General features: G+C 44.1%; 2 protein-coding genes across 3 annotated transcripts in view; both read left to right on the top strand.

The window, feature by feature from the left end:
- The first annotated feature begins 11,338 nt into the window (after nucleotides 1-11,338).
- Nucleotides 11,339-43,242, top strand: ppp5c (protein phosphatase 5, catalytic subunit). The gene is made up of 13 exons (XM_041877903.2): nucleotides 11,339-11,482; nucleotides 23,307-23,548; nucleotides 26,678-26,825; nucleotides 27,085-27,206; nucleotides 28,952-29,017; nucleotides 30,970-31,068; nucleotides 31,162-31,267; nucleotides 34,534-34,676; nucleotides 38,087-38,174; nucleotides 38,262-38,302; nucleotides 38,447-38,625; nucleotides 39,182-39,263; nucleotides 41,859-43,242. Exons 1-13 carry the CDS (start codon nucleotides 11,377-11,379, stop codon nucleotides 41,919-41,921), a joined length of 1,485 nt encoding a protein of 494 aa, XP_041733837.1. The 5' UTR covers nucleotides 11,339-11,376; the 3' UTR covers nucleotides 41,922-43,242.
- A 7,870-nt stretch (nucleotides 43,243-51,112) lies between these two features.
- Nucleotides 51,113-63,520, top strand: part of LOC121567688 (THAP domain-containing protein 5) — a 24,824-nt gene continuing 12,416 nt past the window's right edge. The window contains exons 1-3 of one of the 2 annotated variants that reach the window (XM_041877901.2): nucleotides 51,113-51,306; nucleotides 51,926-52,127; nucleotides 53,695-54,521. In XM_041877901.2, the coding sequence (XP_041733835.2) occupies nucleotides 51,230-51,306; nucleotides 51,926-52,127; nucleotides 53,695-54,521 (1,106 nt within the window). In that variant the 5' untranslated portion in view covers nucleotides 51,113-51,229. The remainder of the gene's footprint in view (nucleotides 51,307-51,925; nucleotides 52,128-53,694; nucleotides 54,522-63,520) is intronic. The other variant, XM_041877902.2, reaches the window with a different exon arrangement.

The following is a 63,520-nucleotide window of genomic DNA, read 5'->3' as shown; positions in this document are numbered from 1 at the left end:
CTCAAGCCATTAGAATGAGATCAATCCCACAGATTACTCAAGCCATTAGAATGAGATCAATCCCACAGAACACTCAAGCCATTAGAATGAGATCAATCCCACAGAATACTCAAGCCATTAGAATGAGATCAATCCCACAGATTACTCAAGCCATTAGAATGAGATCAATCCCACAGAATAGTCAAGCCATTAGAATGAGATCAATCCTACATATTACTCAAGCCATTAGAATGAGATCAATCCCACATATTACTCAAGCCATTAGAATGAGATCAATCCCACATATTACTCAAGCCATTAGAATGAGATCAATCCCACAGAATACTCAAGATTAGAATGAGATCAATCCCACAGATTACTCAAGCCATTAGAATGAGATCAATCCCACAGAATACTCAAGCCATTAGAATGAGATCAATCCCACAGATTACTTTTGATATACTGTACATGCTGTAAAACAGTCACTGTTGGGCCAGTTAGTTAGGCCCTACTCTGATATAACTATCTTTCAGTTGAATCATATCGGTTACTATGTGTCCTCTTTAGGACAACATATTCTCTGTTCACAGGACATTATTCTGTGTTGTTCACATGGACAGACAATACTGTGGGGATTCCCGTGCAGTCAGAGAGGGTAAATACCTTGTTCTATATTTCAAACAACGCCACAAGAAATGTAAACAGACGCTCAACAAAATATAAACACATCTCTCTTTCTACACACTTAGAATAAAAGGTGCTGTCTAGAACCTACAACGGTTCTTCGGCTGTCCCCAAAGAAGAACCCTTTAAAGAACCATTTTTGGTTCCAGGTGGAACCCTTTTGTACAGAGGGTTCTACATTGACCCCAAATAGTTATACCTGGAACCATAAAGGGTTTTCCTATGGGGATAGCCGAAGAACCCTTTTGGAACCTTTTTTTCAAAGAGTATCCTTCTTCTACCCACACTTTCTTTCTTTCTTTCTTTCTTTCTTTCTTTCTTTCTTTCTTTCTTTCTTTCTTTCTTTCTTTCTTTCTTTCTTTCTTTCTTTCTTTCTTTCTTTCTTTCTTTCTTTCTCTCTCTCTCTCTCTGTCTGTCTGTCTGTCTGTCTGTCTGTCTGTCTGTCTGTCTGTCTGTCTGTCTGTCTGTCTGTCTGTCTGTCTGTCTGTCTGTCTGTCTGTCTGTCTGTCTGTCTGTCTCTCTCCTTCTCGCTCTCTCTTAACCATAGTGTGTGTGTGTCCATGTGTGATTAGTACTTAATATGGGAAGGTAAAGGCAGCAGCAGTGTTTTTAGTCAGGTATTTTCCACTACATCACATTTCCTACTCCTCATTCCCACAACATGCTAAACAACCCCAGTGAACTTGTAATGTGTCATTTCACAATGTTGATTTACACACTCAGGCTGCCGATTCATAGGAGATTCCACTGGGAACATTGTATAGGATTGTTGGCCCGCTGCCCTGGCTGGATAAACCACACGCACAAACACAGCCTTTCTCCGTTGAGTCACTGTGACTCCATTAGAAACAACACCAACTGCAGAGTGACTGAGTGTACTGTAATACTACTGTAGTAATACTACTGTAGTACACTGACTGAACTGTAATACTACTGTAGTAATACTACTGTAGTACACTAACTGGACTGTAATACTACTGTAGTAATACTACTGTAGTACACTGACTGAACTGTAATACTACTGTAGTAATACTACTGTAGTACACTAACTGGACTGTAATACTACTGTAGTAATACTACTGTAGTACACTAACTGGACTGTAATACTACTGTGGTAATACATAGTACACTAACGGGACTGAAATACTACTGTAGTAATACTACTGTACTACACTAACTGAACTGTAATACTACTGTGGTAATACATAGTACACTAACTGGACTGTAATACTACTGTAGTAATTCATAGTAAACTAACTGGACTGTAATACTACTGTAGTAATACTACTGTAGTACACTAACTGAACTGTAATACTACTGTAGTAATACATAGTACACTAACTGGGCTGTAATACTACTGTAGTAATACTACTGTACTACACTAACTGAACTGTAATACTACTGTAGTAATTCATAGTAAACTAACTGGACTGTAATACTACTGTAGTAATACTACTGTAGTACACTAACTGAACTGTAATACTACTGTAGTAATACATAGTACACTAACTGGGCTGTAATACTACTGTAGTAATACTACTGTAGTACACTAACTGGACTGTAATACTACTGTGGTAATACATAGTACACTAACGGGACTGTAATACTACTGTAGTAATACTACTGTACTACACTAACTGAACTGTAATACTACTGTGGTAATACATAGTACACTAACTGGACTATAATACTACTGTATTAATACTACTGTACGACACTAACTGAACTGTAATACTACTGTGGTAATACATAGTACACTAACTGGACTGTAATACTACTGTAGTAATACTACTGTACTAAACTAACTAATACTACTGTAGTAATCCATAGTACACTACACTAACACTACTGCAGTTCACTGACTGGACTCCCTCTGGCCCTGACCGGAGCACCAGGGAGAAGAGGGGTTAAAAGAAACGGACGGAAGGGTGGAGGTGGGTGAGAATAAAACCCATTTGCATTCTTGGCGATTTATCTGTAATGTTGTTTGAATTCTTCTCTGCCCTGCCCACTAGAACAACATGTGGTTCAAATAACTGGCCCTGTTAGGCCCCCTGTAGACCCCTCAGGTCTACCACTCATTAGAGAGAGAGAGAGAGAGAGAGAGAGAGAGAGAGAGAGAGAGAGAGAGAGAGAGAGAGAGAGAGAGAGAGAGAGAGAGAGAGAGAGAGAGAGAGAGAGAGAGAGAGAGAGAGAGAGAGAGAGAGAGAGAGCAACAGAGAGGCCCTAAACAGAGAGTACACAGTGGTAGAATACCTGACCACTGTGACTGATCCAAAATTAAGGAAAGCTTTGACTATGTACAGACTCAGTGAGCATAGCCTTGCTATTGAGAAAGGTCACCGTAGGCAGACCTGGCTCTCAAGAGAAGACAGGCTATATGCACACTGCCCACAAAATGAGGTGGAAACTGAACTTCCTAACCTCCTGCCAAATGTATGACCATATTAGGAACACATGTTTCCCTCAGATTACGCAGACCCACAAAGAATTCGAAAACAAATCCGATTTTGATAAACTCCCATATCTATTGGGTGAAATACAACAGTGTGCAATCACAGCAGCAAGATTTGTGATCACTGTTTCATCAGCCCAGCCAGGCAATTTATAAACTTGATCTCACATTTCTTTTAGACTAACATTTAGTTTTCAACAGCGGAGATTTGTATAAACCTTGCTGTCTGTCTCTCTGACATTTGCAACATTGTTTCAAAATTCAAATTCGATCTCCAGCTGTCCCATAGTAATGAATGTGTCGGGAGTCGGGACGAGACAGACAGGCAGCGTTTCTCCTCCAGTCGAAATCATGAATCAGCTGGCATCATTTTTATGGATATTACAAAGAAATGTCAATTGAAAAAAGGTCAAACGAAACAAAGTGCAGCTAGTTTGCAGTCTTTCCAGCTTCAGTTTGAAATGATTGTGTTGGCTGTGTTGTTGGCTAGCTCCTCTGAACAACAGCGTCCTGACGAGAGAGCACATTTCCTATGCCAGGCGAAATCGCCTGGCATAGGAAGATACACTAACTAACACACACTGTGTAACATACACTAACTAACATACACTAACTAACATACACTAACTAACATACACTAACTAACATACACTAATTAACATACACTAACTAACATACACTAACTAACATACACTAATTAACATACACTAACTAACATACACTAATTAACATACACTAACTAACATACACTTGTCACGCCCTGGCTCTGGGGACACTGTTATGTTGAGCCAGGGTGTGTAATTCTATGTTTGTATTTCTATGTTGGCCTGAGTGACTCCCAATCAGAGGCAACGAGTGTCAGCTGGTTGTCTCTGATTGGGAGCCATATTTAACTGTCTGTCTTTCACTTTGTGTTTGTGGTTTCTTGTTCCGTGTTGGTTGGTGTATGTAACCAGGGACGTCACGGTTTCGTTTTGTTGTTTTGATCGTGTGATCATTTATTAAATAAAGAAGATGTTTGCCTTCAACGCTGCGCCTTGGTCCTCCTCCTTAGACGAGCGTGACAACACTAACTAACATACACTGACTAACATACACTAACTAACATACACTAACTAAAATACATTAACTAACATACACTAACTAACATACACTAACTAATATACACTAACTAATATACACTAACTAACATACACTAACTAATATACATTAACTAACATACACTAACTAACATACACCGACTAACATACACTAACTAATATACATTAACTAACATACACTAACTAACATACACTAACTAATATACATTAACTAACATACACTAACTAATATACACTAACTAACATACACTAACTAATATACACTAACTAACATACACTGACTAACATACACTAACTAATATACATTAACTAACACACACTAACTAACATACACTAACTAATATACATTAACTAACATACACTAACTAACATACACTGACTAACATACACTAACTAATATACATTAACTAACACACACTAACTAACATACACTAACTAATATACATTAACTAACATACACTAACTAACATACACTAACTAACATACACTAACTAATATACATTAACTAACATACACTAACTAATATACACTAACTAACATACACTAACTAATATACACTAACTAACATACACTGACTAACATACACTAACTAACATACACTAACTAATATACATTAACTAACACACACTAACTAACATACACTAACTAATATACATTAACTAACATACACTAACTAACATACACTAACTAACATACACTGACTAACATACACTAACTAACATATACTAACTAACATACACTAACTAACATACACTAACTAATATACACTAACTAACATACACTGACTAACATACACTGACTAACATACACTAACTAACATACACTAACTAACATACACTGACTAATATACACTAACTAACATACACTAACTAACATACACTAACTAACGAACCATCAAACAGGCAAAGAGTCAATACAGGGCTAAGATTGAATCGTACTACACTGGCTCTGACGCTCGTCGGATGTGGCAGGGCTTGAAAACTATTACAGACTACAAAGGGAAGCACAGCCGCGAGCTGCCCAGTGACACAAGCCTACCAGACGAAGCTAAACACTTCTATGCTCGCTTCGAGGCAAGCAACACTGAAGCATGCATGAGAGCACCAGCTGTTCCGGATGACTATGTGATCACGCTCTCCGTAGCCGATGTGAGTAAGACTTTTAAGCAGGTCAACATTCACAAGGCCGCAGGGCCAGACGGATTACCAGGACGTGTACTCCGAGCATGTGCTGACCAACTGGCAAGTGTCTTCACTGACATTTTCAACATGTCCCTGACTGAGTCTGTAATACCAACATGTTTCAAGCAGACCACCATAGTCCCCGTGCCCAAGGACTCTAAGATAACCTGCCTAAATGACTACCGACCCGTAGCACTGACGTCTGTAGCCATGAAGTGCTTTGAAAGGCTGGTCATGGCTCACATCAACAGCATTATCCCAGAAACCCTAGACCCACTCCAATTTGCATACCGCCCCAACAGATCCACAGATGATGCAATCTCTATTGCACTCCACACTGCCCTTTCCCACCAGGACAAGAGGAACACCTACGTGAGAATGCTATTCATTGACTACAGCTCAGCATTCAACACCATAGTGCCCTCTAAGCTCATCACTAAGCTAAGGATCCTGGGACTAAACACCTCCCTCTGCAACTGGATCCTGGACTTCCTGACGGGCCGCCCCCAGGTGGTAAGGGTAGGTAACAACACATCTGCCACACTGATCCTCAACACGGGGGCCTCTCAGGGGTGCGTGCTCAGTCCCCTCCTGTACTCTCTGTTCACCCATGACTGCATGGCCAGGCACTCCAACACCATCATTAAGTTTGCCGACGACACAACAGTGGTAGGCCTGATCACCGACAACGATGAGACAGCCTATAGGGAGGAGGTCAGAGACCTGGCCGTGTGGTGCCAGGACAACAACCTCTCCCTCAACGTGATCAAGACAAAGGAGATGATTGTGGACTACAGGAAAAAAAAGAGGACTGAGCACGCCCCCATTCTCATCGACGGGGCTGTAGTGGAACAGGTTGAGAGCTTCAAGTTCCTTGGTGTCCACATCACCAACGAACTATCATGGTCCAAACACACCAAGACAGTCGTGAAGAGGGCACGACAAAGCCTATTCCCCCTCAGGAGACTGGAAAAGATTTGGCATGGGTCCTCAGATCCTCAAAAAATTCTACAGCTGCACCATCGAGAGCATCCTGACTGGTTGCATCACCGCCTGGTATGGCAACTGCTTGGCCTCCGACCGCAAGGCACTACAGAGGGTAGTGCGTACGGCCCAGTACATCACTGGGGCCAAGCTTCCTGCCATCCAGGACCTCTATACTCAGGCGGTGTCAGAGGAAGGCCCTCAAAATTGTCAAAGACTCCAGCCACCCTAGTCATAGACTGTTCTCCCTGCTACCGCACGGCAAGCGGTACCGGAGTGCCAAGTCTAGGTCCAAAAGACTTCTCAACAGCTTCTACCCCCAAGTCATAAGACTCCTGAACAGCTAATCATGGCTACCCGGACTATTTGCACTGCCCCCCCACCCCATCCTTTTTTACGCTGCTGCTACTCTGTTAATTATTTATGCATAGTCACTTTAACTCTACCCACATGTACATATTACTTCAACTATCTCAACTAGCCGGTGCCCCCCACATTGACTCTGCACCGGTACCCCCTGTATATATAGCCTCCCTACTGTTATTTTATTTTACTTCTGCTCTTTTTTCTCAACACTTTTTTGTTGTTGTTTTATTTTACTTTTTTTGTTAAAAATAAATGCACTGTTGGTTAAGGGCTGTAAGTAAGCATTTCACTGTAATGTCTGCACCTGTTGTATTCGGCGCATGTGACCAATAAAATTTGATTTGATTTGATTTGATTTGATGCTCCAGATACTCAACTAGTCTCAAGAAGGCCAGTTTTATTGCTTCTTTAATCAGCACAACAGTTTTCAGCTGTGCTAACATAATTGCAAAAGGGTTTTCTAATGATCAATTAGCCTTTTAAAATAATAAACTTGGATTAGCAAACACAGCGTGCCATTGGAACACAGGACTGATGGTTGCTGATAATGGGCCTCTGTACGCCTATGTAGATATTCCATTAAAAATCAGCAGTTTCCAGCTACAATAGCCATTTACAACATTAACAATGTCTACACTGTATTTCTGATCAATGTGATGTTCTTTTAATTGACAAGAAAATTGCTTTTCTTTCGAAAACAAGGACATTTCTAAGTGACCCCAAACTTTTGAACAGTAGTGTAGGTTGCATCATTAACAGCCTGAGGTGAACAACAGCCTGAGGTGAATAACAGCCTGAGGTGAATAACAGCCTGAGGTGAATAACAGCCTGAGGTGAATAACAGCCTGAGGTGAATAACAGCCTGTGAGGTGAATAACAGCCTGAGGTGAATAACAGCCTGAGGTGAACAACAGCCTGAGGTGAATAACAGCCTGAGGTGAATAACAGCCTGAGGTGAATAACAGCCTGAGGTGAATAACAGCCTGAGGTGAATAACAGCCTGAGGTGAATAACAGCCTGAGGTGAATAACAGCCTGTGAGGTGAATAACAGCCTGAGGTGAATAACAGCCTGAGGTGAATAACAGCCTGTGAGGTGAATAACAGCCTGAGGTGAATAACAGCCTGAGGTGAATAACAGCCTGTGAGGTGAATAACAGCCTGTGAGGTGAATAACAGCCTGAGGTGAATAACAGCCTGAGGTGAACAACAGCCTGAGGTGAATAACAGCCTGAGGTGAATAACAGCCTGAGGTGAATAACAGCCTGAGGTGAACAACAGCCTGAGGTGAATAACAGCCTGAGGTGAATAACAGCCTGAGGTGAATAACAGCCTGAGGTGAATAACAGCCTGAGGTGAATAACAGCCTGAGGTGAATAACAGCCTGAGGTGAATAACAGCCTGTGAGGTGAATAACAGCCTGAGGTGAATAACAGCCTGAGGTGAATAACAGCCTGAGGTGAATAACAGCCTGAGGTGAATAACAGCCTGAGGTGAATAACAGCCTGAGGTGAATAACAGCCTGAGGTGAATAACAGCCTGAGGTGAATAACAGCCTGTGAGGTGAATAACAGCCTGAGGTGAATAACAGCCTGAGGTGAATAACAGCCTGTGAGGGTGAATAACAGCCTGAGGTGAATAACAGCCTGAGGGTGAATAACAGCCTGAGGTGAACAACAGCCTGAGGTGAATAACAGCCTGAGGTGAACAACAGCCTGAGGTGAATAACAGCCTGAGGTGAACAACAGCCTGAGGTGAATAACAGCCTGAGGTGAATAACAGCCTGAGGTGAATAACAGCCTGAGGTGAACAACAGCCTGAGGTGAATAACAGCCTGAGGTGAATAAAATGACTAATGTATATGTTGTTAAATAGACAGTACTAGAATTCAATGTCAGTCAGTCCCCCCCTCTCCTCCAGTCCCTCGTATATATCTACTATCCTCTCTCTGTGTTTGTTTAAACTTTCTCAGGACCCCACAAAACGAAGACTCATTAATCTTACACCCAGGAGGACAGAAATCTCCCTCCTTCCACTCTCCCCCTCACCACATTGCTACCTCTGCCACCCACACTGTCTGTCTCTCGCTCTCTCCCACCCACTGTCTCTCGCTCTCTCCCACCCACTGTCTCGCTCTCTCCCACCCACTGTCTGCACTTTCTCTCTCTCTCTCTCTCTCTCTCTCTCTCTGGGTTCTAACTTTAAGCTCTTCTCTCCTCGTTTACCTCAAACACTCCTCCATTTCCTTCCATCCAGGTAAACAGGCCTCTGATGTCATCAAAAGAAAGAGGAGTCTTAGATGAAGTCACTGAGAGAAAGTGAACTCACAGTACTGCTGTGCTGCTCAGTCCTGTGGTGTTAAAAGACAACTGTGAATCACCACAGTGCTTGGCCTTTCGCTCCCTGTGGCGGGATGTCCCTGGTCTGGCCCAGTGAGTCAGGGGGAGCAGACTGGACTGGGACATATCCTCTGTGTCAGACACAACACATCACACACAACCTCAACCCCTAATATCTGACTGTCTGTCTGTGAGACTGGCTCACTTTTTCTATGACACTCTATGGATTTCTGTTATTTGTACTGAGTGAGCACTGCCCCACATTGGGACAGGGATGAATGGGTTATATGATGAGTATGGACTTTAGTATCTGGTCAAATTATCAGGAAAAAAAAAACTATTGAGTTACAAGATAGACTGTGTGTTTGTTACCTGTGAGCTCACAGCTTAAAGGACAAGTAAAACATTTATTTTGGGACAAATTTGTATTTTGGATCTTATCTTTATTCACAGCGTTATATTACATTTTGGGGGGGATTTTAGCAATACTTTTGTGTGTTGCCCCCCGCGCATGCGCACACGGAAAAGTATCGCTCGAGTCCAACAAATTGGAATATAATGTTACGGATGAATTCGGAATAACACAATTTAATATGTACAACATCTAAACACCTGCATCACTATACTGAGTGTCAGGCCTTTGTTTATGGGAAATAATTATGATAATACTATTTTGCCTGTTGTTGCAAATTGCACTTTTGTGAATATATATATATATATATATTTTTTTTTAAGGTCCTTGACCGTTGGAGCTTTGAACCAGCACAGATGTTAGTAATTTGCTAGTTAGCGATGTTAGCGATTTAGCTAAATTGGGCTAACTGTAGAATTTCGTGACATTTGTAGGGTGTGGATAACAAAAACATCATGCACTTCCTGTACCGTTTAGTTCAGGCATGACGTGCTTCCTGTGTGCCAATCATAAATTCAAACTTTCCTCACATACAATGTTATTTCATTCAAATCTGTTTTCACACATGCATATAAAACATTTATTTAAACTTTTTATTAATACACACTTGTACATATACAAATATAAGCACCCACCAAATTATTATTATTATTATTTTTAAATGACAATCTATGTAATTTGACTGTTTTTGGCAAAAAGCAAGTAAATATTATGTAGAATTTTCTGTAAAAATAAGTAATTCTTACATTTACAGTGCAGAGAGAGAGCTGATTAGCCATTCAACAATACTTTTGTTAACAGGGGTCGTGGCTTTGGCCATGAAAGGTGTTTCTAGTGTGTTTCTGTTTAAGGATGCGTGTTGTTTTTGCCAGCCAGTCGTTTGAGGCGAGGGTGCGTCAGATGTCAGGCTAAGTGACTCAGGTTGTGTAGAGAGACACCTGTGTTGTTCTGTTCCCTTCCTCACACAGCATCATGGTATACCAGGATCCACATGCTGAGTCCAGCTGGCAGGAAACACACCATATCCTCATTCCTCAGCACAGATGGATGGTCACGAAGAGCAGAGGCAGGGGGCAGGGGGTAGAAGGGGGTAAGGGACAGGGGGAAGGGGGTAGAAGGGGGTAAGGGACAGGACAGGGGGCAGGGGGGTAGTAGAGGGGTAAGGGACAGGGGGAAGGGGGTAGAAGGGGGGTAAGGGACAGGACAGGGGGCAGGGGGAAGGGGGGTAAGGGACAGGGGGAAGGGGGTAGAGGGGGTAGAGGGGGTAAGGACCAGGACAGGGGGAAGGGGGTAGTAGAGGGTAAGGACCAGGAAAGGGGGGTAGAGGGTGTGGTTGCGGGTCCATTTCAGAGAGGCCTCTTCTATCACATGCAGATCTCTCTCTAAACCTCCCCCCCGCCTCAATCTGGTAAGGCTTCTCTTCTGCATAGCTCTGCTGCCACCTGGAGGTTGATTCACACTATTGCCCCCTGTTACTTAAAGCTTCTGTGATTCTGTATGGCCTAATAATGAACCAGCATAGGTTCTCTATACAGAACAGTAAAGGTTGTTGTTTTATTCTGAATTATCATGAAATGACAGACGGCTACAGTGGATGTGAAATTTGGCCAAGAAATTCCAATATATTCCTTCATTGTAGACTAATAACTTATTCTTTCAGTTTCACTTATTTATAAAAAAAAAAAAATTCTGCTTATTTCTGTTAAAACCTAGTGTCAATGGTTATTTATTTATTTTCAAATTAGGACAACTCTGCTACCCCAGACAGTTCACGCTTCAGTGAAGCGATTGAAAACTGACTCCAGATCTGGGCTCAGTCGAAAAGTATAGTTTGCGACCTTAGGACTGCAACGTGCGCACTTTGCGACTGTACTGTCAATGGCGAACGATACGGCAACTTCCGCTAGCGGCAGCAGAGAGAAGATGGCGGAGGGAGATAAAAATGCAGAGAAACTCAAGGAGATGGCGAATAATTGTTTTAAAGGTAATATGACAACCCTGTAAAGTTGTTCTAGATCAACGTTATCTTTCAATCTATCTGGATAAAAGTCTGCAATGATCCAAATTCAGTGCCCTTCATATGGGCAACAACGGTGGATTTGTCTAGCACACATGAGCCGGTTGCTATGCTATCAGCTAGCTAGCAAACCGCTAACACACTCCGTGAAAACGTGCCTCACAGTCGTGTGGTTGTGTTGTCGTCGCAACTCGGGTCTTCTTAAAAAAAAACAGAAACCGATCCATTTATATTCCGTGTAATATTGATAATTGTGATTATCCAGTATGTCGTAAGTAATCTTGATGACACCAACCACGATTCTTCTAGATGGCTTTTTACGCTGAACAAGTCGGTGTTGTCAGTATCACACTGGCGCGTTGCAGACAGGCCATGTCAAGTCATTCATTCGTTAGCTAGTTTACTGGTCGTTAGCAAATATGATTTCACTGTTTTGGTTTGATTTAGGCAATTTCACACCCGTCATCATATATTTTCCGTTTGAAAAGAGAAACCTGTCTCACACGATAAATCATAGTTTGCACACAATACCCTAAATGTCGTCGCTACTATAGTTAGCTTATTGGCTAACGTTAGTGACAAGGCCCCCAAATTGAGATATCCCTACCCGAGGTAGAACAAAACACAATCATGCTTTTTCACATCCCTAATGTCTCCCATTTATGAAACGGATGGTTGTGTAAAAATATTTTCCATCAAAAGTGGTTAAATTGATAGACATTGTGACACACCCCCAGGTCACTCTACAGTGCGACCATTTTACTCGCATATGCGCCTAAATATCTTTATTTACGAGCGCCAGTGGTTTCTAACTTTAATATCTCAAATATTTTTCGTTGTGCTCCTAAATGACTCTGCGTGTGGACTTTTTTCCCAACTTAGGTGCACACATGCTCCTTGAGGAAAAAAAGGTCAGGGTATATCCCTTAATCAAAAAGTACAGAATAATGCCTGGCTGGAGGTGCGAAAGGCTGCAGAAGATCATTTAACTCAATATTGCAAGCTCTGATATTGCTAAAATGTGGAATACAAGTAGTTTGTTGTCTGTCCTACATACACAAACAAACAGCATTAGGATATCTTAGTGCAAATTTGAAATATAGACCTGTAAACATAGATTTCAACTGTGAGCGTTACTTTTTTGGTGGCTGATTTAATAGACAACTTTCAAGTAAAATTTGCTTCCATTCAGTGCTGTATGGTCCTGCATGACAAAAATGCATAAAGTTACACATCTTTTTTGATGTTGTGGCTATTGTAATCAGCTCTAAGGAAAACAAGTGGGCTCAGACATCGGAATTATATTTTTTGTGGTCCAACGTTTTGTAACTTTAGCCCCTATTCTTGTAATTAGTCAGTGGCAACCACAGATTATCTTTGGGGGCCACCATGGATGTAGCCTCAAATCCAATATGACGTCCAAAATACAAGATGGCAGCCATAGTACCATTTGATTGAGGTTAAATCACGTGTAAACATGGATTTAGGAGATTATACTTTTTTTTTCTTCAGAATTGTGTGCAACACTCATGCCCATGAAGACTGTTTTGGTGTAATTTTATTCTAAATCCAATATGGCCAACATGATTACAATCTAACACCTATAGATAAGATCTTCCTACCATGGAAAGGAAAATACCTGTGTGGAAACATCACCCTGATTAGCTCTTTAGTCATACCCCAGTTTACCTATTTGCTTATGGTCTTGCCTATACTTAGCAACCTGTTATTTAAATTAAATGAGCAAAATATATAAAATTTTATTTGGAATGGCAAGCCAGACAAAATTAAAAGGGCCTATTTATATAATGAATATGAATTTGGAGGGCGGAAATGATTAAATATTAAAGCATTAGACCTCTCACTAAAGGCGTCAGTCATACAGAAGTTATACTTAAATCCAAACTGGTTCTCTAGCAAATTAGTAAGAATGTCTCACCCCATGTTCAAGAATGGCCTTTTCCCCTTTATTCAGATTACAACCTCTCACTTTCGGTTATTTTGAAAATGAAATCATCTCCATAATATAGTTATTTTTAAAACAAGCAATAGAAGGTTGGTTGCAATTTCTGTTTAATCCACCAGAAAAGACTGAACAAATAATACAACAAATATTGTGGTTAAACTCAAATATACTAATTGATAAAAAAAAACACAATTTTTTGATTAAATGTTTAAAAATGGTATAATCTTTGTAAATGATATCATAAATAGGACTGGTGGAGTTATGTCACACATGCAGCTAACAAAAATATATGGGAATGTCTGCTCTACTCAAAATTAACAACAACTAATTGCAGCATTACCGCAAAAATGGAAGAGGCAAGTGGAAGTGGGGAAAAAGTAAGGAATTTGTCTGTCTGCCCTGCATTAAAGACCAAAATTGGTTAAAGAAAATTGTGATAAATAAAAAAATATACCAGTTTAATTTAAGGACCAAAAAAATTACAGCTGTGCCATATAGATTGCAAAATAGTTGAGAAGAGATTTTCACATGGTTTATGAACTGATACGTAAAATGTCGCCAGTTTCAAAGCTTAGAATTTTTCCATTTGAATTATTATACACAATTCTTACAACCAATAGAATGTTATATATATATATATATGGCGTTTGCAACGCCAGGGTTGTGGGTTCGATTCCCACGGGGGGCCAGTATGAAAATGTATGCACTCACTAACTGTAAGTCGCTTTGGATAAGAGCGTCTGCTAAATGACTAAAATGTATCATTTATTTTGGTACTGTCCATATGTAGCTTGTTTTTGGTCACAGGTCCAGGAATGGCTGAAGAATTGCAGAATTTACCTGGAGCTAACGCTGCAGATAGCAATACTGGTGATTTTGAAAAGTCAAAGTCAATCGTTCAATAATATAATAATACTTTTAGCTAAAATGTTTATCTTTCATTTACAATCTGTAGAAACTATGAGAATAGAAAGGTTCCGAACTTTTGTGAAGCATCACAGCACAGTTGAAAAATATATGGCAAAAATAAATCCAATATGGATGGTGTTAAGAGATAGATGGGAGGTGTTGAATGGAGTAACAACAAGATAACTAATGTAAAATATACTGTGTCTGTAAAATGTATATAGGTTCACAACTTTTGGGAAACATCACAGTTAAAAATGTAAGGCAAATAGAAATCAAACTGGATGGACATCAGAAATAGATGGGAGAGGTAGAGGGTAGAGGAAGGGCAGGACTAAAAACAAACAAAATAGAACTATTGTAAAATTGACTGTGTCCGTAAAATGTATATAGTGTGTATAAGTTGGAAGTAGAAGCCTACGTTTTGTTGTTCATTAGTTTACTCCAATTAGGGGAGGGGTGGTAGGGTTAGGGGAAAATAATAAAGGAAAATAAATATTTTTAAAGATATGCATGTACAGTACCAGTCCAAAGTTTGGACACACCTACTCATTCAAGGTTTTTCTTTTGTTTTTACGTTGTAGAATAATAGTGAAGACATCAAAACGATGAAATAACACACATGGAATCGTGTAGTAACCAAAAAAGTGTTAAACAAATCAACGACACATTTTTAGATTTGAGATTCTTCAAATAGCCACCCTTTGCCATGATGACAGCTTTGCACACTCTTGGCATTCTCTCAACCATCTTCACCTGGAATGCTTTTCCAACAGTCTTGAAGGAGTTCCCACATATGCTGAGCACCTATTGGCTACTTTTCCTTCACTCTGTGGTCCGTCTCATCCTAAACCATCTCAATTGGGTTGAGGTCGGGGGATTGTGGAGGCCAGGTCATCTGATGCAGCACTCCATCACTCTCCTTCTTGGTAAAATAGCCCTTACGCAGCCTGGAGGTGTGTTGGGTCATTGTCCTGTTGAAAAAGAAATGATAGTCCCACTAAGCCCAAACCAAATGGGATGCTGTATCACTGCAGAATGCTGTGGTAGCCATGCTGGTTAAGTGTGCCTTGAATTCTAAATAAATCACAGACCGTGTCACCAGCAAAGCACCCCCACACTATAACACCTCCTCCTCCATGCTTTACGGTGGGAACTACACATGCTGAGATCATCCATTCACAGCGGTTGGAACCAAACATTTCCAATTTGGACTCCAGCCCAAAGGACAAATTCCCAACGGTCTAATGTCCATTGCTCGTGTTTCTTGGCCCAAGCAAGTCTGGGCCAATGAAATTGCAATTCGACCATGAAGGCCTGATTCACACAGTCTCCTCTGAACAGTTGATGTTGAGATGTGTCTGTTACTTGAACTCTGTGAAGCATTTATTTGGGATGCAATTTCTGAGGCTGGTAACTCTAATGAACTTATCCTCTGCAGCAGAGGTAACTCTGGGTCTTCTATTCCTGTCGCGGTCCTCATGAGAGCCAGTTTCATCATAGCGCTTGATGGTTTTTGCGACTGCGCTTGAAGAAACTTTCAAAGGTCTTGACATTCTCCGTATTGTCTGACCTTCATGTCTTAAAGTAATGATGTACTGTTGTTTCTCTTTGCTTATTTGATCTGTTCTTGCCATAATATGGACTGGATATTTTACCAAATAGGGCTATCTTCTGTATACCCCCCCCCCACCCCCCCACCTTGTCACAACACAACTGATTGGCTCAAACGCATTAAGAAGGAAAGAAATTACACAAATTAACTTTTAAGAAGGCACACCTGTTAATTGAAATGCATTCCAGGTGACTACCTCATGAAGCTGGTTGAGAGAATGCCAAGAGTGTGCAAAGCTGTCATCAAGGCAAAGGGTGGCTACTTTGAAGAATCTCAAATATAAAATATATTTTAATTTGTTTAACACGTTTTTGGTTACTACATGATTCCATATGTGTTATTTGATTGTTTTAATGTCTTCACTATTATTCTACAATGTAGAAAATAGTAAAAATAAAGAAAAACCCTGGAATGAGTAGAGCAGGGTTCTTCAATTCCGGTCCTGGAGGGCCGAAACACCTCTGTTTTTCATCCTCTCCTTCTAATCAGGGGCTAATTCAGACCTGGGACACCAGGTGAGTGCAATTAACTACCAGGTAGAAATAAAAAACAGAAGTGTTTCGGCCCTCCAGGACCAGAATTGAAGAACCCTGGAGTAGAGGATAATTAACGTAGCAGGTTAGGAGAATTAGGTTAAAGTAAGGAAAATGGTTAGGGTTGGCTAAAATGCAGAAAATATCAACTTTTGACGTTAATTTGATAAAAGCTGTATCCCCTTCTAGCCATGGCTTGGCCGGCCCGTCCCACTCCCCATTCCCGAAATGAAGAAATTATCAAATTGATGTTGGACAACTTCGATGTGTAAATAAGCAAAATTCATTAAGGCTGGTTCATTGAGAAATAGCTTATTTTCCAATGCTCCTGTGGAATAAGGCCTGAGCCAATGCATTTATGAAAGCACTCGTTTCCAAAGCTCAAATGATATCTCTCTTAACATTTATTAACATCCAGTAGAACTGTAATGGTTATTGTAATTTGAACTGTCGTGACTCGTGTCGTGTGATGTAAGTGGCTTATTGATAACAACACTGTTTCCTACTATAGACAGTTGGCTGCCTGGTGATTGATAACAACACTGTTTCCTACTATAGACAGTTGGCTGCCTGGTGATTGATAAAAACACTGTTTCCTACTATAGACAGTTGGCTGCCTGGTGATTGATAACTGTTTCCTACTATAGACAGTTGGCAGCCTAGTGATTGATATCAACACTGTTTCCTACTATAGACAGTTGGCTGCCTAGTGATTGATAACAACACTGTTTCCTACTATAGACAGTTGGCTGCCTGGTGATTGATAACAACTCTGTTTCCTACTATAGACAGTTGGCTGCCTGGTGATTGATAACAACACTGTTTCCTACTATAGACAGTTGGCTGCCTGGTGATTGATAACAACTCTGTTTCCTACTATAGACAGTTGGCTGCCTAGTGATTGATAACAACTCTGTTTCCTACTATAGACAGTTGGCTGCCTGGTGATTGATAACAACTCTGTTTCCTACTATAGACAGTTGGCTGCCTAGTGATTGATAACAACACTGTTTCCTACTATAGACAGTTGGCTGCCTGGTGATTGATAACAACTCTGTTTCCTACTATAGACAGTTGGCTGTCTAGTGATTGATAACAACTCTGTTTCCTACTATAGACAGTTGGCTGCCTGGTGATTGATAACAACACTGTTTCCTACTATAGACAGTTGGCTGCCTGGTGATTGATAAAAACACTGTTTCCTACTATAGACAGTTGGCTGCCTGGTGATTGATAACTGTTTCCTACTATAGACAGTTGGCAGCCTAGTGATTGATATCAACACTGTTTCCTACTATAGACAGTTGGCTGCCTAGTGATTGATAACAACTCTGTTTCCTACTATAGACAGTTGGCTGCCTGGTGATTGATAACAACTCTGTTTCCTACTATAGACAGTTGGCTGCCTGGTGATTGATAACAACACTGTTTCCTACTATAGACAGTTGGCTGCCTGGTGATTGATAACAACTCTGTTTCCTACTATAGACAGTTGGCTGCCTAGTGATTGATAACAACTCTGTTTCCTACTATAGACAGTTGGCTGCCTGGTGATTGATAACAACTCTGTTTCCTACTATAGACAGTTGGCTGCCTAGTGATTGATAACAACACTGTTTCCTACTATAGACAGTTGGCTGCCTAGTGATTGATAACAACACTGTTTCCTACTATAGACAGTTGGCTGCCTGGTGATTGATAACAACTCTGTTTCCTACTATAGACAGTTGGCTGTCTAGTGATTGATAACAACTCTGTTTCCTACTATAGACAGTTGGCTGCCTAGTGATTGATATCAACACTGTTTCCTACTATAGACAGTTGGCTGTCTAGTGATTGATAACAACACTGTTTCCTACTATAGACAGTTGGCTGCCTAGTGATTGATATCAACACTGTTTCCTACTATAGACAGTTGGCTGCCTGGTGATTGATAACAACTCTGTTTCCTACTATAGACAGTTGGCTGCCTAGTGATTGATAACAACTCTGTTTCCTACTATAGACAGTTGGCTGCCTGGTGATTGATAACAACACTGTTTCCTACTATAGACAGTTGGCTGCCTAGTGATTGATATCAACACTGTTTCCTACTATAGACAGTTGGCTGCCTAATGATTGATAACAACACTGTTTTCTACTATAGATAGTTGGCTGTCTAGTGATTGATAACAACACTGTTTCCTACTATAGACAGTTGGCTGCCTAGTGATTGATAACAACACCGTTTCCTACTATAGACAGTTATTTTTTATTTTTATTTTAGTCATTTAGCAGACGCTCTTATCCAGAGCGATTTACAGGAGCAATTTGGATTAAGTGCCTTGCTCAAGGGCACATCGACAGATTTTTCACCTAGTTGGCTCGGGGATTAGAACCAGCAACCTTTCCGTTACTGGCACAACGCTCTTAACCACTAAGCTACCTGCCGCCCAGTTGGCTGTCTAAAGATTACAACATTGTAACTCTCTGATGTAATAAGTTGACAACAATGTTTCGTTTCCAAGTGCTACTGTATAAGCTCAACTGAAATGCACCAATTGCTCATGATGCACATCATTACTCTATCAATCCATTCCAAATCGTTATACTATACGTGACACAGGGGCAGCATATGTTGATCTTGCTTAGGGAGGCAGCAGAACTGCTGGGACCGGGTCTGACCAACACAATCATTTACTTGTGTTGGCGGCGGCAGACCGTGGCCTGCTCAAAGTGAGCCGCTGCTGTTGGGAAGTCAAAACTGTCCAACTCCTTGGAGCCGCTTGATGCACATCAGCCCCATTACTTTGTCCTCAAGAAGGAGCGTTTGGGAGGACGTCTTTACTCTGTTTTGGAGAACGAATCTCCTCTTGGCGGGCTAATGTCCCAGCAGCTTGAGGATTTATTATCCAATGAAGTATATTTCCCTTTGATGTTGGAGCACACTGACTGGTGCCATGCTGCTGTTGTTGCCAGCTAGCCATCATAAACTAGCTAGCTGGGAAGGGCTCATCAGGATGACTGAACCGAAATCCATTCGTTTCCACTCGACTTTCAGCTGCGCGACATATGTCATCAATTTGGGCACCCCACGGAGGATTTCACATTTTAAATGCCCTTTTCCTGTAGTTTTCTTTCTTGTAATGGATGTTGCTGTTTTATCAGGGACACACAAAGATGAAGTAAACTAATGTCGTCGCTGAATTCATGTTATGGTTGCTATTTCATGCAGCCACGGAATAGAAAGGATCGAAACAAATGTTTTAAAGTTGAGATACTGCATCATTCACACAAAGTGGGACTGTAAAATGAGCCTGGGTGTGTGAGTATGCCTCCAGGATCAGTTGGCCACATGTCCTCCAACAAATAAGACCAAGGACATCCAAAAATCCACCAGATTAACCGTTTCTAATGAAGCAACGCTGATACCAAATTCATTCTAGGGAGGAAAAACTCAACTTTTAGAACCCCAGTAAACGTTTAGATTGCTTAGAACCCCAGTAAATGTTTAGATTGCTTAGAACCCCAGTAAATGTTTAGATTGCTTAGAACCCCAGTAAATGTTTAGATTGCTTAGAACCCCAGTCAATGTTTAGATTGCTTAGAACCCCAGTCAATGTTTAGATTGCTTAGAACCCCAGTCAATGTTTAGATTGCTTAGAACCCCAGTCAATGTTTAGATTGCTTAGAACCCCAGTCAACGTTTAGATTGCTTAGAACCCCAGTAAATGTTTAGATTGCTTAGAACCCCAGGAAACCTTTATATTGATTAGAACCCCAGTAAACTAACATCTGCTAACTGTGAAACATTTACAATATAATGAGCAGTTCACATGATCACATCAGTCCCTGGAAAGGGAGGGGGAAAGGCTCAGTTAATCAGATTATGTTAATCTAAATGCAAATAACTAATCTGTGATTGACAGAATGCAGCTATTATTGCATGTTGACTAACCAATCGCAGTGAAATGAGATTAAATCTAGTCATGATCAGTTTCATATATTGCATTCAGTAGCGTAAGTGTAGTAGGTTGGCTTGATAGCAGCATTCATTGACGTTGTTGGTTGGCTAGCAAGCAAAACCTGACATTACACATCATTCAATCTTTTGGAAAACGTACGTTTTTAAGCCCACTGTGATGTATAACACTGCCAACCGGGCGAAATGGCGTGAAAGGTGTCCCGTCATTATGTAGTCTCTCAAGCCAGACGGCTTACTTCCACAATCTTTGAATGCTACAGGGTCTGGCTACGTGAGACTGCTAGCTAACGTGATAAACTCTGGTGTTTATCTAGCAAATTAAGTAATAACAGTATCAGTATTCTCCTGCAGTGTGTTTCCTGTAACTCGGGATACCAAGTCAATAGGTTGACGATACATTCTGGCTAGAAGATGGTTTAGTTATTGTCCAAGGCAAATCAGAGTTGTTGCCAAAAGAAGTGCACTGATTTGAAATAGCTAGCTAGCTACATGGCCACAACTCAATGTGCAAGTGTCTGCACATTGTCATATCAACCATCAAGTTTACGGGGCAATGGATGGAAAATATGTGAAAGGAGACGTCCATGCTGCTCCTCTCTTTCCATGACGGATGTGAGAAGATATCTAGTCACAGCAGAAACTTCCGGTGCAGTGCAGCCCCAAGAGTCTTTACTGTGGTTAAAACCCGATAGACAGCAGGCCTTATGATGGCTGCTACAGTACCCTGGTACACTACACTACTACACTACAGTACCCTGCTACACTACAGTACCCTGCTACAGTACCCTGCTATAGTACCCTGGTACACTACACTACTACACTATAGTACCCTGCTACGCTACACTACAGTACCCTGCTATAGTACCCTGCTATAGTACCCTGGTACGCTACACTACTACACTACAGTACCCTGCTACACTACACTACAGTACCCTGCTACAGTACCCTGCTACAGTACCCTGCTACAGTACCCCGCTATAGTACCCTGGTACGCTACACTACTACGCTACACTACACTACCCTGCTACAGTACCCCGCTATAGTACACTGGTACACTACTACACTACAGTACCCTGGTACACTACAGTACTACACTACAGTACCCTGCTACAGTACCCTGCTACAGTACCCTGCTATAGTACACTACACTACAGTACCCTGCTACAGTACCCTGCTACAGTACCCTGGTACGCTACACTACTACACTACAGTACCCTGCTACGCTACACTACAGTACCCTGCTACACTACAGTACCCTGCTATAGTACCCTGGTACACTACACTACTACACTACAGTACCCTGGTACACTACACTACTACACTACAGTACCCTGCTACAGTACCCTGCTACAGTACCCTGCTACAGTACCCTGCTATAGTACCCTGGTACACTACACTACTACACTACAGTACCCTACACTACAGTACCCTGCTACAGTACCCTGCTATAGTACCCTGGTACACTACACTACTACACTACAGTACCCTACACTACAGTACCCTGCTACAGTACCCTGCTATAGTACCCTGGTACACTACACTACTACACTACAGTACCCTACACTACAGTACCCTGCTATAGTACCCTGCTATAGTACCCTGCAACAGTACCCTGGTACACTACTACACTACAGTACGCTACGCTACAGTACCCTGCTACAGTACCCTGCTATAGTACCCTGTTATAGTACCCTGGTACGCTACACTACTACACTACAGTACCCTGCTACAGTACCCTGGTACACTACACTACTACACTACAGTACCCTGCTACGCTACAGTACCCTGCTACAGTACCCTGCTACAGTACCCTGGTACGCTACACTACTATACTACACTACCCTGGTATAGTACCCTGGTACGCTACACTACAGTACCCTGGTACACTACACTACTACACTACACTACCCTGCTACAGTACCCCGCTATAGTACACTGGTACACTACACTACTACACTACACTACCCTGCTACAGTACCCCGCTATAGTACACTGGTACACTACACTACTACACTACACTACCCTGCTACAGTACCCCGCTATAGTACACTGGTACACTACTACACTACAGTACCCTGGTACACTACTACACTTCAGTACCCTGCAACAGTACCCTGGTACACTACACTACTACACTACACTGGTACACTACACTGGTAGTGTAGAGTTTCCACGGGGTAGCTAGTTACTGTAGTAGCATACCACTGTTATCCTGCTATGGATCCCATCAGTGTGTTGTAGGATTGCACTTGAAATCTAGGAGAATGTAAGGTAACACTTCCATATCACAGCAACACAGTGCTAAGATAACACTTCATCAATGAGCCAACCAATCCACCCGCTAAGGGAAAGACACTTCCTACTGTGTGGGTTTGTCTTACAGTGGTACACATTATAGTGCAGCCTTTGAACCTTGTGGTTTTATGACTTTGCTCAATACAGCCATTGACAACTCCACTCCGTGGGTTTTCATTGAGAAGTTGAGTAGCCCGTTCCTTGTTGGGCATTAAGCCAATAAATGCATATTATTGAAGATAATGAGTGACTAGGGGAAGTCCACTTTAGCCTTGTTAGTTGTCAGCCTGAGAAAGGCCTACTGAGAGCACGGCCCATCAGGCTTCTGGTTCTGATCTAAATGAATGTGATGTTGTTTTCTAGAGAAATACTATGACCATGAATGTGATGTTTTCTAGAGAAATACTATGACAGTGAATGTGGTGATGTTTTCAAGAGAAATACTATGACAATGAATGTGATGTTGTTTTCTAAAGAAAGACTATGACAATGAATGTGATGTTGTTTTCTAGAGAAAGACTATGACAATGCGATCAAATACTACACGGAGGCGTTGGAGCTCAACCCGGCCAGCGCCATCTACTTCTCCAACCGCAGCCTGGCGTACCTGCGGACAGAATGCTATGGCTACGCCCTGGCCGACGCCACCAAGTGTCTGGAGATCGACAAGAACTACATCAAGGGCTACTACCGCAGAGCCACATCCAACATGTCCCTGGGAAAGTTCAAGGCTGCACTCAAAGACTACGAGACGGTAAGACCGGACACGGTTAGACGAGAGTTAAAGGTACACTCAGCAAGATGACAGGAGAGGAGGCTTCAAGGTACACTCAGCAAGATGACAGGAGAGGAGGCTTCAAGGTACACTTAGGATGATGACAGGAGAGGAGGCTTCAAGGTGCTCTTAGGATGATGACAGGAGAGGAGGCTTCAAGGTACTCTTAGGAGGATGACAGGAGAGGAGGCTTCAAGGTGCTCTTAGGAGGATGACAGGAGAGGAGGCTTCAAGGTGCTCTTAGGAGGATGACAGGAGAGGAGGCTTCAAGGTACACTTAGGATGATGACAGGAGAGGAGGCTTCAAGGTGCTCTTAGGAGGATGACAGGAGAGGAGGCTTCAAGGTACACTTAGGATGATGACAGGAGAGGAGGCTTCAAGGTACACTTAGGATAATGACAGGAGAGGAGGCTTCAAGGTGCTCTTAGGATGATGACAGGAGAGGAGGCTTCAAGGTACTCTTAGGATGATGACAGGAGAGGAGGCTTCAAGGTACACTTAGGATGATGACAGGAGAGGAGGCTTCAAGGTGCTCTTAGGATGATGACAGGAGAGGAGGCTTCAAGGTACTCTTAGGAGGATGACAGGAGAGGAGGCTTCAAGGTACTCTTAGGAGGATGACATCATTGTAAATCCCCAGGTGGTATATTTACTGTAGTGGCTACATTGTCCAATATAATTGTTCCAAAACATTTCAATTTTAATCCTTTAGCCACGATGGAGAGTGGTGACGTGTTAGTCTTGACGCATACAAATGCAATGTCCAGAGTTTGATTCAAGTCGAAAAATAATAATACATTTATTTGTCGTTCTTCTGGATACAAAAATGTATAGGATTCTACCAAAACAAATTGTGATCATTAAACTAAAGAAACAAACAGCAGGGTGAACATGGTCTGGTACGGTCAAAAGACTGTGCGCTGCCATTCCGGCCACTCCCATTAGGCCTTGGAGCGTGTATTCCTTTTTAATTGTATTCTCCATTGGCCTGTAGATGGGGTACACACACTTGACAGCGGATCAATGGCAAACACACAAACAACAGAAATGCATCATGAATTGGAAACATGCAAATATACAATATTTACCTATTTGGCTCTGACAGTTACAGTATGGAACACAGATCTTAAAGACTACCAACAAAATACAGATTGGAGAAGATTCTGGAACAATATCCCAATGAATATCCCCTATGAATCATCAACTAATTACACTACAAATTAATTTCCAGATTTTATTTGACTCTAAATTGTCTGTTGTGTTCTCAAATAAATATTGGAACCTACATTTCACACGATGTGGGACTGCCCCAGTGTGAACACGTTTTGGGTTACAGGTTGCCAGGTCTGTGTCAAGTATAGTTGGTACTGCCATTCCCCATCTCCCTAATATTTTATTGTTGAACAATTACTCTTCATTGACTCTCACAGTACCCCAGAAACGAGTAATAGTTGTACGGATTGACTCCGGCAAAAATAATGTTGGTGACCAGATGGAAACCTCCACATAAGCTCAGTTGTTGTAGTAGTAGTAGTAGTAGTAGTAGTAGCAGCAGCAGTAGTAGTAGTAGTAGTGGTGGTGGAGGTGGTGGTGGCGGCGGCACCGAGTGGCGCAGTGGTCTAAGGCGCTGCATCGCAGTGCTAGCTGTGCCACTAGAGATCCTGGTTCGAATCCAGGCTCTGTCGTAGCCGGCCGCGACCGGGAGACCCATGGGGCGGCGCACAATTGACCCAGCGTCGTCCAGGGTAGGGGAGGGAATGGCCGGCAGGGATGTAGCTCAGTTGGTAGAGCATGGCGTTTGCAACGCCAGGGTTGTGGGTTTGATTCCCACGGGGGGCCAGTATGAAAAAATAATAAAAAATAATGTATGCACTCACTAACTGTAAGTGGCTCTGGATAAGAGCGTCTGCTAAATGACTAAAATGTAAATGTAGTAGTAGTAAGATGAGGACAGAAGTGGAGAATGTGGGCGTGTCACAAGGGAGGAGCCAATAATGGGGGCGTCTTCACAGTTTTAGAAAGTCGCCCTGTTTGAGATGATGTCATCTTGCAGAGGTCTCTACCTTGACAGTGTGATAACTAGGCAGCCATTTACTGCCAGGGCTAGATTCTGTTTTAATTGTGGTCAGTTCAGTAAATCGATCAAAGGTTTAATCCATCAATGAAATATTCCATCAAATATACATTTTGGTCAGTGGAAAAAGGTAATTTAAAAACGGCTGGTCTTCGTTCCATGTTGACATAAACACCCTAAAGCTCTGGCAACATGGAGCTCTGCTGGCTGGCTGGCTGACTGGCTGACTGGCTGGCTGGCTCGCTGACTCGCTGACTGGCTGGCTGGCTGGCTGGCTGACTGTGCCACATCACTGCCAGTGATAGCTGCCTGTCTGTCACTGAGACAAATTTAGAGCATTGGTGTCATGGACATATCGCCTCTATTGGAGGCTATCACTGAAGCCTTAGTGAGAGGAGAGAAGCATTAACGATTTCTAGAAATCAAAACGGTTTGTATTAATTTACTACCAAATCATGGCTGTAAAATCTTTTACTTTGCATTTTGGACTGACCCTTATGTTATGTAACTCACCATGGTACTGACCCATATGTCATGTAACTCACCATGGTACTGACCCATATGTTATGTAACTCACCATGGTACTGACCCATATGTTATGTAACTCACCATGGTACTGACCCATATGTTATGTAACTCACCATGGTACTGACCCATATGTTATGTAACTCACCATGGTACTGACCCATATGTTATGTAACTCACCATGGTACTGACCCTTATGTTATGTAACTCACCATGGTACTGACCCTTATGTTATGTAACTCACCATGGTACTGACCCATATGTTATGTAACTCACCATGGTACTGACCCTTATGTTATGTAACTCACCATGGTACTGACCCATATGTTATGTAACTCACCATGGTACTGACCCATATGTTATGTAACTCACCATGGTACTGACCCTTATGTTATGTAACTCACCATGGTACTGACCCATATGTAGTACTGGTACCAGCATAGTGTTTAAATGTGAGACTGACCCTAGGCCTGGCCCTGTGTGTTTCTGCCTGGTGTTGTGGGGTTAGGTAGTGCGGGTGCGACCCAACGATAAGGACGCTAAGATGAAATACCAGGAGTGCAACAAGATCGTGAAACAGAAAGCCTTCGAGAGAGCCATCGCCAGTGACGAGATCAAGAAATCGGTCGTAGACTCCCTAGACATCGAAAACATGAGTGAGTAGTTTGTCATTTTTATATTTTAGGATTCATTACTTTTTTTAATCTTTTTGGTTATAACTGTTTTAAAAGTATGGATTTTATATCATTTGTATGTGTAAATAAAGGGCTACTGCCTCTATACATCATGGTGCTTTAGAATTGGAAGATCTTCAAGGCTGAGTTACAAGGCTGAGTTACTGTAAAGCACCTGGTGACAAATGTTGCTGTAAAATGGGCTGTATACATTTGGTTGGTTGATTGTGCCACCATGTAGTGATCGAGGACGAGTACACAGGACCGAAGCTGGAAGAAGGGAAGGTGACGATGACGTTCATGAAAGAGATGATGGAGTGCTTCAAAGACCAGAAGAAACTGCACAGAAAGTGTGCCTATCAGGTACACCTATAATAATACTGTAATATTAGTGTACTTATCAGGTACACCTATAATAATACTATAATATTAGTGTACTTATCAGGTACACCTATAATAATACTGTCATATTAGTGTACTTATCAGGTACACCTATAATAATACTATAATATTAGTGTACTTATCAGGTACACCTATAATAATACTATAATATTAGTGTACTTATCAGGTACACCTATAATAATACTGTAATATTAGTGTACTTATCAGGTACACCTATAATAATACTATAACATTAGTGTACTTATCAGGTACACCTATAATAATACTGTAATATTAGTGTACTTATCAGGTACACCTATAATAATACTATAATATTAGTGTACTTATCAGGTACACCTATAATAATACTATAATATTAGTGTACTTATCAGGTACACCTATAATAATACTGTAATATTAGTGTGCCTATCAGGTACACCTATAATAATACTGTCATATTAGTGTACTTATCAGGTACACCTATAATAATACTGTCATATTAGTGTACTTATCAGGTACACCTATAATAATACTATAATATTAGTGTACTTATCAGGTACACCTATAATAATACTGTAATATTAGTGTACTTATCAGGTACACCTATAATAATACTATAATATTAGTGTACTTATCAGGTACACCTATAATAATACTATAATATTAGTGTACTTATCAGGTACACCTATAATAATACTGTAATATTAGTGTACTTATCAGGTACCCCTATAATAATACTGTAATATTAGTGTACTTATCAGGTACACCTATAATAATACTATAATATTAGTGTACTTATCAGGTACACCTATAATAATGCTGTAATATTAGTGTATTTATCAGGTACACCTATAATAATACTATAATATTAGTGTACTTATCAGGTACACCTATAATAATACTATACTATTAGTGTACTTATCAGGTACACCTATAATAATACTGTCATATTAGTGTACTTATCAGGTACACCTATAATAATACTATACTATTAGTGTACTTATCAGGTACACCTATAATAATACTGTCATATTAGTGTACTTATCAGGTACACCTATAATAATACTATAATATTAGTGTACTTATCAGGTACACCTATAATAATACTGTAATATTAGTGTACTTATCAGGTACACCTATAATAATACTATAATATTAGTGTACTTATCAGGTACACCTATAATACTATAATATTAGTGTACTTATCAGGTACACCTATAATAATACTGTAATATTAGTGTACTTATCAGGTACACCTATAATAATACTATAATATTAGTGTACTTATCAGGTACACCTATAATAATACTGTCATATTAGTGTACTTATCAGGTACACCTATAATAATACTGTCATATTAGTGTACTTATCAGGTACACCTATAATAATACTGTCATATTAGTGTACTTATCAGGTACACCTATAATAATACTATAATATTATAGTACTTAGCAGGTACACCTATAATAATACTGTAATATTATAGTACTTAGCAGGTACACCTATAATACTGTAACTTTATAGTACTTAGCAGGTACACCTATAATACTGTAACTTTATAGTACTTAGCAGGTACACCTATAATACTGTAATTGTATAGTTCTTATCCGGTACACCTATAATACTGTATTATTAGTGTACGAATCAGGTAAACCTAACCTTATGCATCAGCTTGAAACCTTATGTAACCCTGTATTTGTGTTGACTAATGAATTGTCTCCTTTTAGATTCTGATCCAAGTCAAAGAACTCTTATCCAAACTGCCCAGTCTAATTGAGATCACATTAAAAGAGGTGAGACATCCGTGATGTATGTTGACTTCCTGGTATTGCTCTTCATCCTGTCCAGTCCTCCAATTGTCAGATTTGTATTTGTATTGATTATGGATCCCCATTCCTGGGGTCCGGCAAAATGAAGGCAGTTATACAATTTTAAAAACATTACAATACATTCATTACAGAATTCACAACACACTAAGTGTGTGCGCTCAGGCCCATACTCCACTACCACATATCAACAACACAAAATCCATGTGTACGTGTGTGTATGTTATTGTGTGTGTCTGCATGTGTCTGTGCCTATGTTTGTGTTGCTTCACAGTCCCCGTTGTTCCATAATGTGTATTTTTTATCTGTTTTTTCAATCTGATTCTACTGCTTGCATCAGTTACCTGATGTGGAATATAGTTCCATGTAGTCATGGCTCTATGTAGTACTGTGCACCTCCTATAGTCTGTTCTGGACTTGGACTGTGAAGAGACCTCTGGTGGCATGTCTTGCGGGGTATGCATGGGTGTCCGAGCTGTGTGCTAGTAGTTTAAACAGACAGCTCGGTGCATTCAACATGTCAATACCTCTTACAAAAACAAGTAGTGATGAAGTCAATCTCTTCTTTACTTTGAGCCAGGAGAGATTGACATGCATATTATTGTTTGCTCTCTGTGTACATCCAAGGGCCAGCCTTGCTGCCCTGTTTTGAGCCCTCTTTGTGGCACCTGACCACACGACTGAACAGTAGTCCAGGTGCGACAAAACTAGAGCCTGTAGGACCTGCCTTGTTGATAGTGCTGTTAAGAAGGTAGAGCAGTGCTTTATTATGGACAGACTTCTCCCCATCTTAGCTACTGTTGTATCAATATGTTTTAACCATGACAGTTTACAATCCAGGGTTACTCCAAGCAGTTTAGTCACCTCAACTTGCTCAATTTCCACATTATTCATTACAAGATTTAGTTGAGGTTTAGTGTTTAGTGAATGATTTGTGCCAAATACAATCAATGCTTTTAGTTTTATAAATATTTAGGACTAACTTATTCCTTGCCACCCATTCTGAAACTAACTGCAGCTCTTTGTTAAGTGTTGCTGTCATTTCAGTTGCTGTAGTAGCTGGCGTGTATAGTGTTGGTAACTCTTTATCCACAATATAGCAGCGGGTGTAAAGCCATAACGCATACGTTTTTCCAGCAGCAGACTATGATCGATAATGTCCAAAGACTCACTGAAGTCTATTAAAACAGCCCCAGCAATCTTTTTATCATCAATTTCTCAGCCAATCATCAGTCATTTGTGTAAGTGCTGTGCTTGTTGAATGTCCTTCCCTATAAGTGTTCTGAAAGTCTGTTGTCAATTTGTTTACTGTAAAATAGCATTGTATCTGGTCAAACAATTTTTTCAGGCTGATTGGTCGGCTATTTGAGCCAGTAAAGGGGGCTTTACTATTCTTAGGAATGACTTTTGCTTCCCTCCAGGCCAGAGGGCACACACTTTCTAGTAGGCTTAAATTGAAGATATGGCAAATAGGATTGGCAATATCGTACGCTATTATCCCCAGTAATTTTCCTTCCAAGTTGTCAGACCAAAGTGGCACGTCATTGTTCATAGACAACAATAATTTTTTCACCTCTTCCACACTCACTTTACGGAATTCAAAAGTACAATTCTTGTCTTTCATAATTTGGGCAGATATACTTGGATGTGTAGTGTCAGCGTTTGTTGCTGGCATGTCATGCCTAAGTTTGCTAATCTTGCCAATCGTGCATGCTTATTAATAACTGGAATAAGTAATTTCATAAATGTCAATATTTAAATCACCCAGAAAATATACCTCTCTGTTGATATCACATACATTATCAAGCATTTCACACGTTAGCCAGATACTGACTGTTAGCACTTGGTGGTCTGATTATCCCCTACAGCATATATGAACTGTCCCTGTGCCTAAACCTGTTCTGTTTCCTCCCCAACAGACAGAGAAGATTACCATTTGTGGCGACACACACGGACAGTTCTACGACCTTCTGAACATCTTTGAGCTGAACGGCTTACCCTCCGAGACCAACCCCTATGTATCCTGCTCAGTCACAGTCACGGTCACATGTGCAGTAAAACTGTTTGTATTCAAATAAATGTACATGATAACCCTTAACAATATAACACAGCTGTTTAATGGAGACTTTGTGGACCGTGGTTCGTTCTCCCTAGAGGTCATCCTGACTCTGTTTGGCTTCAAGCTGCTCCTCCCTGACTCCTTCTACCTGCTCAGAGGTCAGTATGCTCCTCCCTACAGCTGCTCAGAGGTCAGTATGCTCCTCCCTGACTCCTCCTACCTGCTCAGAGGTCAGTATGCTCCTCCCTGACTCCTCCTACCTGCTCAGAGGTCAGTATGCTCCTCCCTGACTCCTCCTACCTGCTTAGAGGTCAGTATGCTCCTCCCTGACTCCTCCTACCTGCTTAGAGGTCAGTATGCTCCTCCCTGACTCCTCCTACCTGCTCAGAGGTCAGTATGCTCCTCCCTGACTCCTCCTACCTGCTCAGAGGTCAGTATGCTCCTCCCTGACTCCTCCTACCTGCTCAGAGGTCAGTATGCTCCTCCCTGACTCCTCCTACCTGCTCAGAGGTCAGTATGCTCCTCCCTACAGCTGCTCAGAGGTCAGTATGCTCCTCCCTGACTCCTCCTACCTGCTCAGAGGTCAGTATGCCCTTCCCTGACTCCTCCTACCTGCTCAGAGGTCAGTATGCTCCTCCCTGACTCCTCCTACCTGCTCAGAGGTCAGTATGCTCCTCCCTGACTCCTCCTACCTGCTCAGAGGTCAGTATGCTCCTCCCTGACTCCTCCTACCTGCTCAGAGGTCAGTATGCCCTTCCCTGACTCCTCCTACCTGCTCAGAGGTCAGTATGCTCCTCCCTACACCTTCACAGAGGAAGTTGAGAAGAACACTGTATATCAGTGGCCATTCTTCCGTCTTTGCTAATGTTTATATTCCCCGTGTGGAATTGACCCTTCGCTAAGCCCTGCCACCCTTGGTTACTGTTACAACCTTGGTCAACATTTTACCAGGAAGCCCAATTCCCCATTCAAACCACTGGAGAAAACCCTCACAATGATCTTAAACTGTGCTTTTAATACACAATGAAATGAAACACAGACTACCCCTTGCTGATCAGGAGACCCTCGGGTATGTTGTGGTGAACTGTCATTACAATTGCTTTATGGGAACCTGGTCAAATTTAAGTTTGTAGTGTGGCTAACCACTGGATGGCGCTAAAGGCACTCTGCAGGCAGTCAAAGCTATTAACCACGTTTGGAGCTAACAAGTGCTCTCAAATGGTTTGCTGATGTCGACAGCCTATGAGAGTTATATTCCTAATAGCCAATTTTGTTATATTCCAATTAGTTATATTAACTAATCTCAGAAAAAAAAAGAAATGTCCTCACTGTCAACTGCGTTTATTTTCAGCAAACTTAACATGTGTAAATATTTGTATGAACATAACAAGATTCAACAACTGAGACATAAACTGAACAAGTTCCACAGACATGTAACTAACAGAAATTGAATAATGTGTCCCTGAACAAAGGGGGGGTTAAAATCAAAAGTAACAGTCAGTATCTGCTGCATTAAGTACTGCAGTGCATCTCCTCCTCATGGACTGCAGTGCATCTCCTCCTCATGGACTGCACCAGATTTGCCAGTTCTTGCTGTGATATTTTTATTATTTATTTATTAGTCATTTTAGCAGACGCTCTTATCCAGAGTGACTTACAGGAGCAATTAGGGTTAAGTGCCTTGCTCAAGGGCACATCGACAGATTTTTCACCTAGTCGGCTCGGGGATTAGAACCAGCGACCTTTCGGTTACTGGCACAACGCTCTTAACCACTAAGCTACCTGCCGAGATGTTACCCCACTCTTCCACCAAGGCACCTGCAAGTTCCCGGACATACTGACCCTCCAATCCAACAGGTCCCAGACGTGCTCAATGGGATTGAGATCCAGGCTCTTCGCTGGCCATGGTAGAACACTGACATTCCTGTCTTGCAGGAAATCACGCACAGAACGAGCAGTATGGCTGGTGGCATTGACATGCTGGAGGGTCATGTCAGGATGAGCCTGCAGGAAGGGTACCACATAAGGGAGGAGGATGTCTTCCCTGTAACGCACAGCGTTGAGGTTGACTGCAATGACAACAAGCTCAGTCCGATGATGCTGTGACACACTGTCCCAGACCATGACGGAAATCGATCCCGCGCCAAAGTACAGGCCTCGGTGTTACGCTCATTCCTTCGACGATAAACGCGAATCCGACCATCACCCCTGGTGAGACAAAACCACGACTCGTCAGTGAAGAGCACTTTTTGCCAGTCCTGTCTGGTCCAGCGACGGTGGGTTTCTGCCCATAGGTGACGTTGTTGCCGGTGATGTCTGGTGAGGACCTGCCTTACAACAGGGCCTACAAGCCCTCAGTCCAGCCTCTCTCAGCCTATTGCAGACAGTCTGAGCACTGATGGAGGGATTGTGCGTTCCTGGTGTAACTCTGGTAGTTGTTGTTGCCATCCTGTACCTGTCCCTCAGGTGTGATGTTTGGATGTACAGATCCCGTGCAGGTGTTGTTACACGTGGCCTGCCACTGCGAGGACGATCAGCTGTCCGTCCTGTCTCCCTGTAGAGCTGTCTTAGGCATCTCACAGTACGGACATTGCAATTTATTGCCCTGGCCACATCTGCAGTCCTCGTGCCTCCTTGAAGCATGCCTAAGGCACGCTCACGCAGGGACCCTGGGCATCTTTCTTTTGGTGTTTTTCAGAGTCAGGAGAAAGGCCTCTTTATTGTCCCAAGTTTTCATAACTGTGACCTTAATTGCCTACCGTCTGTAAGCTGTTAGTGTCTTAATGACCGTTCCACAGGTGCATGTTCATTAATTGTTTATGGTTCATTGAACAAGCATGGGAAACCCTTTACAATGAAGATCTTTGAAGTTATTTGGATTTTTACGAATTATCTTTGAAAGACAGGGTCCTGAAAAAGGGACGTTTCTTTTTTTTGCTGAGTTTATGAGCACTAACCAGCTAGCGTTAGCAATGTTTTCGATGAGCGCTAGCTAACCAGTTAGCGTTAGCAATGTTATCAATGAGAGCTAGCTAACCAGCTAGCGTTAGCAATATTTTCAATGAGACCTAGCTAACCAGCCAGTTAGCTAGCTAGCTAACAATGCAACAACAGTATAAGTTATTATTCTAAAAACAAAACAGGCTCTGTATTTCATGTATCATAGTTGCAAGTACCCCTGGTGCACTGTTAAATTATTTAGCCCTTTAAACAATATATTTTTTTAATGAAATCTCTGTTTTTGCCATAGCCATCCTTGGCTTCCAAGGGTTTGAAACGTGACCTTGTCTGAGGTGTCGGACTCAACTACAGTTGCTATCCATCGAAGCGTTGCGATTGGTTGCCCAAAATTCTGGGGCGGGGCTTAGCGAAGGGTCGGTCAATTGTGTTGGTAACTAATGTCCATATGTTCCTGTTTAACTAGGAAACCACGAGACTGACAACATGAACCAGATGTATGGTTTTGAGGGGGAGGTGAAGGCCAAGTACACCACTCCAATGTTTACGCTCTTCAGTGAGGTCTTCCAGTGGCTGCCTCTGGCACAGTGCATCAACGGAAAAGTTCTGGTAGGTAACCCTGACCCTTAACCTCTGACCCCTAACCTCTAGCACAGTGCATCGACGGCAAGGTCCTGGTAGGTAATTCTGCATTCATAACTATGTGGTAAATACATCGTAAATAGTCGTAAATACGAGATGAGTACATTCACGTTTTGAACTTGGAATTTGGGGAATACACTATTCAAATTAGTGGATTCTGCAATTTCAGCCACACCCGTTGCTGACAGGTATATAAAATCGAGCACACAGCCATGCAATCTCCATAGACAAACATTGGCAGTAGAATGGCCTTACTAAAGATCTCAGTGACTTTCAATGTGGCACCATCATAGGATGCCACCTTTCCGACAAGTCAGTTCGTCACATTTCTGCCCTGCTAGAGCTGCCCCGGTCAACTGTAAGTGCTGTTATTGTGAAGTGGAAATGTCTAGGTGCAACAACGGCTCAGCCGTGAAGTGGTAGGCCACCCAAGCTCACAGAATGGGAATGCTGATGCGTAAAAATCGTCTGTCCTCGGTTGCAACACTCACTATCGAGTTCCAAACTACCTCTGGAAGCAACGTCAGCACAAGAACTGTTCGTCAGGAGCTTCATGAAATGGGTTTCCATGGCCGCACACAAGCCCAAGATCACCATGCGCAATGCCAAGCGTCGGCTGGAGTGGTGTAAAGCTCGCCGCTATTGGACTCTGGAGCAGTGGAAACGCGTTCTCCGGCGGGATGAATCATGCTTCACCATCTGGGAGTCCGATGGACAAATCTGGGTTTGGCGAATGCCAGGAGAACGCTACCTGCCCGAATGCATAGTGCCAACTGTAAAGTTTGGAGGAGGAATAATGGTCTGGGGTTGTTTTTCATGGTTCGGGCTAGGCCCCTTAGTTCCAGTGAAGGGAAATCTTAACGCTACAGCAAACAATGACATTCTAGACGATTCTGTGCTTCCAACTTTGTGGCAACAGTTTAGGGAAGGCCCTTTTCTGTTTCAGCATGACAATGCCCCCATGCACAAAGCGAGGTCCATATAGAAATGGTTGGTCGAGATCAGTGTGAAAGAACTTGACTGGCCTGCACAGAGCCCTGACCTCAACCCCATCGAACACCTTTAGGATGAATTGGAACGCCGACTGCGAGCCAGGCCTAATCGCCCAACATCATTGCCCGACCTAACTAATGCTCTTGTGGCTGAATGGAAGCAAGTCCCTGCAGCAATGTTCCAACATCTAGTGGAAAGCCTTCCCAGAAGAGTGGAGGCTGTTATAGCAGCAAAGGTGGGGGACCAACTCCATATTAATGCCCATGATTTTGGAATGAGATGTTCGATGAGCAGGTGTCCACATACTTTTGGTGATGTAGAGTACCATCAAACATTGAGGTCATCAAATCAAATGTTATTTGTCACATGAGCCGAATACAACTGGTGTAGACTTTACCGTGAAATGCTTGCTTACGAGCCCTTCCCAACGATGCAGTTTAAAAATGAAATAGTAACACAAGGAATAAAATACAATACACAGGATTGGAGTTACAGTGGGGGAAAAAAGTATTTAGTCAGCCACCAATTGTGCAAGTTCTCCCACTTAAAAAGATGAGAGATGTTTTGGGGCTGTCGCTGGGCAACACAGACTTTCAACTCCCTGCAAAGATGTTCTATGGGGTTGAGATCTGGAGACTGGCTAGGCCACTCCAGGACCTTGAAATGCTTCTTACGAAGCCACTCCTTCGTTGCCCGGGCGGTGTGTTTGGGATCATTGTCATGCTGAAAGACCCAGCCACGTTTCATCTTCAATGCCCTTGCTGATGGAAGGAGGTTTTCACTCAAAATCTCACGAAACATGGCCCCATTCATTCTTTCCTTTACACGGATCAGTCGTCCTGGTCCCTTTGCAGAAAAACAGCCCCAAAGCATGATGTTTCCACCCCCATGCTTCACAGTAGGTATGGTGTTCTTTGGATGCAACTCAGCATTCTTTGTCCTCCAAACACGACGAGTTGAGTTTTTACCAAAAAGTTATATTTTGGTTTCATCTGACCATATGACATTCTCCCAATCCTCTTCTGGATCATCCAAATGCACTCTAGCAAACTTCAGACGGGCCTGGACATGTACTGGCTTAAGCATGGGGACACGTCTGGCACTGCAGGATTTGAGTCCCTGGCGGCGTAGTGTGTTACTGATGGTAGGCTTTGTTACTTTGGTCCCAGCTCTCTGCAGGTCATTCACTAGGTCCCCCCGTGTGGTTCTGGGATTTTTGCTCACCGTTCTTGTGATCATTTTGACCCCACGGGGTGAGATCTTGCGTGGAGCCCCAGATCGAGGGAGATTATCAGTGGTCTTGTATGTCTTCCATTTCCTAATAATTGCTCCCACAGTTGATTTCTTCAAACCAAGCTGCTTACCTATTGCAGATTCAGTCTTCCCAGCCTGGTGCAGGTCTACAATTTTGTTTCTGGTGTCCTTTGACAGCTCTTTGGGTCTTGGCCATAGTGGAGTTTGGAGTGTGACTGTTTGAGGTTGTGGACAGGTGTCTTTTATACTGATAACAAGTTCAAACAGGTGCCATTAATACAGGTAACGAGTGGAGGACAGCGGAGCCTCTTAAAGAAGAAGTTACAGGTCTGTGAGAGCCAGAAATCTTGCTTGTTTGTAGGTGACCAAATACTTTACCCTAAATTAAAAGGAAAAATAACAGAATACATTTTTATCAATTTGTGTTTAGTTCTTACCATAATCAACAACTGCTGAAGATGTCGCCATGCTTGCTGTCTTGTTTGTTGACAACTGACGTCAGAGACACAAGTGGGAAACTCTGGACGATAGACAAGTTTCCCACTTGTAATAACCAGTTGGAGGGGCGTCCAAGTGCATTTTTTTCCAGTTGTATGCTGGTATTTACGAAATTACAAGCTGTTGTGAACGCAGCATACGCTTTACCCTGACCCCTAACCTCTGGCACAGTGCATCAACGGCAAAGTCCTGTTAGGTATCCCTAACCTTTGACCTCTAACCCCCGATAGCCCTCACACAGTGTATCAACAGCAAAGTCATGGTAGGGTTTCTGTTAAGGCGTCCGCATGCTTCCCAGCCGAAACCGTTTGGTAGAGTTTGTGCATATATTATGACGACATTTTGGACTTCGTGAGTTTTTTTTTTTTCTTGAGTTAGATTAATTCTGACTATTTTGAGGAAGTGTATACTGGCTACGGCGTCTCAAAATGGACAAACTGTACTATTGCTGCTTTTTTCTCGTTTTTCAAGCAAGGGTCTTTTAAGAGAGTATTCAAGCACTCTCGTTCAGTTCAGCTAGCCGAGTTCTGCTAGGCCCCAGCCCAACTGAAGCATGCTGACACCTTTAGGCTTCCAATGGTAGAACTGGACATTTGAGAATATTGTCTATAGTTGTGTTGTGTCTGTGTCAGGTGATGCACGGAGGGCTGTTCAGTGAGGACGGAGTGATGCTGGATGATCTGAGGAAGATCGACAGGAACAGACAGCCCCCAGACTCTGGTAAGAGCGATCAATTAATCGATATCTTTGTCTCATTTAGGACCTAGGATTTAAAATGTTGTTTAATCAACTGTTTGTTTTCTTCAGGTCCCATGTGTGATCTTCTCTGGTCTGACCCACAGCCACAGGTTTGGTGCCCGGCACTGCCCTAGAAATATACTCTGTCATCAACAATATATAATTATTATATAATCTGGTTTAAATAGCTGTGCTGCATGATGTCATCTGTCTATTTAATGATTTTCTCTACCCCCTCCCTCTCCGACCCTCAGAATGGGCGGTCTGTCTCTAAGCGAGGTGTGAGCTGTCAATTTGGTCCTGACGTCACAGAGCGGTTCCTGGAACAGAACAACCTGGATTACATTGTCCGCAGCCACGAGGTCAAGGCCGAGGGTTATGAGGTCACACACTCAGGGAAGTGCATCACAGTCTTCTCAGCGCCCAACTACTGGTAACTAGGGCAACAGACTCACTATTCAATCCCACTTTAGTGATTTGCTTCTGCATTGTCAGATCTAAAACAATATCTATTGTAAGACTCTCACATGTCAAATGTCACCCCCTCTAAAGGCGTAGAGTTTAAGATCACAGTAAATGTCTTCTCTCTCTCTCTCTCCCTCCCCTCTCTCTCCCTCCCCCCTCACCCTGTCTCCCCTCCCTCCTTCCCCCCTCTCTTTCCCTCCCCTCCCTCCTCCTCCCTCTCTCTCTCTCCCTCCTTCCCTCCCCCTCCTTCCCTCTCTCCCCCTCCCTCCTCCCCCTTCCTCTCTCCCCCCATCCCTCTCTCTCCCTCCCCCCTCTCTCTCTCCTCCCTCCCTCTCCCTCCCTCCCCTCCCCTCCCTCTCCCTCCCTCCCCCCTCTCTCTCCCTCTCCCTCCCTCCCCCCTCTCTCTCCCTCCTTCCCCCCTCTCTCTCCCTCCTTCCCCCCTCTCTCTCCCTCCTTCCCCCCTCTCTCTCCCTCCCTCCCCCCCTCTCTCTCTCCCCCTCCCTCTCCCTCCTTCCCTCCCCCAGTGATCAGATGGCTAATAAAGGAGCGTACATCCACCTCAGGGGATCAGACCTCAAACCAGAGTTTCACCAGTTCACTGCTGTGGTCAGTACATCGGATTTTATCTATGACATACTAACCTTAACAATAACAGTACATCTCTTTAGTTACAGTACCTTTCAGGCCTTTAAATCAAATATATTTTTCTTGTCATTATCAAATTCGGACTGCACTTGAGTGATGGAATGCATATCTGGAACATGTTGACCATATCTTTAGTGTACAACATTACATTTCCTCCTCCATGTCAATGAGGGGGCAGTGGGAAGCACTGAACAGCAGCTACGTAGACAGCCGAGTGGGAAGCAGCTACGTAGACAGCCGAGTGGGAAGCAGCTACGTAGGAAGCCGAGTGGGAAGCAGCTACGTAGGAAGCAGAGTGGGAAGCAGCTACGTAGGAAGCAGAGTGGGAAGCAGCTACGTAGGAAGCAGAGTGGGAAGCAGCTACGTAGACAGCAGCCGAGTGGAAGCAGCTACGTAGACAGCCGAGTAGGAAGCAGCTACGTAGGAAGCCGAGTGGGAAGCAGCTACGTAGACAGCCGAGTAGGAAGCAGCTACGTAGACAGCCGAGTGGGAAGCAGCTACGTAGACAGCCGAGTGGGAAGCAGCTACGTAGACAGCAGGGTGGGAAGCAGCTACGTAGACAGCCGAGTGGGAAGCAGCTACGTAGACAGCAGGGTGGGAAGCAGCTACGTAGACAGCCGAGTAGGAAGCAGCTACGTAGACAGCCGAGTGGGGAAGCAGCTACGTAGACAGCCGAGTGGGAAGCAGCTACGTAGACAGCCGAGTGGGAAGCAGCTACGTAGACAGCAGGGTGGGAAGCAGCTACGTAGACAGCAGGGTGGGAAGCAGCTACGTAGACAGCCGAGTGGGAAGCAGCTACGTAGACAGCCGAGTGGGAAGCAGCTACGTAGACAGCAGGGTGGGAAGCAGCTACGTAGACAGCAGGGTGGGAAGCAGCTACGTAGACAGCCGAGTGGGAAGCAGCTACGTAGACAGCCGCCGAGTGGGAAGCAGCTACGTAGACAGCCGCCGAGTGGGAAGCAGCTACGTAGACAGCCGCCGAGTGGGAAGCAGCTACGTAGACAGCCGCCGAGTGGGAAGCAGCTACGTAGACAGCCGCCGAGTGGGAAGCAGCTACGTAGACAGCCGCCGAGTGGGAAGCAGCTACGTAGACAGCCGCCGAGTGGGAAGCAGCTACGTAGACAGCCGAGTGGGAAGCAGCAGAGTCTGCTTCCCACTGCTCCGCTGCCGCTTCCCCCTCATTGACATGGAGGAGGAAATGTAATGTTGTACACTAAAGATATGGTCAACATGTTCCAGATATGCATTCCATCCCTCAAGTGCGATTTGTATGTTATTTTTTCATGTTTTAGCCTCCACAAAAGACATATTGGTGCACACTTTGTCTGTTCTGACAGTATATGTAGGCCAGCATATTGAACACAAGCACGAAACATACAGGCAGTCAAAATAGCCATGATTTTCTCATCATTGCAAACATTGGCTAGTTCTTTTCTTCCAGCAACTCTCACTACGATAAGGCAGCATAACTATGAAGATTATCATCACCAATAGGAGACAGTCTAAAGCAGTAGTTAACGATGAAGATTATCATCACCAATAGGAGACAGTCTAAAGCAGTAGTTAACGATGAAGATTATCATCACCAATAGGAGACAGTCTAAAGCAGTAGTTAACGATGAAGATTATCATCACCAATAGGAGACAGTCTAAAGCAGTAGTTAACTATGAAGATTATCATCACCAATAGGAGACAGTCTAAAGCAGTAGTTAACGATGAAGATTATCATCAATAGGAGACAGTCTAAAGCAGTAGTTAACGATGAAGATTATCATCACCAATAGGAGACAGTCTAAAGCAGTAGTTAACGATGAAGATTATCATCACCAATAGGAGACAGTCTAAAGCAGTAGTTAACGATGAAGATTATCATCACCAATAGGAGACAGTCTAAAGCAGTAGTTAACGATGAAGATTATCATCACCAATAGGAGACAGTCTAAAGCAGTAGTTAACAAACGACGTAAGGAATAACAGCGCGATTTTAAAAAACGAACTTGCCCGTTGTCAGACTCTGGATACACATGCTCGGGCTGCCGAGAATGTCTGGCTGCCCAGGGGTGAGCGGTTAAAACGCAGATAGTTGTTTTTGCCCCGACGCAAAACTCAAGTGGGGAGTTACTCTTTTTTTTCCAGGAGCACTGACTAGTGGCTACGATATGGCAGCGACTATTAAGATTTGGCTACACCACACAAAACGCTGACTGCTTTTGCTACAATGCAGTGTGTTGGGACTGTCCTGCTTGTGCAACTGCAATATCGGTTACAACAGACGGGGTCGTTATAGCCTTCAGTAAATATTTGTGGGAATGGCCACAGGGTTTTTAATTTCAGCTGTTCATAAATATGAGGCAGAGAGAGGCTATATGTCATCATGGTTCAGAAGAGTGTGATTTAAAGAGAAACATGAAGGCAGGTGGAGTGTGAGCAGTAGCTACGCAGTGTGCAGAAAATAACACCTGCGCAGAACGGATCTGGATCCCTTAGCTTTGAGACTAAAACTCCGTATTCGTAGCCACGGCCAATAAAAATATCTCTCTCTCTCTCCTCCACAGCCTCATCCGAATGTGAAGCCGATGGCGTACGCGAACTCCCTGATGCAGATGGGGATGATGTAGAGGCCACGCCCACGACACTCAGCCTGACCCCTCCCTCCTGGCCGGCCACACCCACCAGTCCTTCCAGCACTTAGACAACAACATGCCCTGGTCCACTGGTCCATGGGATCCCCCTCTCCCAGCAGTTCCCTACCCCCTCCCCTTGGCCTTATTTCTTTGATGTTTGTACATCTGAAGGGTCAGCACTTTACAGATCTGCAAACATCAAAGGGGTTAGTGCCAAGCGGAAGGAATGGGGAGCGAATTGCGACCAGTTCCGATAATCCCTCTTGTTGCATTCTGAGTAGACAACATGGTGGTGTAATGGTAGTTAAGGTGGAAAGAGATATATTCGACCGGCACAGTCAAGAACTGGGTGTGTTCATTTTTTTTTGTATTGCTAAAACTGGAAAACTCAATCTCTCCCAAATATCTGTCCATATTGGTCCCACACATGGGTTTCATTTCTGGCTATTGATGCGTTTCATTCCCGGTAGTGATTTAGAACTATGAATTATACTGTATTGTTATATAAGAACTGGAATGATCAGAACTGTCTGGTTTTACAAGAACACACGGCAGTGAAACTGTTCTGCTACTGTTGGTTGTTCTTCTTGGTCTACTGCACAGATTATAGCGTCTCTGGTTTTGGGGGGGGGGGCAGCAGAATGTCTATGCTATAGTATTGGTTCATACATCCTGTAAAATATAGTTTAAAGTTAAATATTTTTTACAGTATGGCAAACGTAAGTTGTAGAAAATGTAGCTATGATTCCATCTTCAGGAGAAAACAAGGTGTTTTGGGATGAACCTGGTTGTTTTGTCTACAGTCTCACTGCATGGTGCTGTTCATTACTGCTAGTCAGGTGTTTTAGACACGCATGTAGGTTCCTTCACATTCAACATGTACAAAACTCATCGTTGTGACGTTGCTGTTGTGCACTGCTGCGCCTCTCCTCTACCTGTTGGGGGCAGTGTTGCCGCTCTCCACGTCAACTCTTCAGTCTCCTGGCAGCACAACCGCTCTTCTCTCCCGACCTGCTTTGCTACAATTCCAAGTCACTGGTGTGACGCTCCAACCCGCTCCACCGTTAGTTTTGTCCACCAGTGACTTTTGCCGTTGTGTGGATGTATAGCCCAGAAGTCCAGACAACAAGCCTCCTCTTCTCTCTCAAGCGCACAGCTGCAGTGTCCAATATTGGCCCTAAACTTTTTAGATAATGATATACACTGAAGTGTATGTGTGTGTGTATATATATATATATATACTATCATTTAAAATTAATTCTGTGTACATGCTTGGAGAAAAAAAAAGTTATTGAATAAAAAAAAATCCAGTCCAGTGATTTATAAATGAATGATTATTTCTGTGTGAAATGTAAGTGCACAGGGTCTGCATCAGGACACCAGAGAGCAGCAATGATTATCGATCGAGTCAAGAAACGGACCCACTGCAAAGAAATTACCAATATATTTGCTATTGCAGCCAAGTACAGTTTATTACCATGTTGTCTTTAGACATATACCAACCATTGAGTTGTGGGTTCGATTCCCACGGGGGGGGGCAGTATGAAAAAATGTATGCACTCACTAACTGTAAGTCGCTCTGGATAAGAGCGTCTGCTAAATGACTTAAAATGTAAACGGAAATATAAGAACGACACCAACAGGCAGATGTGGAGATAATGATCTCTTGTGACGCTACAGCCGAAGATGCTTTATAAGTAACCAAGATAGACCAGAGCCTGTCGTTTCCAATGGGAGCAAAAGAGTCATAGTGGGCAGAGCCAAGCACGAGCTAGTGAGATAGCTTAGTGGTTAAGAGCGTTGTGCCAGAAACCGAAAGGTCGCTGGTTCTAATCCCCGAGCCGACTAGGTGAAAAATCTGTCGATGTGCCCTTGAGCAAGGCACTTAACCCTAATTGCTCCTGTAAGTCTGCTGTTCTAGCATTTATTTACGTTTTACCTTCAGGGAACCGCCTACTCTGAACCGCGCGTGTGCAATAACTCAATTCGCCCTTGCGCTCCTAAACAACGCAATTTTTTAAAAACTTTGGCAAAGGGTAAAGTTTACAAAACACAGTCCACTCTATTTGTTACAGATTCTAGTTTTGGAAACAGAAAACTGTACGGAGATCAAATGTTTCATCGATTAGCAGAATCTCGCCCAAAAATCCATCTCGCTCCAGCTTGACTCACTGCCGGCCATTGGGCTTTGTCTCGTCACCATATCTGGTAGGGAGTGGAAACGCCTTCTTCTTCAGTGGGGTTTATCGGCGGTTGGCATCCAACATTATGGTGCATTACCGCCACCTACCGTACTGGAGTGTGGGCCAGAGACAGGGAGAAACTAAATCCTACCTGCCAACCCCGTTTCTCTTAAAAAATATACAATATTTGAGACTATATCTAATGACGTTCTGCTCAATATACTCTTTAAACTAATTTCCTGTATCCCCTTCTCCCTCATACTAAATCTCATCCTCTCTCTTTCCCTCTGATACTGCCCACACTGTAGCAATACATGCTCCACAGTCTCTATTTCCTGACAATAATCACACTTTCCTGATGGATGCTTTCTTATCACGTTTAATGTCTTATTCAACTGGCTGTGTCCCACCCTTAATCTTGTAAAAATATCCTCCTCTCTTCTGTCCCTTCCTCCCGTCCTCCCCTCCCCTCCCCGACTTTCCTCTGTACCTGAGTAAATCCCTTCCCTTATTATCTCTATTCCACTGCTCCTGCCATCTCTGCACCATCACTGTATATATCAGTCTTTTTGCCTCTGCCTTGCTCATTGACACTTCAACATCAACATCCCCACTACTAAGTGCTTGTTTAGCCTGTTCATCTACTGCCTCGTTCCCCTCCACCCCCACATGGGCTGGGACCCAAGTAAATCTTATCTGAATACCTATCTGTTTAATCCTGCCATGGGTTTGTAGCACCTCATAAAGCAAGTATTGTCTGCTACGTGAGCTAAAGGACTGGAGACTCATTAACACTGCACATCAATCAGAACAAATAACTACTCTGTCTGGCTTACCTTCCTCCACCCACTGCAAGGCCAACAGTATGGCCATCAGCTCTGCCGTATATACAGCCAGATGATCTGTAATACGTTTCCTGACTTCCACCCCACACTACAAATGCTGACCCAGTTCGTCCTGTCCTTGGATCTTTTGAACCATCTGTGTAAATGGCCACAAAATCCTGATACACAGTTTCCAGAAGTCTCTTTAAAGAAATTAGCTGGATCAACCCCCTCCCTATCTTTCTGTAGTCTCTCCAACACTTCTAGATCAACTACTGGAGGCGGGAGTAGCCATGATGGATTTACAGGAATAACTACCGTTGGACTAAACTCCCTTCCATCCAGTCCCATCTCCTTCGCCTGGGTATTACCCACCCACCCCAAAGCTCGTGTTCAGTCTTTGCTCATGTTCCCAGCATGCCTGTAAAACCCCTTTTGCAGGATGAGACACCCCATGTCCTTGTAGTTAGACCCAGTAACTCATTGCCAGCTGCTGTCTCCTAATCTGCAACGGCATATCCCCCATCTCCACCTGTAATGCAGCCACTGGGGAGGTCCGAGCCCCTGTATGACATCTAGCCTCTCCAGTGAGGTCCGGGCGGCCGAACCATATGCTATACTTCCATAGTCTATTACAGATCGGATCAATGCAACATACATGGTCTTCAATGAGGAACGCCCCCCACTCCTTCCCCGTCAGACAGCGCATCACATTTAGCACCTTCTTACACTTTCCCACCACTCACTCTCTCAATGTGTTCAGCCCAGGTCAGTCTAGTATCAAAGTATACCCCGAGGAACCTGAAGGCCCCCACCCTCTCAAAGTTTCTCCCATATAACCTCAAGCATACCTCATCTCCCACCTTCCTCCTGGTAAAGAACACTTTGAGTTTTCTCTACAGAGAACCTGAATCCCCACATTAATGCCCACTGCTCTACCTCATCAATTGCTTCCTGTACCCTCCTGACTATGTATGGCACATTTCTTCCCCTCTTTGGGGCGGCAGGTAGCTTAGTGGTTAAGAGCGTTGTGCCAGTAACCGAAAGGTCGCTGGTTCTAATCCCCAAGCCGACTAGGTGAAAAATCTGTCGATGTGCCCTTGAGCAAGGCACTTAACCCTAATTGCTCCTGTAAGTCGCTCTGGATAAGAGCGTCTGCTAAATGACCAATTAATTAATTAATTAATTAATTCCATAAGGCCCCATCATCTGCAAATAACGACCTCCCTATATCCGGCTGTACCTGAGAGTAAACATCATTGATCATGATTGAGAACAACAGAGGACTAATCACGCTCCCCTGTGGTGTACCGTTATCCACCAGGTAGCTGCCTGATAAAGACTTCCCCACCCTCACCTGGATAGACCTTCCTAACAGGAAGTCCTTCATCCAGTTGTACATTCTTCCTCCTACCCCCATAATATCAAGCTTGATTAACAACCCCTCCTTCCACGTCATATCATACGCCTTCTCCACATCAAAAAAGACAGCTACAACAGTCTCCTTGTTCATCTGAGTCTTCCTGACCTCTGCTTCTAAGCAGAGCACTGGATCCATAGTTCCCCTACCCTTCCTGAACCCACTCTGATGTGGCGATACTAGCCCTCTGCTCTCCAGGAAGTAAGTTAGCCTCTCCATAATCTTACATACATGTGATGTTAAAGCTATTGGCCGATACCTTGTTGGCTTCGTTGGCTCCTTCCTGCCTCCTTCCAACTGCCTGGTAGTTTCCCCTCCTCCCACACTCTGTTGTACAACACCAATACAGGGGGGATGTAGCTCAGTTGGTAGAGCATGGCGTTTGCAACGCCAGGGTTGTGGGTTCGATTCCCACGGGGGGCCAGTATGAAAAAATAAAACAATTATGTATGCACTCACTAACTGTAAGTCGCTCTGGATAAGAGCGTCTGCTAAATGTCTAAAATGTAAAACCTTATCCAGTGCCTCATCACTAAGATGGGCCAACATAACATAGCACACCTCATCTTTCCCAGGTGAAGTTAACCCAGCCTTACCTATTGCTCTTTTCACCTCTGCCCTGGTAAATGGTGCACTCAACGCATCCTTTACATCCTCCCTCCTTTCCAGCACTCCAGGATGCTCCTCTCTCGTGTTCTCTCTCCCCCTCTGCCCCTCCTCTGACAGATTTGCGGAGCTATGCACTTGGACAAACGCTTTGGCCATCATCTCTGCCTTCTCCTCATCTGTTACTGCCACATCCTCCCCACTCGTCAACACTGGATAATCGCACTCCCTTCTGATCCCACTCATCCTCTTAATCATCCCCCACACTTCTCCCACAGGTGTCGCCGTTCCAATGGTGTCACAGAACCGATGCCAACGTGACCTATTTGCCTGACGGATAGTTCTCCTCACCAGGGCCTGTGCCTGACGGATAGTTCTCCTCACCATGGCCTGGGCCTGCTTATACTGAATCAGATGTTGGAAGTTATGCGTCCTTTTCAGTACTCTAAATGCCCTGTTCCTATTCCTCACTGCTGCCCCACATTCCTCCGTCCGCCATGGGACTGCTTTCCTCCTCCTCCTCCTCCGTGAACTCTTAGGTATAGCCTCAGTAGCTGCCCCCACTAACGCTGTTCTCCCCCAGTTATTCATACTATCCACATCCCCTCTCATATCCACCCGAGCCATCACCTGCTCACTCAGCTCCTGAAACTGATCCCACTTTGCCCTTCCAAACACCCACCTGCCTACTCCCTCCACTGACACCTCCTCCTCCCTCCAGCCTACTGTGCATACTATGGGGTGATGATCACTCCCTACTGTCGACTCCTCCCATACCTCCCACTCACAGATTCCTGCCATCGCACTAGATACCGGAGTGAGGTCCAAGGCAGACTCTTTCCCTGTGGCTACATCAATCATGGTCCCTCTGCCATCATTCAGGCACACCAGATCTTTATTTTCTATCAAATTTTCCATCACTTGGCCATTTCCATCCATCCGTTCCCCCCCAAAGCGTGTTGTGGGCGTTAAAATCCCCACACCACATGACCTTACTTCTATCCTGAACCTCCATCCTCTCCAGCACTTCCACGTCCAATATCTGACACGGATTATAGTAGTTCACTACCACTAGCACCCCTCCTCTCAGCCACACCTCCATCACCTCATACTCCTGTTCAAAACTTTGCCTATCATCTTGTAGGGAATTCCTTGCTTTATGAAGGTGGCATATTCCTGCCTCAGCATATGACACCCTTCTCTCCACTCCCACTTGTTGCACCTCCACTGCCTTCTTCATAGCCTCACACCCACTATATGCCACACTATGAGCACCCCCACAGTTGCAGCACTTTGGTTGTACACCATCTCCACACTTCCCATACTCATGCTCTCCTCCACACCTGGCACACCTCTTTTTCTCTTTACAGACTGTTGCCACATGCCCAAACCTCTGGCATTTATAACATCTTAAAGGCTTCGGTACATAAGCCCTCACATAAATCAAATCAAATCAAACGTTATTGGCCACATGCGCCGAATACAACAGGTACAGACATTACAGTGAAATGCTTACTTACAGCCCTTAACCAACAGTGCATTTATCTTTTAATAAAAAAGTAAAATAAAACAAAAAAGTGTTGAGAGAAAAAAAGAGCAGAAGTAAAATAAAATAACAGTAGGGAGGCTATATATACAGGGGGGTACCGGTGCAGAGTCAATGTGCGGGGGCACCGGCTAGTTGAGGTAGTTCAAGTAATATGTACATGTGGGTAGAGTTAAAGTGACTATGCATAAAAAATTAACAGAGTAGCAGCAGCGTAAAAAGATGGGGTGGGGGGGCAGTGCAAATAGTCTGGGTAGCCATGATTAGCTGTTCAGGAGTCTTATGGCTTGGGGGTAGAAGCTGTTGAGAAGTCTTTTGGACCTAGACTTGGCACTCCGGTACCGCTTGCCGTGCGGTAGCAGAGAGAACAGTCTATGACTTGGGTGGCTGGAGTCTTTGACTATTTTGAGGGCCTTCCTCTGACACCGCCTGGTATAGAGGTCCTGGATGGCAGGAAGCTTGGCCCCAGTGATGTACTGGGCCGTACGCACTACCCTCTGTGCATAATAACTCATATATCCTATTGTTACCTTATTTGGCAATACCCGGTCCTTAGAATGTAACAGAATAGACGTGCCATCTACCCTATCTCCACCCCTTGTTGCTTGCAATCTGTGTACATTCACTAGAACGCCTCCTCTCAAATTGTCCCTTACCTCTTTAGTGCTAACACTCACAGGCACTCCTGTTATCACCCCTTACATTTTAACATTTTAGTCATTTAGTAGACGCTCTTATCCAGAGCGACTTACAGTTAGTGAGTGCATACATGTTTTTGTTTTTTTCATACTGGCCCCCCGTGGGAATCAAACCCACAACCCTGGCGTTGCAAGCGCCATGCTCTACCAACTGAGCTACACGGGGCCACGGGCCTTTTACTCCACTGCTTCCCTGCTTGATCAGTCCAGCTGCTCGACTCCACCTCACACTTCCCTGCTTGATCAGTCCAGCTGCTCGACTCCACCTCACACTTCCCTGCTTGATCAGTCCAGCTGCTCGACTCCACCTCACACTTCCCTGCTTGATCAGTCCAGCTGCTCAACTCCACCTCACACTTCCCTATTTGCTTCACTCTGATAGCTTTTTCCCTCTGCACCATGTCCTTACAGCACAACAAGCTCCCATCTCTTAACACTTTAGCATTAACAACTTCCCCAATCAACTCGTTTATCACAGCCGTCCACCTTATGGGACTCATCGCCCCAACTCTCCCTTCCTCCCTAAACTTCATAATCACTTTATGCTCCTCCTCACCTCCATGTTCCTCTCGTGTCTTATCTTGCCCTTCCTCTGCACTTTCTACCTCCGAACTTCCGCTAGCGTCGGAAGCTAGGTTGCTCTCCTCAAACCTCCTTTTCTGCCTCCTCTCTGCCTCCGTAGACCTCGCGCTCCCCTTCATTCCCCTACTCCCTTTCTCTCCCGCTTTCGTTTTCTCTCTCACTCCCTCCTTTATTTGTACCACCATGTTCCATACTTGCTTCACTTTCCTCTCCATCACTGTCTCCTACCATCTCTCACCCATTCACAGCACGGCCGTGCGGAGTAAAGTTTGTTTGTTTTTCAACGATTTCAAAAATCCCTCTCCTGGCGACTGGCTAGCTAACGTAGCTAGCTAAAGATAAACTCAATGAAAGATTCCCCGAACAAACTTTCATCCGCCATCCCTGCACTGACGTCAGTGACAGACAGACTTCAAACGCAAAGCTGTGACGGAAGTCCTGTCTTGAAAGCACCAAAAAAAAAAAAAAAGGTCAAAATTCCAGTTAGCTGCCGCTCAATATGTCGAAAGGAAAGTAGTAGGCGTGTCCAAAGGAAAGAAGTAGGCGTGTCGAAAGGAGTGGGTGTGTCGAGAGGAACGTAGTAGGCGTGTCGAAAGGAGTGGGTGTGTCGAGAGGAAAGTAGTAGGCGTGTGGAAAGGAGTGGGTGTGTCGAAAGCTCTCTGGTTTTGATTGAGCTGTGTTTTTTTTCCCTTCTGTTTCTTACCGAGTTGAAACGCCAACCGGATGCTTCACATTTATACATCCGGTGAAATAGATGGCTCATTGTTCTGACTGTGCTACAGCTGTTGAGAATCTCAGAAGTGGGAGTTTAATGCCGCATTCAAAAAAACTCGGAACTCTGAAAAATACGAGATAAAATCATGACGTCAGTGTTCTTCAGTTTCGAATGTCGGAGATCTAGAAAAAGGCCAGGGTTCCCGAGTTGGAATTCCGAGTTGGATGACCGTTCAAATCGATTTTTCCCAGTCAGAGGCTGTTTTTTTTTCTCCCGAGTTCCCAGTTTTGAACGCACTGAAGTCGGATAGTTATGTTTATTTATTTTCCTTTTTGTACTTTAACTATTTGCACATCATTATTAAACAGTATACACATAATATGACGTTTGAAATGTCTTTATTATTTTGGAACTTTTGTGAGTGTAACGTTTACAGTTAATTTTGTATTGTTTATTTCACTTTTGTTTATTATCTATTTCACTTGCTTTGGCAATGTAAACATATGTTTCCCATGCCAATAAAGACCTTAAATTGAATTGAAAATGGATTTCCCAGTTCCGAATTCCCAGTTATTATGAACGCGGCATAACACGTGATATGCGAGTCGCATCATTCTGACGTAACGCACAGAAGCTAACAGCTGACGCACGCTACAAGTTGATCACAAAACTGACAACTCACCTTGCCAGGCTAGTTTTAAAGATAACCCCTCAAGGTGCTCGACGAGATGCCGAAGTATTGTTCTGCACCGAACTGCAAGAATGACTCTGGAAACAACAATTCTGATAGGAAAAGCTTCTACAAGTAAGCATGGCTGTATTTGTTGCTAGCTTGACTATAACTATGCGAGCAGTAACTTTCGATATTAATGATAGCCGATTAAACTCAACAATTTACGATGAAGTTAAGCGGCGACTAGTGTGGGCGAACTAGTTTTTCAATAACGCCATTTTATGTGACATAAAATGTCATTTATATATTTATATATATGATTATTTTTTAAACACATTGTCTTGTATAATTGCGGGCTAGTGTTTGGCTGCCAAAAACAATAGTTTTGGATAAACGTAATTTTATCTGTCATTTCAACTCCAGGCCGCCCACACTAACGTGGAGTTAAGTTTAGTTGGCTACTATGAATGGCAAGGTGTCAAGCATTATCATGTCGCTCAAAGGCTAATACTATTTTGACAAATATTACATATGTGCTACACCATATTGATAGTTAGCTAAGTTAACACAATGTATTTGATGTGTAAGCTGATCTGCCATATGGTCGATGTTCTACAGTAGCTAGCAGTTATTTTTCCTCCATGTGTTAGCCACTCATATTGAATGTTTCGCAATGTGGGTCACAGTTGCATGACCTGACTCAAGCAGGTTGCTGTTGGAAACTAATACTGTTGTTCTCCTGCTCCTGTAGGTTTCCGCTGCAGGACCCAGCCCGCTTAGAGCAGTGGTTGAAAAACATGGGTCGTGAGGACTGGACCCCTTCCAGACACCAGTACATCTGTCATGAACATTTTGCATCCTCCAGCTTCAAGCTGCGCTGGGGGATCCGTTACCTGGAGAACAACGCTGTGCCCACTGTCTTCCAGCTCACAGAGGTGCAGTGCATTTGGAAAGTATTCAGACCCCTTCACTTTTTCCACATTTTGTTATGTTACAGCCTTATTCTAAAATTGATTAAATCGTTTTTCCCCCTCATCAATCTAGACACAATACCACATAATGACGAAGCAAAAACTGGTTTTTAGACAATTTTGCAAATGTATTAAAAATAAAAAACTGAAATATAACATTTACATAAGTATTCAGACACTTTACTAAGTACTTTGTTGAAGCTACAAGTATGATGCTACAAGCTTGGCATACCTATATTTTGGGAGTTTCACCCATTCTTCTCTGCAGATCCTCTCTAGCTCTGTCAGGTTGGATGTGGAGCGTCGCTGCACAGCTATTTTCAGGTCTCTCCAGAGATGTTAGATCAGGTTCAAGTCTGGGCTCTGGCTGGGCCACTCAAGGACATTCAGAGACTTGTCCCGAAGCCTCTCCTGCGTTGTCTTGGCTGTATGCTTCGAGTTGTTGTCCTGTTGGAAGGTGAACCTTCGCCCCATCTGAGGTCCTGAGCGCTCTGGAGCAGGTTTTCATCAAGGATCTCTCTGTACTTTGCTCCGTTCAACTTTCCCTCGATCCTGACTAGTCTCTCAGTCCCTGCCGCTGAAAAACATCTCCAATGCATGATGCTGCCACCACCATGCTTCACCGTAGAGATGGTGCCTGGTTTCCTCCAGATGTGACGCTTGGCATTCAGGCCAAAGAGTTCAACCTTGGTTTCTCCAGACCAGAGAATCTTGCTTCATGGTCTGAGAGTCCTTTAAGTGCCTTTTGGCAAACTCCAAGCGGGCTGTCATGACTTTTACTGAGGAGTGGCTTCCGTCTGGCCACTCTACCATAAAGTCCTGGTTGGTGGAGTGCTACAGAGATGGTTGGCCTTCTGGAATGTTCTCCCAGATCTGTGCCTCGACACAATCTTGTTTCAGAGCTCCACAGACAATTCCTTCGACCTCATGGCTTAGTTTTTGCTCTGACATGCACTGTCAACTGTGGGAACTAATCTAGACAAGTGTGTGCCTTTCCAAATCATGTCCAATCAATTGAATTTACCACAGGTGGACTCAATCAAGTTATAACAACATCTCAAGGATGATCAATGGAAACAGGATGCACCTGAGCTCAATTTCGAATCTCATAGCAAAGGGTCTGAATACTTAAGTAAATAAGGTATTTCTGTTTATTCTTCATACATTTGCAAAAATTTTGAAAAACCTGTTTTTGCTTTGTCATTATGTGATATTGTGTGTAGATTGATGAGGGGGAAAAAACAACTTAATCCATTTTAGAATAAGGTTGTAACGTAACAAAATGTGGAAAAAGTCAAGGGGTCTGAATACTTTCAGAATGCACTGTTAAGGTCACTCTAACCCTAGGTTATTGTCTGTAAATGTGGTGACATGTTATCCCTGATAAAGTCAACCTAAATGTAACAGGGGAAAGCCATCCATGTTGGTTTATGTTCCTTCTTTCAAGTTCTGCATGTATTTGAGTCTGTTAGATGATTTTTGTGCTTTTTAAATGATTAGATTCAGAAGTTGAACAACGCTCTTCCTCTTCCCTTTGTGTTTTGGACAGAAACGTAAAGGTGAGGAACACAGTGAGAGTCGGAAATCCAAAAGGCTGCGACACAGCAGGAAAACACGGACCACCTCTTCTGACTTTGGGATGCCAGCTAGCGACTCCACAGACAGTGACAGTGCGAACACAGTGACACTCTATGACACGGTTAACCCCTCAGCGACTGAGGAGGCAGAGCTGCTGGAGGAGAGGGACGTGACTGGGCACACAGTGGACCTACTGCACACAGCAGCTCTGCCTCCGTCAGCATTAGAGGGGTGGAGCCATGACGGTGCTGCAGGAGGCTTCCCTGTTACTGTGTTCCAAACAGTAGAGGATCTGGGTGGGCTGGAGGGTGGAGGGGAGCATGGTGGGCTGGATGGAGAGGTGGTGGTGTCAGAACAGCTGGAAGAGGTGGAGGTGAGTAGGGTCACAGCAGCCATCTTGACTGAAGGTTATGACCTGGGAACAACGGAAGATGTCGGCCATTTTGTGTTGTCCCCGACAACTCTGCTCATCGAGAACGTCTCTCCTGAGATGGAGGAGCTGTCTGTCTCCCAGGACTACCACGGTGGCGGGGCTCAGATCATCGCCTACTTTGAGACGATCCCCAACATTCTGTCCAGCGGGGCGGCTCAGTTCAGCATCCCCCCAGACACTGTGCTGTCCTCAGCTCTCAGCCCCACACCCATCGTCTCCACACTGCCTATAGTGTCCAAGCACACGCCCCCCTCTCCCGGATCACTTATCCTAACCCTGGAGAGACTGGAGACTGAGGAGGGGGAGACGGAGGAGGAGGAGGAGGACCGTATGGAACACCGGGGAAGCCAACTGGAGGAACACCGGTAAAGAGCATCCTTAACCCTCTACACCTTAACCCTCTACACCTTAACCCTCTACACCTTAACCCTCTACACCTTAACCCTCTACACCTTAACCCTCTACACCTTAACCCTCTGCACCTTAACCCTCTGCACCTTAACCCTCTGCACCTTAACCCTCTACACCTTAACCCTCTACACCTTAACCCTCTGCACCTTAACCCTCTACACCTTAACCCTCTACACCTTAACCCTCTACACCTTAACCCTCTACACCTTAACCCTCTACACCTTAACCCTCTACACCTTAACCCTCTACACCTTCACCTTAACCCTCTGCACCTTAACCCTCTACACCTTAACCCTCTACACCTTAACCCTCTACACCTTAACCCTCTACACCTTCACCTTAACCCTCTGCACCTTAACCCTCTACACCTTAACCCTCTACACCTTAACCCTCTACACCTTAACCCTCTACACCTTAACCCTCTACACCTTAACCCTCTACACCTTAACCCTCTGCACCTTAACCCTCTGCACCTTAACCCTCTACACCTTAACCCTCTACACCTTAACCCTCTACACCTTAACCCTCTACACCTTAACCCTCTACACCTTAACCCTCTACACCTTAACCCTCTACACCTTCACCCTCTACACCTTCACCCTCTACACCTTAACCCTCTACACCTTAACCCTCTACACCTTAACCCTCTACACCTTAACCCTCTACACCTTAACCCTCTACACCTTCACCTTAACCCTCTGCACCTTAACCCTCTACACCTTAACCCTCTACACCTTAACCCTCTACACCTTAACCCTCTACACCTTAACCCTCTACACCTTAACCCTCTACACCTTAACCCTCTACACCTTAACCCTCTGCACCTTCACCTTAACCCTCTGCACCTTAACCTTAACCCTCTGCACCTTAACCCTCTACACCTTAACCCTCTACACCTTAACCCTCTACACCTTAACCCTCTACACCTTAACCCTCTACACCTTAACCCTCTACACCTTAACCCTCTACACCTTCACCTTAACCCTCTGCACCTTAACCCTCTACACCTTAACCCTCTACACCTTAACCCTCTACACCTTAACCCTCTACACCTTAACCCTCTACACCTTAACCCTCTACACCTTAACCCTCTACACCTTAACCCTCTACACCTTAACCCTCTACACCTTAACCCTCTACACCTTAACCCTCTACACCTTAACCCTCTACACCTTAACCCTCTACACCTTAACCCTCTACACCTTAACCCTCTACACCTTAACCCTCTACACCTTAACCCTCTACACCTTAACCCTCTACACCTTAACCCTCTACACCTTAACCCTCTACACCTTCACCTTAACCCTCTGCACCTTAACCCTCTGCACCTTAACCCTCTGCACCTTAACCCTCTACACCTTAACCCTCTACACCTTAACCCTCTACACCTTAACCCTCTACACCTTAACCCTCTACACCTTAACCCTCTACACCTTAACCTTAACCCTCTGCACCTTAACCCTCTGCACCTTAACCCTCTACACCTTAACCCTCTACACCTTAACCCTCTACACCTTAACCCTCTACACCTTAACCCTCTACACCTTAACCCTCTACACCTTAACCCTCTACACCTTAACCCTCTACACCTTAACCCTCTACACCTTAACCCTCTACACCTTCACCTTAACCCTCTGCACCTTAACCCTCTGCACCTTAACCCTCTACACCTTAACCCTCTACACCTTCACCTTAACCCTCTGCACCTTAACCCTCTGCACCTTAACCCTCTGCACCTTAACCCTCTACACCTTAACCCTCTACACCTTAACCCTCTACACCTTAACCCTCTACACCTTAACCCTCTACACCTTAACCCTCTGCACCTTAACCCTCTGCACCTTAACCCTCTACACCTTAACCCTCTACACCTTCACCTTAACCCTCTGCACCTTAACCCTCTGCACCTTAACCCTCTGCACCTTAACCCTCTACACCTTAACCCTCTACACCTTAACCCTCTACACCTTAACCTTAACCCTCTGCACCTTAACCCTCTGCACCTTAACCCTCTACACCTTAACCCTCTACACCTTAACCCTCTACACCTTAACCCTCTACACCTTAACCTTAACCCTCTACACCTTAACCCTCTACACCTTAACCCTCTACACCTTAACCCTCTACACCTTAACCCTCTACACCTTAACCCTCTACACCTTAACCCTCTACACCTTAACCCTCTACACCTTAACCCTCTACACCTTAACCCTCTACACCTTAACCCTCTACACCTTAACCCTCTACACCTTAACCCTCTACACCTTAACCCTCTACACCTTAACCCTCTACACCTTAACCCTCTACACCTTAACCCTCTACACCTTAACCCTCTGCACCTTAACCTTAACCCTCTGCACCTTAACCCTCTGCACCTTAACCCTCTACACCTTAACCCTCTACACCTTAACCCTCTACACCTTAACCCTCTACACCTTAACCCTCTACACCTTAACCCTCTACACCTTAACCCTCTACACCTTAACCCTCTACACCTTAACCCTCTACACCTTAACCCTCTACACCTTAACCCTCTACACCTTAACCCTCTACACCTTCACCTTAACCCTCTGCACCTTAACCCTCTGCACCTTAACCCTCTACACCTTAACCCTCTACACCTTAACCCTCTACACCTTAACCCTCTACACCTTAACCCTCTACACCTTAACCCTCTACACCTTAACCTTAACCCTCTGCACCTTAACCCTCTGCACCTTAACCCTCTACACCTTAACCCTCTACACCTTAACCCTCTACACCTTAACCCTCTACACCTTAACCCTCTACACCTTAACCCTCTACACCTTAACCCTCTACACCTTAACCCTCTACACCTTAACCCTCTACACCTTAACCCTCTACACCTTAACCCTCTACACCTTAACCCTCTACACCTTAACCCTCTACACCTTCACCTTAACCCTCTGCACCTTAACCCTCTGCACCTTAACCCTCTACACCTTAACCCTCTACACCTTCACCTTAACCCTCTGCACCTTAACCCTCTGCACCTTAACCCTCTGCACCTTAACCCTCTACACCTTAACCCTCTACACCTTAACCCTCTACACCTTAACCCTCTACACCTTAACCCTCTACACCTTAACCCTCTGCACCTTAACCCTCTGCACCTTAACCCTCTACACCTTAACCCTCTACACCTTCACCTTAACCCTCTGCACCTTAACCCTCTGCACCTTAACCCTCTGCACCTTAACCCTCTACACCTTAACCCTCTACACCTTAACCCTCTACACCTTAACCTTAACCCTCTGCACCTTAACCCTCTGCACCTTAACCCTCTACACCTTAACCCTCTACACCTTAACCCTCTACACCTTAACCCTCTACACCTTAACCTTAACCCTCTGCACCTTAACCCTCTACACCTTAACCCTCTACACCTTAACCCTCTACACCTTAACCCTCTACACCTTAACCCTCTACACCTTAACCCTCTACACCTTAACCCTCTACACCTTAACCCTCTACACCTTAACCCTCTACACCTTAACCCTCTACACCTTAACCCTCTACACCTTAACCCTCTACACCTTAACCCTCTACACCTTAACCCTCTACACCTTAACCCTCTACACCTTAACCCTCTACACCTTCACCTTAACCCTCTGCACCTTAACCCTCTACACCTTAACCCTCTACACCTTAACCCTCTACACCTTAACCCTCTACACCTTAACCCTCTACACCTTAACCCTCTACACCTTAACCCTCTGCACCTTAACCCTCTGCACCTTAACCCTCTACACCTTAACCCTCTACACCTTCACCTTAACCCTCTGCACCTTAACCCTCTGCACCTTAACCCTCTGCACCTTAACCCTCTGCACCTTAACCCTCTACACCTTAACCCTCTACACCTTAACCCTCTACACCTTAACCCTCTACACCTTAACCCTCTACACCTTAACCCTCTGCACCTTAACCCTCTACACCTTAACCCTCTACACCTTAACCCTCTACACCTTAACCCTCTACACCTTAACCCTCTACACCTTAACCTTAACCCTCTACACCTTAACCTTAAACCTCTGCACCTTAACCCTCTACACCTTAACCCTCTACACCTTAACCCTCTGCACCTTAACCCTCTACACCTTAACCCTCTACACCTTAACCCTCTACACCTTAACCCTCTACACCTTAACCCTCTACACCTTAACCCTCTACACCTTAACCCTCTACACCTTAACCCTCTACACCTTAACCCTCTACACCTTAACCCTCTACACCTTAACCCTCTACACCTTAACCCTCTACACCTTAACCCTCTACACCTTAACCCTCTACACCTTAACCCTCTACACCTTAACCCTCTACACCTTAACCCTCTACACCTTAACCTTAACCCTCTACACCTTGACCCTCTACACCTTAACCCTCTACACCTTAACCCTCTACACCTTAACCCTCTACACCTTAACCCTCTACACCTTAACCCTCTACACCTTAACCCTCTACACCTTAACCCTCTACACCTTAACCCTCTACACCTTAACCCTCTACACCTTAACCCTCTACACCTTAACCCTCTACACCTTAACCCTCTACACCTTCACCTTAACCCTCTGCACCTTAACCCTCTACACCTTAACCCTCTACACCTTAACCCTCTACACCTTAACCCTCTACACCTTAACCTTAACCCTCTACACCTTAACCTTAACCCTCTGCACCTTAACCCTCTACACCTTAACCCTCTACACCTTAACCCTCTGCACCTTAACCCTCTACACCTTAACCCTCTACACCTTAACCCTCTACACCTTAACCCTCTACACCTTAACCCTCTACACCTTAACCCTCTACACCTTAACCCTCTGCACCTTAACCCTCTACACCTTAACCCTCTACACCTTAACCCTCTACACCTTAACCCTCTACACCTTAACCCTCTACACCTTAACCCTCTACACCTTAACCCTCTACACCTTAACCCTCTACACCTTAACCCTCTACACCTTAACCCTCTACACCTTAACCCTCTACACCTTAACCTTAACCCTCTACACCTTAACCCTCTACACCTTAACCCTCTACACCTTAACCCTCTACACCTTAACCCTCTACACCTTAACCTTAACCCTCTACACCTTAACCCTCTACACCTTAACCCTCTACACCTTAACCCTCTACACCTTAACCCTCTACACCTTAACCCTCTACACCTTAACCCTCTACACCTTAACCCTCTACACCTTAACCCTCTACACCTTAACCCTCTACACCTTAACCCTCTACACCTTAACCCTCTACACCTTAACCCTCTACACCTTAACCCTCTACACCTTAACCCTCTACACCTTAACCCTCTACACCTTAAACCTCTACACCTTAACCCTCTACACCTTAACCCTCTACACCTTAACCCTCTACACCTTAACCCTCTACACCTTAACCCTCTACACCTTAACCCTCTACACCTTAACCCTCTGCACCTTAACCCTCTACACCTTAACCCTCTGCACCTTAACCTTAACCCTCTTCACCTTAACCCTCTACACCTTAACCCTCTACACCTTAACCCTCTACACCTTAACCCTCTACACCTTAACCCTCTATACCTTAACCCTCTACACCTTAACCCTCTACACCTTAACCCTCTACACCTTAACCCTCTACACCTTAACCCTCTACACCTTAACCCTCTACACCTTAACCCTCTACACCTTAACCCTCTGCACCTTAACCTTAACCCTCTTCACCTTGACCCTCTACACCTTAACCCTCTACACCTTAACCCTCTACACCTTAACCCTCTACACCTTAACCCTCTACACCTTAACCCTCTACACCTTAACCCTCTACACCTTAACCCTCTGCACCTTAACCCTCTACACCTTAACCCTCTGCACCTTAACCTTAACCCTCTTCACCTTAACCCTCTACACCTTAACTCTCTACACCTTAACCCTCTACACCTTAACCCTCTACACCTTAACCCTCTACACCTTAACCCTCTACACCTTAACCCTCTACACCTTAACCCTCTACACCTTAACCCTCTGCACCTTAACCTTAACCCTCTTCACCTTAACCCTCTACACCTTAACCCTCTACACCTTAACCCTCTACACCTTAACCCTCTACACCTTAACCCTCTACACCTTAACCCTCTACACCTTAACCCTCTACACCTTAACCCTCTACACCTTAACCCTCTACACCTTAACCCTCTACACCTTAACCCTCTACACCTTAACCCTCTACACCTTAACCCTCTACACCTTAACCCTCTACACCTTAACCCTCTACACCTTAACCCTCTACACCTTAACCCTCTACACCTTAACCCTCTACACCTTCACCTTAACCCTCTGCACCTTAACCCTCTGCACCTTAACCCTCTACACCTTAACCCTCTGCACCTTAACCTTAACCCTCTACACCTTAACCCTCTACACCTTAACCCTCTACACCTTAACCCTCTACACCTTAACCCTCTACACCTTCACCTTAACCCTCTACACCTTAACCCTCTACACCTTAACCCTCTGCACCTTAACCTTAACCCTCTACACCTTAACCCTCTACACCTTAACCCTCTGCACCTTAACCCTCTACACCTTCACCTTAACCCTCTGCACCTTAACCCTCTACACCTTGACCCTCTACACCTTGACCCTCTACACCTTAACCCTCTACACCTTAACCCTCTACACCTTAACCCTCTACACCTTAACCCTCTACACCTTAACCCTCTACACCTTAACCCTCTACACCTTAACCCTCTGCACCTTAACCCTCTACACCTTAACCCTCTACACCTTCACCTTAACCCTCTGCACCTTAACCCTCTGCACCTTAACCCTCTACACCTTAACCCTCTACACCTTGACCCTCTACACCTTAACCCTCTACACCTTAACCCTCTACACCTTAACCCTCTACACCTTAACCTTAACCCTCTGCACCTTAACCCTCTACACCTTGACCTTAACCCTCTACCCTAAGAATGAGGGTCTTGGTCCTGGTGCCTCAGACTCTTGCTAGCCTTAATGTTAATGCCAGTATGTTCTGCTAAGATACCCGTGTCACCCCAACATTAATGTGATATCTGAGTGACTCAAATATTACAACAATGTTAGCTACAATAACAACAGCCTGAGGAACCCTAACCGCTGTAACATCTCCTCCTCTGTTAGCTACAATAACAACAGCCTGAGTAACCCTAACCGCTGTAACATCTCCTCCTCTGTTAGCTACAATAACAACAGCCTGAGGAACCCTAACCGCTGTAACATCTCCTCCTCTGTTAGCTACAATAACAACAGCCTGAGTAACCCTAACCGCTGTAACATCTCCTCCTCTGTTAGCTACAATAACAACAGCCTGAGGAACCCTAACCGCTGTAACATCTCCTCCTCTGTTAGCTACAATAACAACAGCCTGAGTAACCCTAACCGCTGTAACATCTCCTCCTCTGTTAGCTACAATAACAACAGCCTGAGTAACCCTAACCGCTGTAACATCTCCTCCTCTGTTAGCTACAATAACAACAGCCTGAGTAACCCTAACCGCTGTAACATCTCCTCCTCTGTTAGCTACAATAACAACAGCCTGAGTAACCATAACCGCTGTAACATCTCCTCTGTTAGCTACAATAACAACAGCCTGAGTAACCCTAACCGCTGTAACATCTCCTCCTCTGTTAGCTACAATAACAACAGCCTGAGTAACCCTAACCGCTGTAACATCTCCTCCTCTGTTAGCTACAATAACAACAGCCTGAGTAACCCTAACCGCTGTAACATCTCCTCCTCTGTTAGCTACAATAACAACAGCCTGAGGAACCCTAACCGCTGTAACATCTCCTCTGTTAGCTACAATAACAACAGCCTGAGTAACCCTAACCGCTGTAACATCTCCTCCTCTGTTAGCTACAATAACAACAGCCTGAGTAACCCTAACCGCTGTAACATCTCCTCCTCTGTTAGCTACAATAACAACAGCCTGAGTAACCCTAACCGCTGTAACATCTCCTCCTCTGTTAGCTACAATAACAACAGCCTGAGTAACCCTAACCGCTGTAACATCTCCTCCTCTGTTAGCTACAATAACAACAGCCTGAGTAACCCTAACCGCTGTAACATCTCCTCCTCTGTTAGCTACAATAACAACAGCCTGAGTAACCCTAACCGCTGTAACATCTCCTCCTCTGTTAGCTACAATAACAACAGCCTGAGGAACCCTAACCGCTGTAACATCTCCTCTGTTAGCTACAATAACAACAGCCTGAGGAACCCTAACCGCTGTAACATCTCCTCCTCTGTTAGCTACAATAACAACAGCCTGAGGAACCCTAACCGCTGTAACATCTCCTCCTCTGTTAGCTACAATAACAACAGCCTGAGGAACCCTAACCGCTGTAACATCTCCTCCTCTGTTAGCTACAATAACAACAGCCTGAGGAACCCTAACCGCTGTAACATCTCCTACTCTGTTAGCTACAATAACAACAGCCTGAGGAACCCTAACCGCTGTAACATCTCCTCCTCTGTTAGCTACAATAACAACAGCCTGAGGAACCCTAACCGCTGTAACATCTCCTCCTCTGTTAGCTACAATAACAACAGCCTGAGTAACCCTAACCGCTGTAACATCTCCTCCTCTGTTAGCTACAATAACAACAGCCTGAGGAACCCTAACCGCTGTAACATCTCCTCCTCTGTTAGCTACAATAACAACAGCCTGAGGAACCCTAACCGCTGTAACATCTCCTCCTCTGTTAGCTACAATAAGAACAGCCTGAGGAACCCTAACCGCTGTAACATCTCCTCCTCTGTTAGCTACAATAACAACAGCCTGAGGAACCCTAACCGCTGTAACATCTCCTCCTCTGTTAGCTACAATAACAACAGCCTGAGGAACCCTAACCGCTGTAACATCTCCTCCTCTGTTAGCTACAATAACAGCCTGAGTAACCCTA

Source organism: Coregonus clupeaformis, chromosome 6 (assembly GCF_020615455.1).
Source record: "Coregonus clupeaformis isolate EN_2021a chromosome 6, ASM2061545v1, whole genome shotgun sequence".
Lineage (NCBI taxonomy): Eukaryota > Metazoa > Chordata > Actinopteri > Salmoniformes > Salmonidae > Coregonus > Coregonus clupeaformis.
The sequence above is the reverse complement of the archived record's forward strand: the minus strand, read 5'-3'. Positions and strand labels throughout refer to the sequence as shown.

What these genes read in the sequence shown, in the direction of transcription:
- ppp5c (XM_041877903.2), top strand. Translation starts at nt 11,377, where the DNA reads ATGGCGAACGATACGGCAACTTCCGCTAGCGGCAGCAGAGAGAAGATG. An exon ending in CTCCTTCTACCTGCTCAGAG is followed by an intron (nt 31,268 to 34,533) that starts GTCAGTATGCTC and finishes CTGTTTAACTAG; the next exon opens with GAAACCACGAGACTGACAAC. An exon ending in TTCACCAGTTCACTGCTGTG is followed by an intron (nt 39,264 to 41,858) that starts GTCAGTACATCG and finishes TCTCCTCCACAG; the next exon opens with CCTCATCCGAATGTGAAGCC.